This window comes from Sminthopsis crassicaudata, chromosome 1, assembly GCF_048593235.1.
Source record: "Sminthopsis crassicaudata isolate SCR6 chromosome 1, ASM4859323v1, whole genome shotgun sequence".
In the NCBI taxonomy this organism is placed as follows: domain Eukaryota; kingdom Metazoa; phylum Chordata; class Mammalia; order Dasyuromorphia; family Dasyuridae; genus Sminthopsis; species Sminthopsis crassicaudata.
In genome coordinates this window covers 656,887,054-656,959,142 of record NC_133617.1, presented here as the reverse complement: position 1 = coordinate 656,959,142, position 72,089 = coordinate 656,887,054, and positions in this window count along the sequence as shown.

Sequence of the window (72,089 nt, the reverse complement as noted above, 5' to 3'; positions counted from 1 at the left end):
AGTTATTTTCTTCTTTCACAGTTTTTAGTTCTTTTTGTAAATGCCCAATTTCGTTTTTAAATGAATTATTTTGCTCTATTGAATTTTTTTCCATTTCCCTAATTTTTTTTTTTTTGAGAATTATTTTCTTTTTCCAATTCAGAAATTCTATTTTCTTGAGACTTTTTTATCTTTTCCAATTCAGAAATCCTACTTTCCTGTGTTTTTTTAACCTTTTCTAATTCACTAATTTTGTTTCCCTGCATCTCCTGTGAATTCTTTATTTTTTCCAACTCCAATTTCAGGACGTTGTTATTCTCTATCATAACTTCCCTTTCCTTGCCCCATTTTTCTTCGATCTCCCTCAATTTCTTAAGAGCTTCTTCTAGGAGAGAGTTATGTGATGGGGGGCAGGAATCGTTCCCCTTTAGGTTGTTATCTTCTGAATCTTTGCTGTTAACTTCCTCGGGGTTGGGTACCCGCTCTTTCTCTGTATAGAAGGAATCTATAGTTTTTCTAGCTTTTTTGCTCATACTTAAAAAATGTTTTGGGGTCTGTCCCTGGGGTAGGAAATTATTTACTTCTTTACCAGCTTCCTCCCAGACCGGATGGATGCAGCGGCCCCTGCGCCTGCGCTAAGAGAGAGCTCTGGGAGAGAGTTCCCCACCCCCCTCCCTGGAAGCGCCCCAGAGGTGATCAGCACTGCTGTGCTTTGAGGGCGTAGAATAGTGAAGACAGCAAGAAGCTCAGCCTATGTGTCCGGGTGGGGAGTGGATGTCTGCAGCAGGTGACGTGAGAAGCCCCTGCGCTCAAACTGGAAGTGTCTGCCAGAAACTGTGGTCCCTAGTTCAAAGGTTCCGCTTCTCTGGGACTTCCTGGAGCTGAGTTCCACTCCCTCCAGCTAAGCTAGGCCGTGTGTGTTGCCTTGGGCCGTATCCACCCACTTGTCAGTCTCTTAACTATTCTCAGGAGGTAGCTGAGGCCACACCCCCTGGTGCTGAGTCTGCCGAGTCACCCCCAGGGTGGGGGGAGGGGGGATATCTAATCTGAGTTTTAAAATATTTTGGCTTTCTCTTCTGAACTGCTAAATAATTAGCAGAGAAGAGCTAACAGCCTGTGCCAGATTCCTTTACCTCAGTGGCTTCTCTGATCCCAGAGCCCCTCCCAGCGCAATGGGCGCAGTGTGCCCCTACCCCACCGTCTGTGCTGGTCTTTCTTATTCCTCCCCTGAGAACTGACCTTTCCTGTTGAAACTCCAGATTCTCTTCAGCTGGTAAGTCGTGCTTCCAGTCCTTGTGGTATCTATCAGTCCTGAGCTAATTTTGAGACTTAATTTATCTAATTGGTTGTGAGGGAGTGAGGACGTTCACTGAGTCGTGTGTTTCTTCTCCGCCATCTTTGTCTAAATGTGTTTTGTCACATTAATCTAGTCTCTCCAATAATATTGTTAAAAGCTGGGTGGTGGTAAGAAGACAGAGAAAAGTCCACTCTTCATCTTTATCTCTTTTCGGGGATATCCCCTCAGGTACATTTCTCTAAAGCTTTAATTTTCCACATGACTGAATCACTGCTACATTGGATTGTTTGTTCTATATGTTCTATGTGTACCCTGAAACATGAAAATCAATCACTAGTTTCTTTAGTTTTGTTATATTTTTATACTTTGTGTCATCATTTTCTCTTCATCCATTCAATCAAATATCCTGATGTTTTCAAATAAAATAAGTTCAAATGCCCAAATTTTGATGAGGCTATAATAAAATCCCTCAATATTTAATGTAATTAAAGTAATTAATTAATCAAGTAGTATGTAGAATCATACCTTTCAACAGGAAGCTAAATCTCATAAGATGAAATCCAGTAGGGATAAATGTGAAATAATATACATTGGGTTCAAAAATAACCTTCACAAATACAATATGGTCTGAAAGTCACCTAGGAATTTAAGAACGTATTTGAATATATTTGAATTTCAGAATGTAATGTGGTAGGCAAAGAACTACTTTGTACTACATGAAAATAAGGACATTTTCTGACAGTAAGGAGATACTAGATTCTCTTTTGCTCTGAACAGAGATCTACTACAGTATTCTGTACAGTTCACACTGTAGAATTTTAAGAGCATCCACAGGACTGCAACTAGAATAGGAAAGGGTTTAAGTCCATGTCACATGAGAATCAATTCAAAGAATTGGATTAGAGTCTCAATTAAGGTTCTTTAACTAGTTGATGTTTAACTTAGAAAAGATAAGAGGAATGGAAGAGTACTATTTTATTTTGTTTTAATCTTATAATTCTTATGTTATTTTATTATAAAATATTATGATGTTAAATGGCATAGTCTATATTCTATTTTGTACTATATGATATTGAATCATGTGTCATATTTCTCAGTTTTAAGAGATGAAGTCATCTCCATTTTTCCATGGCGCTGCTTCTGATTAATCTTGTTTTTATATGAGTGTCTTGTCTTTCACCCTTAAAATATTTTAACATCCTTTTATGTACTATTTCCCCATTAACAGTAAATTTAGTGAGGGTAAGGGGATATTTGTCTTTTTACTTCTTTCCTAATGTTTAACCCAGAGGCCAGCACATACTGTGTGTACTACACACACACACACACACACACACACACACACACACGTATATATATATACATATATATATATATATATATATATATATATATATATATATATATATATATATATATATATATATATATATATATATATATATATATGTATATATATATACATGTGTGTGTATGTGTACTTGGCATAGATGGACTTTTATATCTTTTCTAACAGAAATTCAGTGATTTTGTTATATACAAACCCTTATTGACTATTTGCCAGATAATCAAACTAATCTCTGGGTCTTTTCTCACATGACATAGTACCAAATCACTCGTCTCTCATCCTGTTCTTATGCCATTGATGAGGTATATTTTTAAACTAAATATAAGGCTTCACGTTTATTCTGATTTAACTTTATCATGAACTGCCTTTCTATCCTGCTGGGATAATTTTAAATCTTTATTCTGTCATCCATCACATTAACTATTCTTCATTTAAAAAACTGAATAGTTCACTTTTTAAGTGTTATTCAAGTTGATGATAAAATTTTTACAAAAGTAAAATACACTTTTGAACAGGATTTTTTATTATACCTTTTTTATTTACAAACCATATGCATGGGTCTTTTTCAACAATGACCTTTGCAAAATCTTCTGTTCCAACTTTTCCCCTAGTTCCCTCCATCCCTTCCCCTAAAAGGCAGGTAGTTTCACACATGTTAAATGTATTAAAGTATATGTTAAGTACAATATATGTATATACAATATATGTATACATATTTATATTGTTATCTTACTATACAAGAAAAATCAGATTTAGAATTTATGTAAAAATAACCTGAGAGAAAAAAACAAAAATGCAAGGAAACAATAACAGAAAGAGTGTAAATGCTATGTTGTGGTCCACACTCATCTCCCAGTGTTCTTTCGCTGGCTGTAGCTGGTTCTGTTCATTACTGATCAATCGAAACTGATTTGGATCCACTCATTGAATTGATACTTCATATAGTATTGTTGATGAAGTATATAATCATCTCCTGTTTCTGCTCATTTCACTTAACATCAGTTCTTGTAAGTCTTTCCAAGCCTCTTTTTATTCATGCTGCTGGTCATTTCTTGCAGAACAATAATATTCCATAACATTCATATACCACAATTTACTCAGCCATTCTCCAATTGATGGGCATCCATTCAATTTCCAGTTTCTAGCCACAAAAAAGGCTGCCACAAATATTTTTGCACATACAGGTCCCTTTCCCTTCTTTACTATCTCTTTGGGATATAAGCCCAGTAGCAATATTGCTGCATTAAAGAGTATGCACAGTTTGACAGCTTTTTGAGTATAGTTCCAAATTGCTCTCCAGAATGGTTGGATCCATTCACAACTTCACTAACAAGGCATTAGTATCTCAGTTTCCCCACATCCCCTCCAATATTCGTCATTATCTTTTCCTGTCATCTTAGCCAATCTGAGAGGTGTGTAGTGGTATCTCAGTGTTGTCTTAATTTGCATTTCTCTGACCAATAATAATTTGGAACAGCTTTTCATATGGGTAGAAATAGTGTCAACGTCATCATCTGAAAATTGTCTGTTCATATCCTTTGACCATGTGCCATTTGGAGAAAGGCATGATTTCTTATAAATTTGAGTCAATTCTCTATATATTTTGGAAATGAGGCCTTTATCAGAACCTTTACCTGTACAAATATTTTCCCAGTTTATTGCTTCCCTTCTAATCTTTCTTGCATTAGTTTTGTTTGTATAAAAGCCTTTTAATTTGATGTAATCAAAATTTTCTGTTTTATGATCAATAATGTTCTCTAGTTCTTCTTTGGTTACAAATTCCTTCCTCCTCCACAGGTCTGAGAGGTAAACTATTCTATGTTCTTCGAATTTCTTTATAATCTCATTCTTTATGCCTAGATCATGAACCTATCTTGATCTTATCTTGGTGTACTGTATTAAGTGTGGATCAATGCCTAGTTTCTGCCATACTAGTTTCCAGTTTTCCCAGCAGCTTTTGTCAAATAATGAATTCTTATACCAAAAGTTGGGATCTTTGGGTTTATCAAACACTAGATCACTATAATTATTGACTATTTTGTCCTATGAACTTAACTTACTCCACTGATCAACTAGTCTTTTTCTTAGCCAATACCAAATGGTTTTGGTGACTGCTGCTTTATAATAATATATCAGGTATAGCTAGGCTTCCTTCATTTGATTTTTTTCCATTAGTTCCCTCGAAATTCTTGACCTTTTTGAACAGGATTATTTCAAAGAGAGAGCCTTGATATAGAGTATCATAAAACATTTAGTAAGTACTCCCTAAGTACTACGTAATGGTTTGTCATTGTGTTGTGGTAGATAGAAGACTAACCTTGGAGTTGGGAATATTTATGTTAATGCCCAGTCTTTGAAAATTACTGCTTCTATGACCATAGTCAAGTCATTCAAACTCTCCTGTTCCAAGTAATTATCTAAAATTATAGACTAGAGAGTAGCTTCTCATCTGTGTCAGTGGGAAGATGATTCACATCAAGAGCTATCTGTACAGATTCAGATAAATAGGCAAGCCTAATGCAACCATAAAATACAGATCATTATGTTTGCAGACAGAAACAAAATATAATAGAATGATTGTCTTCAAGTAAGGTACTATCTATAAAGGGACAATACATCAGTGTAAATAAATATAATACACAATATTTTCACTAGTTGAATTATTAGATAATAAAAAAGTGTTTTACAAGGTATGATGGAGAGGAAAGAAACTACTTCTTAGAGGACAAAGAATTGAATTGGTCTTTAAAATATATTAAAAAAAAAAAAAAAACAAATTGTGAGGAGAATGCAAGCTTAACAGGAGATAATCAAGTCAAGATAATGTTAAAATTAGATACTTATAGGTTTTATAAATTATTCCTTTTACAGATAAGGAAAGTGCTAACTAAGAAAATGATGTTGTTTACCTACAGTAACTCATTGAGTGACAGAGGCCAGATTTGAACCCGTCTTCTAATTCCATATTCCAATATTCCTTTCATTGGAATTTGCTATATATAAAAACCTCTCCAAGTAAATACTAATTCAGTCACCTTAATCATATGCGATCCACAGCAAATTCAACTAACTATATCATTTCCCATGTTTTTCCATCTTGTCTACAAGTATAATAAGTGATATTTTAAAAGTGTTTTTTATGATTTGACATACTAATTCTTAGGATAATGTAGTACAATTATTTGATTTTTAAAAATAGGGAAAACATGACCCTAAAGGTCATGTGACTTTCTGAAATTCTTGAAAATTAGTAGCAGGAACAAAATTTAGAGCCAAGTGTCCCAAATCTAAAACCAAAGATTTTTCCACTTACACCTTGAAGTTCATTCGTCATAAACCTATATAAAAAATCCAAATAGATCGATCTGGATTTGTCATCAGAAAATCAAATGTTTAGAGATATTTTATACTTATTTAATTTCCTTTTCTAACTTAGATACTGAATTCCAAGTTAATCTTAATCATTACACTATTTCTTTTAGTTCTCTGGAATCTGCTGCTTCTGTAATACTTGGTTGCTTATCTGTAGATACCTTTTTTCCCCTCTGACTGTATACTTCTTCAGCATGACTCAGGTGCTGGCATTTTTGTTTCTGAATGTTCTTTTAGGTCATTCTTTGACCTATTTCTGATCTTGAATCTAATTTAAAAACTCAAAACTTTCAGTTTAATTATGGATCCATTTCCAGTCATCTAAGCATAAAAGATGGAGAGATAGATCATTGTTAGAGGTTTGTGAGTCCATGTGTATAATACACTTTATCTTTAGGAACTGAAGGTTAGAATAAACCTAAATGCAATTTCTCTGCTTTAATCTTTGATTTATTTAGTTTCATCTTATTATTCCATAGAGGATAAAAACATTCAAGTTCAAGTGTACAGACTTTGTTCCTTCATAGAGTTGATAGTATTAAGATTCATAGTTATATTTGTTTGTTTTACAAAGGAATATTGCTTCATTAACCTAGCTGTGAGCAGATAAAAACCAATTTTAAAATCACAACCCCAACTTCCAGAAAGCATAGATGATAGGTCTAACAAACTTAGAAACTAGACATTTCTCCTTCCTTAGAAATTCTCTTCCTAGATGTCAGAGTTAGAGTCGAGCTTCATTTGTCTTTGTCCCTCATTCCTTAATGTTTATTAAGCAATTTATAAAATAACCTCACTTTAGTGGTCTTGACTGTATTACTATCTTTAGCTGAGGATGGTGGGATAATCTTCCATTAGTCTCCTCTCTTTTCTAGGATCTTTGTGGGAAAACATATAAATCTGAACACTGGGAGACTCTGAGCCATCACTTGGAGCCTGAACATCACCTCACTGCATTTTGCTCTTAGACTAAAGGCAATGAAAGCCCCATACTGATAATTCCCTCTGACATATGTTCTCATCTTGTGAGCAACAGTAAAGTTTTATGGACTGCCATCTCTATTGCTTTTCATCTGAATTACTTTCTTTTTGTGTGCAATTAAAATTATGCAGTATAGAAATCATAATAATTTGAAATTTACAGATTGCTTTCCTCAAAAAAAAAAGCACTGGCATAGATGGAATATTATGAGCAAATTAATATTTTACAGAAGATTTTACCCTTTGTCATTCATCAAGAATACAGCAGAGCTACAACTAGAATCTAGGTTCTTTGTTTTAAATTCAGGCTCCCTACATTATATAATGTTGCAGTTGTCATACCATTCCACGATTCCAGGGTTTGCTTCATCTGCCACAGAGAAATATCATGTACTAATCCTTAGAGGTGATGGAGATTAGTCTGTAGTTAAAAGTTAAATTGATAATTTAGTACATAGTATATATGGCAAGATATAATAATCATAATATATAGTATATATACACATAGATTCACATGTATGTATTATATGTATAAGTACTTATATCCATATATACATTTATATACACATGCACTCTTTTATATATATATATATATATATATATATATATATATAATGTTCTCTGAGTAGACACAACATTTTCATAGAGAATTGGAATAATACATGCATACATATTACATAATTAACAACAAATAAATCACATATAAGTCTCAGTACTTGAAATAAGGATCAAAGAGCTTAATTAATTCTGTTTAGGTTTCATAAAATAATATTCACCATAATTACTTTGGACATATGAACATGATGGAAATATTTTCTTAAAGATACAGTAGAGATCACAGGCCTAATTTATAAAATTAAGAAATCATTTGCTTTGATTTCCTTTGACTGCTTTTGGTATTTTACCATAGTGAGCACTCCATCTGCCAGTCTAGATCACAGTCTTTCCATAACTTCTTTTTCACTATAGGAGATCTGTACATGTTTAAACATAAATAATGGCATGAAATCTCATTAATTTAATAGTCATTTGGAGCCTCCTATATTGAATAAAGGCCAATATTTGGAAGTTATCTGAGAGACCAGAATTCCACAGATGTGGAAGAAAATTTGCAATTAAAAATATCTAACAATAATGAATGTGGAAAGCTATCTTTACATGTAATTGGGTCAAAAAAATACTCTTGAGTGTAAAAAAGAAAAGAATAATCTTGTTCTTCAATGAACTACCATCCAAGTAGAAGATAAAATATAAAGAAAATATGAGAATGTGAAACAAAAGAAAGGCTACACATAGTGATTACAAGACAACTGATAGTGGGGAAAAGTAGTTCAGTTCAGAGACTGAACTGGGAGGAAACTGTCATAATGCAATATTGGAATCCAGATTCTTTCGTTCTCTGTTATAGCCATATCTTCTACCTTTATTTCATCTTCCACCTCCCTTTCATTAAATTTTTTGCCTTTAACTGTGACTTTATCACATTTGTCTAGTATCAATCTACAATGCAGTGAGCATGGTGGGAGACTCTATCCATTGATTGAGGTGCTAATAAAGATGAAATCTGTAAAGAAGTATGAGTAATTATGAATAATCATGAAACCAGTAACATTTTCCTAGTGTACTCTTTTACCTAATGTACTGTTTTTCAGGGAGGCAGTTGGAATTTGGAGTTTTCATTCACTATTTTTTCCAGCCGCATATGTTATGATCATACTACATGCTTTCTTCTGTTATTTTTCTACTGTGAATGTTTGTTACACTTATTATATAATTTTTAAAAAATAGGAATTTGAACAAAATACATTTGTTTATGTTTTTGAATACAAAGTGTTTTACATACGTTATGCTATTTGATACTAATAACAACTTTGAAAGTGAATGTGAATAAGAATTATGATTTTTTTTAAAATGTGAAAAGAATGTCATAAAATAAATGTCTTAATGGCGGCTTACCTTTATCTTGTTATTAGTTGTACTCTCTGAAATCACATATTCTTCCTCCTAGGCAAATAATATTTTTATTATACCTTCAATCTAAACATTTCAGTACCTAAGTTTAAATTGCAATAGAAATGACAACTAACATGGTAACCTTTTCCAGCTAATGACCTTTGTGGATCAGCTGTGTTGATCATTAAAAAGCTACATGATTGTAAATAAACAAGGTGTTGGGGGAAGCATCCTTAATATTGATTGTATCCCCCAACATCTACAATAATCCTCAAACTGCTGTGTCCTTTAATGCTTGTTTATCTTTGGACAAGTGTTATCTTATATAATTGACATGCTTAAATGGCTTTCTCTATATATCTGAGGTATACCAACCTGTATCATATTGGTATGTCCTATCCTTGAAACTAAGTTAGCTATTAATATTAACTTTATTTGGATTAATTGGAATTGAAATCAAGAATTATACCTAGGCATCTAGACTTATAGTATGAAAAGACAACATTTAACACATCAGACTAGGGTGAATGTAATCTTGGATAGTGCGATAGTGCCAAATAATAACTATCTTTACCAGTTTGGGAGAGAGAAAGAGATAGGAAACAGGAGAGAGATAGAGAGAGAGAAAGAGAGAGAGAGAGAGAGAGAGAGAGAGAGAGAGAGAGAGAGAGAGAGAGAGAGAAAGAGACAAGGATACAGATATAGACAGAGACAGAGGCAAAGACAGAAAGACAGTGAGAATGTTTCAATGTGCATTCATATACAATCAGTTCTTTCTCTAGATATGAATAGAATTTTTCTTAAGTCCTTCAGAGCCCTTCACTATATTGCTAAGAATAGCAAAGTCATTATCAATTGAACATTTCATAACAGTGGTGTTAATTTGTACCTAGTACACTTCACTTTGCTTGAGTTCATGGAGGAGCATCCTGTTATTACTTTCCCATAGAAATATAATATCCCATCATCATCATATAGCACAATTTTTGAGCCATTTCTCAATTGGTGATTATTCCCTCAGTTTCAAGGTTTTTTCCCCTGAAAAGAGAATTAGTATAAATATTTTTATACAATTATGTTCTTTGCCTTTATTTTTTTTGATATTCATAACTAGCAGTAATATTGTTAGGTAAAAGGATATACATGAATTGGTAATCCTTTGGGAATAGATCAGATCTTTTGATCATTTCTCAACTGGGGTAAGGCTTCAAAATTCTTTTTCATATTTACCATACCTAACTGTATGTCCTCCACTTATTCTTTTTATAGCTTTTTATTTACAAGATATATGCATGGGTAATTTTTTAGCATTGACCCTTGCAAAACTCTCTTCTCTCTCTCTCTCTCTCTCTCTCTCTCTCTCTCTCTCTCTCTCTCTCTCTCTCTCTCTCTCTCCATATATATATATATATATATATATATATATATATATATATATATATACATTATACATATATATGTGTATATATATATATATATGTATATATGTATATATATATATATATATATATATATATATATATACACACACTCTCTCACACACACACACACAGACACACACATATACATATACATACAGTGCTGTGAAAGAAGAATTGGACTTTGAAATAAGGTTAAAAATAAGCTGAGAAGGAAATCAAAAATGCAAGCAGATAAAAACAGAGGGATTGGAAATGCTTTCTAATGGTTCACACTCAATTTCAAGAGTTCTTTTGCTGGGTGTAGATAGTTCTCTTCATAATTGAATGAATGGAACTGATTTCTCATCTCATTAATGAAGAGAGCCACATCCATCAGAATTGTTCATCATATAGTATTGTTGTTGAAGTATATAATGATCTCCTGCTCCTCAGTTCATATAAGTTTCTCCAGGTTTTTCTGAAATTTTCCTGCTAATTATTTCTTATAGAAAAATAATATTCCATAACATTCAATTACCGCAATTTATTCAGCCATTCTCCAATTGATGGCCATCCATTCAATTTCAAGTTTCTAGCCACTAAGAAAAGGGCTGCCACAAACATTTTTTCGCACATGTGGGTCCTTTTCCTTCCTTTAAGATCTCTTTGGGATATAAGTCCAATAGTAACATTACTATATGAAAAGGTATGCACAGTTTGATAACTTTTTGAGCATAGTTCCAAATTGCTCTCCAGAATGACTGGATGTATTCACAATTCCACCAACAATGTCCACCAAACAGTGTCCCAGTTTTTCCCCATGCCCTCCATCATTCAGCATTATCTTTTCCTGTCATCCTTGCCAATATGAGAGGGGTCTAGTGGTATCTCAGAGTTGTCTTAATTTGCATTTCTTTGATTAATAATGATTTGGAGCATCTTTTCATATGGCTAGTAATAGTTTCGATTTCTTCATATGAAAATTGTCTGTTCATATCCTTTGACCATTTGTCAATTGGAGAATGGATTGACTTTTTATAAATTAGAGTCAATTCTCTATATATTTTGGAAATGAGGCTTTTATCAGAACCTTTGAGTATAAAAATGTTTTGCCAGTTTATTGCTTCCCTTTTGATACTGTCTACATTATTTTTGTTTGCACAAAGCTTTTTAATTTGATGTAATCAAAATTTTCTATTTCATGATCAATAATGATGTCTAGTTCTTCTTTTTTCACAAATTCCTTCCTCCTTACCCTTTGATCCAGCAATGTTACTAGTGTAGTGTAGTGTGGTAGCACTCCCTGAAATGAGCAGGACCAGAAGATCATTATATACTTCAACAACAATACTATATAATCATCAGTTCTGATGGATGTGGCTCTCTGCAACAATAAGATGAACCAAATCAATTCCATTTGTTCAATAATGAATAGAACCATCTATACCCAGTGAAAAAACTCTGGGAAATGAGTGTGAATCACTACATAGCATTTCCAGTCCCTCTGTTTTTGTCTACTTGCATTTTTTATTTTCTTCACAGGTTAATTGTACATTATTTCAAAGTCTCAGTCTTCTTATGCAACAAAATAACTGTATGGATATGTATAAATATATTGTATTTAACATATACCTTAACATATTTTATATGTATTGGTCTAACTGCCATCTGGGGAAGAGGGTAGGGTGAAGGAGAGGAAAAATTGGAACAAAAGATTTGGCAATTGTCAATGCTTTAAAAAAAATTACCCATGCATATATCTTGTAAATAAAAAGCTGTATTAAAATATTCTTTCCTCCTCTGCATGTTTGAAAGATAAACTATTATATGTTCTTCTAGTTTATTTATAATCTCATTCTTTATGCTTAGATCATGAATCCATTTTGATCTTATCTTGGTGTACTGTATTAAGGGTGGGTCCATGCCTAGTTTCTGTCATACTGATTTCCAATTTTCCTAGCAGTTTTTGTCAAAGAGTGAATTCTTATCCCAAAAGCTGGGTTTTGGCGTTTGTAAAACACTAGATTATTCAAGTTATTGACTATTTTGTCATATGAGCCTAAACAATTCCACTGATCAACTCGCCTTTTTCTTAGCCAATATTAAATGGTTTTGGTAACCACTGCTTTGTAAAATAGTATTAGATCTGGTACAGCTAGGCCAACTTCATTTGATTTTTCTTTCATTAGTTCCCTTGAAATTCTTGACCTTTTGTTATTCCAGAAAATTTTTTTGTTATTTTTAATAGATCACTAAAATAGTTTTTTGGAAGTCTGATTGGTATAGCACTAAATAAATGAATTAGTTTAGGTAGTATAGTCATCTGTATTATATTTGCTCATCCTATCCAAGAGCACTTAATATTTTTCCAGTTGTTTAGATCTGACTTTATTTCTGTGGAAAATGTTTTATAGTTTTGCTTATATAGTTCCTGACTTTCCCTTGGCAGATAGATTCTCAAATATTTTATACTATTGGCTATTAATTTAAATGGAATTTCTATTTGTATCTCTAAGTGTGGGATTTTGTTAGTGATGTATAAGAATGCTGATGATTTATATGGATTTATTTTGCATCCTGCAACTTTGCTAAAATTGTGGATTATTTCTAAAAGCTTTTTAGTAGAATCTCTGGGGTTGTCTAAGTATATCATCATATCATGTGCAAAGAGTGATAATTTGGTTTCCTCATTACCTACTCTAATTCCTTTAATCTCTTCCATAACCCTTATTACCAAAGCTAGCACTTCTAATACAATATTGAATAGTAATGGTGATAGTGGGCAACCTTGTTTCACTCCATAACTTATTGGGAATGTTTCAAATTTGTCCCCAATACGAAAACTGGAAATTAGTATGGTAAAATTAGATATGGATCCACACTTAACACCATATACCAAGAAAAGATCAAAATGGGTCCATGATTTAGGCATAAAGAATGAGATAATAAATAAATTAGAGGAACAGAGAATAGTCTACCTCTCAGACTTGTGGAGGAGGAAGGAATTTATGACCAGAGGAGAACTAGAGATCATTATTGATCACAAAATAGAAAATTTTGATTATATCAAACTGAAAAGTTTCTGTACAAACAATACTAATGCAAACAAGATTAGAAGGGAAGTAACAAATTGGGAAAATATTTTTACAGTTAAAGGTTCCGACAAAGGTCTCATTTCCAAAATATATAGAAAACTGACCCTAATTTCTAAGAAATCAAACCATTCTCCAATTGATAAATGGTCAAAGGATATGAACAGAAAATTCTCAGATGATGAAATTGAAATTGTATCCACTCATAAGAAAGAATGTTGCAAATCACTACTGATCAGAGAAATGCAAATTAAGACAACTCTGAGATACCACTACAAACCTGTCAGATTGGCTAAGATGACAGGAACAAATAATGATGAATATTGGAAGGGATGTGGGAAAACTGGGACACTAATAAATTGTTGGTGGAGTTGTGAAAGAATCCAACAATTCTGGAGAGCAATTTGGAACTATGCCCAAAAAGTTATCAAACTGTGCATATCCTTTGATCCAGCAGTGCAACTATTGGGCTTATATCCCAAAGAAATACTAAAGTTGGGATAGGGACCTGTATGTGCCAAAATGTTTGTGGCAGCTCTTTTCATAGTGGTTAGAAACTGGAAGATGAATGGATGCCCATCAGTTGGAGAATGGTTGGGTAAATTATGGTATATGAAGGTTATGGAATATTATTGCGCTGTAAGAAATGACCAGCAGGACCAATACAGAGAGGTTTGGAAAGACTTACATCAACTGATGCTGAGTGAAATGAATAGAACCAGAAGATCGCTGTACACTTCAATGCTGTATGAAGATGTATTCTGATGGAAGTGGATATCTTCAACATAAAGAAGATCCAACTCACTTCCAGTTGAACAATGATGGAAAGAAACAACTACACCCAGAGAAGGAACACTGGGAAGTGAGTATAAACTGTTAGCACTACTGTCTATCTACCCAGGTTACTTATACCTTTGGAATCTAATACTTAATGTGCAACAAGAAATTGGATTTACACACATATATTGTATCTAGGTTATACTGTAACACATGTAAAATATATGGGATTGCCTGTCATCAAGGGGAGAGAGTAGAGGGAGGGAAGGGATAATTTGGAAAAATGAATATAAGGGATAATGTTATAAAAAAATTACTCATGCATATATACTTCAAAAATTATAATTATAAAATTAAAAAAAACAAATTTGTCCTCATTACATATGAAGCTTATTGATCATTTTAAATAGATGCAACTGATTACTTTAAATAAAATTCCATTTATTCCTATACTCTCAAGTGTTAATAGGAATGTATATTGGATCTTATCAAATGCTTTTCCTGCATCTATTGAGATGATCATAGGGTTTTTATTAATTTGGTTATTGATACAGTCAATTAGGCTAATAGCTTTCCTAATATTTAACCAGCCCTACATTCCTGGTATAAGTCCTACTTGTTCATGGTGTATTACCCTGAGGATGATTTTCTTTAGTCTTTTTGCTAATATGTATTTAAGATTTTTGCATCAATATTCATTAGGGAGATTGCTCTCTCTATTTTTTTCTCTGTTCTCAACCTACCTGGTTTAGCTATCAGGTACCATGTCTGTGTCATAAAAGGAATTTGGTAGGAGCACTTCATTCCCTATTTTTTCAAATAGTTTATATAATATTAGTGTTAACTGTTTTTTAAATGTTTCATAGAATTTATAATTAAATCCATCTGGTTGGGGGATATTTTCTCAGGCAGTTGATTAATAACTTGTTCCAATTCTTTTTCTAAAAATGGGAATATTTAAGCAATTTATTTCCTCCTCTGTTAATCTGAGCAGCCCATATTTTTGAAGGTTGTCATCCATTTCACTTTGGTTATCAAATCTATTGGCCTAAAGTTGGGCAAAGTAACTGCTAATTATTGCTCTAATTTCGTCTTCATTGGTTGAAAGTTATCCCTTTTCATTTTTAACACTACAAATTTGATTTCCCTCTGTCCTCTTTCTGATTAGATTTACCAAAGGTTTATCTATTTTTTTTTCATAAAACCAACTCTTAGTTTTATTTATTCAATACTTTGTTTTACTTTCAATTTTATCAATTTTTCCTTTTAATTTTAGAATTTCAAGTTCAGTTTTTGACTGGGGGTTTTCATTTTAATTTCATAATTTCTTGTATCTTAAGACCAAACTAAACCCCCCCCACCAAATGCTAAACTTGAAATATAAATTTTTAATTAATTAGTTTTTATTGAGTTTAATTAATTTAGTTTTTAATTAAGAGGATATAAAATTTCCCCTTATTACCACTTTGGCTGCATCCCACAAATTTTGGTATGTTGTCTCATTGTTGTCATTTTCTTGGATGAAATTACGAATTGTATCTGTTATTTGATGTTTCACGCATTCATTCATTAGGGTGAGATTATTTAATTCCCAATTAATTTTTGATCCATTAACTCCCAGAATCTTGTTGAATGTAGTTTTTATTGTATTGTGATCTGAAAAGGATGCATGTACTATTTCTGCCTTTTTACATTTAATTTTGAAGTCTTTATGTCCTAATATATGGTCAGTTTTTGTATGAACTGTTAAGAAGAAAGTATGCCCCCTTCTGTCTCCATTCAGTTGGCTGCAAAGGTCTATCATACCTAACTTTTTAATATTCGATTTACCTTTTTAAGTTATTTCTTATTTGTTTTGTGGTTTGATTTATCTAATTCTGAGAGTGCAAGCTTGAAATCTCCCACAATTATAATTTTCTGTGTATTTCTTCTTGTAACTTTCTTAACTTCTCCTTTAGGAAGTTAGATGCTATACCACTTGGTGCATATATGCTTACTATTGATAATTGCATCATTGTATATATAGCAAGATATAGTTTCCTTCCTTATCTCTTTTAATTAAATCAAATTTTGCTTTTGCTTGATCTGATAAGGGTGGCTACCCCTGCTTTTTTTACTTTACCTGAAGCATAATAGATTATGCTCCAGCCTTTTACCTTTACTCTGTATGTATCAGCCTGCTTTAAATGTATTTCCTGTAAACAAGATATTGTAGGATTCTGGCTTTTGATCTAGTTTGCTATCTGCCTCTGATTTATGGAAGAGTTCATACCATTCACATTTATGGTTAAAACTACTAATTCTTTATTTCCCGACATCTTATTATCCCTAGATTATGCTTATCTTTTTCTTTCTCCCTTTATCCCCATCTGCAGTATTAGACTTGTGGACACCACTTGCCTCACACAGCTCTCCCACTTTAGAATCCCTCCAACCCCCTTTGAGTCCCTTCTCTTTTCTTATACTTTTCCCTTATTACTCTTTTCCTTTTCGCTTTTACGTTCCTCCTTTTTAATGAAGTGAGTAGAAGTTTCTGTGTAAAACAAATATGTTTAATATTTTCTATTTCAGCTAAATCTGATGAGAGTAAGATCCATACACTGTTCATTCCCCTTCCTAAATTCCCTGAGATATGATAGGTTTCCTTTTCCTCTTTGTGGGATGTATTTTCCCTCTTTTTATCTCCCCCTTTCCCTTTTTCTGAAACTATAGCCTTTCTATTTCTACTTCCCTTTTTTGTATTATAACAGTAAAATTAAATTATACACATGCTCTTTATGTATGCCCATAACAGAAATACATTTCTCAAGAGTTCTTTTTATTTATTTATTTGTTTGTTTGTTTGTTTATTTACTTATTTTTACTTCTCTTGTGTCCTATATTTATAGGTCAAAATTTTTGTTTAGCCCTAGTTTTTTTCATTAAGAATAAATGAAATTCACCTGTTTCATTGAATGTCCATCTTCTTCCCCAGAAGAAAAGGCTCAGATTAGCTGGGCAGTTTATTCTTGGCTGCATTCCAAATTCTTTTGCTTTTCGGAATATCAGATTCTAAGCCCTTCAGTCCTTTAATGTGGAAGTAGCTAGATCCTAAATTATCCTTATTGTGGCTCCTCAGTATTTGAATTGTGTTTTTTTTCTGGTTTCTTATAATATTTTTTCTTAGTGTGATAGTTCTGAAATTTAGCCACGATATTCCTTGGAGTTTTTTTTTTTTTTTTTTGGGGGGGGTTGTCTCTTTTAGAAGGTGTTTCATGAATTCTTTCATTGCCTGTTTTACCTTCTGATTCTATTACATCTGGGCAGTTCTCTTTGATGATTTCCTGTAAAATAGTGCCTAGGCTCTTTTTTTCATCATAATTTTCAGGAAGTCCAATAATTCTCAGATTATTTCTCCTAGATTTTTTCCAGGTTTGTTGTTTTTTCCAAGTAGATATTTAACATTTCTTTTTTATTTTTTTGGTTTTGCTTGACTGATTCTTGATGTCTCAACAAATCATTCATTTTTATTTGTTCAGTTCTGATTTTTAATGAGTTATTTTTTTCATTAGGTTTTTTACTTCTTTTTGTATATGCCCAATTGAGTTTTTAAATCATTTGTTTTGCTTTATGATTTTTTTTTCCCATTTCACTAATTTATTTATTTTATTATTATTATTTTTTTTTTTTGCTAAGTTATTTTCTTTTTCCAATACACATATCAGGAAGTTATTTTCTTTTTCCACTTCATCAAATTCTTATTTTAATGAGTTATATGCTTTCTCTGTACTCTCTTGCATAGCTTCTTTTTCCTTTCCCAATTTTTCTTCTAACTCTCTTTTAATATATTTTATAATTTCTTCTAGGAGTGCCTTGTGTGATGGGGACCAAGTGACATTACCCTTTGGATTTTTTTTTTTTCTGGAAACTGTTATTAGTCAACTTGGGGTTAGAAATCTGCTCTCTTTCTGTATAGAAGCTATCAATGTTTAGAGTTTGCTTAGATTTTTTACTCATTTTTTTTTTTTTTTAAAGCCCTTAGTGTGTGCCTTCAGGGCAAGGAGGTTACCAGCTTCCTCTACAGAACAGGGATAGATAGATGGACAATAGATGTCCTATGGATTGCAAAGAGCAACAGAGTTGCAGAAGTGCCCTGTAAAGAGCCTATCAGTGGAAGTGTCACTGCCCTGGGAAGAGGGGCTGTGCTGAGGAAGTTCCAGTGACCCTGGAAGAGTTCCTCCCCCCATCACTGTGCAGAAGTGTGCTGCAGAATGTGGCTGCACAGCTGTGTTGTGTGTTGTGGTCTGTGCTGAGTCACTTTTGGTGCTGGGTGGGTGTGGCCAGGTCTTGTTAAACTCTGGCATTTAAACTCTGTTACAGCTCTGGTCTTTTCATCACAAATGATTGAAAATGCTCTATTTCCCTGAAATTTCACCTTCCTCCCCCCCCCCCAGTTTTTTTTTTTTTTTTTTTTTTTTCTGGATAATTATTCTTGGTTGCAATTCCAGTTTCATTATTCTCTGGAATATCCTATTCCAACACCTCCATTTTTAAAATTTTTATTTTCAAAGTAGAACATGTTCAATCTTATGTGATCCTGTGACTCCACTATATTTGAATTGTTTCTTTTTGGATCATTGCAATATTTTCTTCTTGATCTGAGAGTTCTAGAATTTGGCTATAGTCTTTAGTTTGGGATCTCTTTTAGGAGGTGATTGATGGATTCTTTCAATTTCTAATTTACCTTCTGGTTTTAGAAAATCAGGACAATTTCTTGAAAGATAGTTTCCAGGATCTATTTTTTTTTTGACCCTATCTTTTGGTTAGACCAATAACTTTTAAATTTTCTTTCCTGGATCTATTTTCCAGGTCAGTTGTTTTTTTAATGAGATATTTCACATTTTCCTTTTTTTTAAATAATTCTTTTGGTTTTGCTTTGGTGTACCTTCATTTATTATTAAGCCATCAGCTTCCTTTTGCTCAATTATAATATTAAGGAATTATTTTACTCAGGGAGCTTTTATACTCCTTTCTCATTTGACCAGTTTTGCATTTAAGACATTCTTCTCCTCTTTATTTTTTTTAATTTCCTTTTATACCACTCTGAATTTTCTTCTTTTTTCCCTCTATCTTTCTGATTTGATTTTCAAAATCCTTTTGAGTTCTTCCATGACCTGAGACAAATTCTTATTTTTCTTGGAGGCTTTGAATGTAAGAACCTTGATTTTGCTATCTTTTTCTGAGTTTGTGTTTTGTTCTTCCTTGTCACCATATTTACTTTCTATGGTTAGAATATTTTTCTGTTGTCTTCTCACTTTCTTACTCTATTACTCAGCTTTTAACTCTTTGTTAAAGTAGGGTTATGTTTTCAGGGTGAAGTTTCAGTGATTTTGTGCAGCTGTTTTCAGAAATCCTTCTAGAAATCAGATCACAATCATTCTTTTCTACCCTGAAGCTGTTAGGAGTAACCCTGACCCACTGTGTGCTAAGGCAATAGAGTCCTTCCTTAATAATAGTAAAGATACCTTGAGGGAGCTGAAACCTCTGGAACCTACCAACTCTGGAACTTGCTACTGCCATCACTGTTCATACCTACTTCTCTTATGCTGGATTCCCAAGGTCCTCTCATTTTATTACCAAACCACTTGTGCTTGCTGTCCTAGTCATTTGAAGTTTCCACTACTAATACCACTAAATCAGACGTTTCCAAACCAGTTTATGATTTACTGGTGTTGGGACTAAGCCTGGAACTGAGATTGAGACTGAGGCTGCACTGGTGCTTCCTGCACCATGACTGCATGTTACATTTCCATTCTGATGCCACAGACATTTCCTGCTGACCTTCTAAGTTGTCATCTGCTGAAAAATTGTACTGTTCTGTCTTTTTTTGAATGGTCTGAAACTCTAAAATTTCTTTAGAGCCATTATTTAAAGAAATTTGGTATGATTTCAGGAAAAGCACTGCAAGTTCCTGACTTTACTCTGCCATCTCAGCTCTGCCTCCAATTAATACTTTCTAATACTAGCTGTGTCAAAAAATCCAGGGAAATTATTATTGACAGTTTCCATGTAAATTTTTCTATAGTTCCCACTTTTTTTCTGCTTAGGGTCTTTTTCTTTCTCATCTCTCTGTCTCACTGAAAATCTCTTACATCTCTCCATTTCTGTGTCTTTCTTTCCATGTATCTTTACTCTCCTACTCTCTCTCTCTCTCTCTCTCTCTCTCTCTCTCTCTCTCTCTCCTCTCTCTCTCTCTCTCTCTCTCTCCCCTTTTTTTTCTTTTTTTTCTCCATGTTTGTTTCTAATTCTCTCATTTTTTGTCTGTCTCCCTTTTTCTTTTACTTTATTTCTCAGTTGGATGGTAAAGTGAAAATTATATTCCATCTCACAGGAAAATAAAGAAAGTGAGCAAAGGCATCAGGATGGAATCAGTGTAGTTAACAAATAAAATATACAATTCTCATCCAGTGAATCTACCTTTCCTTTGGTCCTTATAGTTCCTTATGGTCAAAATACAATGTTATGGTTGCTATTTCCTTGAAAGGAATATAAATGTGAGATTACTAATAGAGCTTCCATCCCACACACATTATATAAATTCCTTCTTTCTTTACATCTAGTGACCATACTAAAGTTGTGAAATCCATCCCCTGCCCCAGGGAAAAGAAACAATCAAACAATAACACAGATTTAGCCTTCAGGACAGGCAGCTCATTAATATTGAACTTTAACTGTCTCACTTATTCATATTGATGAGGGGAGCCCCAAAACTCTTTCTCTTTCTCTCTTTGTGACTTCAGAAATGAGCCATGAAATAGAGCACTTAAGAAGCTTCTTCAAGGAGACTTTCTCCTCAAATCCTGCCACTGTAAAGACCCTACTTGAGGACAAAGAGTTTCATTCTGTTATGTAGATGGGGTTAGCTGAGTCCTGAGTTGGAGATTCTAATCTCATTGTGTAATGTTCTTCTCTAAAATATGTTTCTGTGAGCACATTTTGGGGGCTTCTGGAGGCAGCTTTTGTTTCACTTTCAGTGTAATCTCCCCAAATACAGTTAGGTGTTAAAGTCAAAATCCTTTATTTTCTCTTTCCAAGTTTTGTCTCTTTCCTTGGGCCCAGTTGGCTTTCTTAGAGACCTATCTCTCTCCTTGGTTCTGAGAGCTCTTGCCACTAGTCCTTTGCCTCTGCCAGCTTCAGCCTCTAGCTCCCTCCAAATGTCTTCAGCCAGCACAAAGGGGGAAGATAGAATAAATCTATCTCCTCCTCTGAGAGTGGGCTTTCCCTTTAGTGGGCTTGTTCTGTTTGGTTTCTGAATGTCCCAGACAGAATCCTGGTTAAGGCTCCTAGCTTATATATGCTGTCTTAAAAGCATGAATCTTGTAGAACTCTAATAATTACTAAGAGCATTAGTGAACTAGAGAACTGTTAAGTACCATGCTAAATTAGAGAATTGACTTAGCACCTTGTAAGAATCCTAACATCTTCCACTTTCTTTTGATTTTAGAACATAGGTGGTCATAACATCCCTGACTTCCTAAGGAAGTGAGAACCCCAAAACAGAACATGATCATTCCTTTCCTGACTTCTTAAAAAAAGGAGTGAAAACATCATAAATAGAGGTGATGACACCCTGCCTGACATCTCAGGAAGGGAGATGAAAACACCAGAGGAAATGGGAAATCAAATCATATTAGTGGGTCTCTGAAGGAGCTCACTCTTAAAAAAAGGTATACATAAATCCATTAATATGGGAGGTATTACACTTAATTACATAAATTACTTAAGCACATGGCAATATAACAAAAGCTAGTAATGATGTAACAAATAACATGAATCAAAATGAGGAATTATAATGTCCATAAGTCCTAGAATTAGTCCAAAAGGAAACTATTGCCCATTAGTTCATGTGCCAGGAATTCAGTAATTCCTGCAAGTTTTGAAGTCCTGCAATAGTCTCATCTTGTGTTAGGGAACCCAATGATTCCTGCTGGTTTTCAAATCCTACAACAGTCTCATTGCTCTTTCAGTTTCAGATGTTTCTTAGATCTCCTTTATTTTAAGGCTTTTCTCCTTTTCTGTTTCTCTCCAGGTTCTCATTGCCATTCACCTGTTTCCTTCTCCATCTGTAGGAATACAAGCAAACCCTCTCTCCCAGACAGTTACTCTATCTAGTCCCTTCTGTTTACCACTTTCAAAATCTCTCTTCATCATTTGGCAATTAAATTGGAGCTGTTTGCACTGGACACTGCCCTGTTGGTTTAAAAAGACTGTATTCTCCCCAGTTGTAATCCCTTTCTGCTATCTGATTGCTTTTTGGCTGATAGATCAAATAATCCCTTTCTACCATGTGATTGCTTTTCAGATGATTGATCACATCAGAATCCTGAACTAAAAAAGAATCTCTGGGTATAAACTCAACTGCCATCATGCCACACCTGTCTTTTGTATAATATCTTGGAGCTGGGCCCTGCCTCTCATTTCTTAGATCTACATTCTGAGGCCCAGTGGAAGCCCTTGTGGCATTTTGGCATAGGGTTTTAGGTCTTCTGTCAGCCTGTCTTCTCACTCTATTGCTATACCTACACTGGGCTCTCAGATGTCCAATTTTTCCACACTGGAAACATTAACAATTCTCTCTAGAAATCCCTTGCCTAGAGGGACTCTGTCTCCCCATGTACATCATAGTCTGGGTATAATAAGCACTTGTGCCGGCTGTGGCTCAGCTTCTTATGATTTCCTCTAAAGAAGCATCTTTGTGTAGTCCCCATATTCTTTTGCAAACCTCATTCGCATTTTCCTTAGCCAGGTGTCTTATCATAATTCTTGTAGCTGCATTCTCTCCAGTAGTCCTTGTGACAGCAGTTTACAGACTTCCCACAAAATCCGCAAAGGGTTTATTGGGCTCTTGCTCTATTTTTGCAAAGGCTTTACCTCCATCTTTCTCTGGGAGAGTATCCCGAGCTTTCATAATAGCAGTAGCAATCTGTTCATAAGTTGTTGTGGAGTAATTAATCAGTGCTGAATTCTCTTTATACTGACCTTCACCTACTAGTTGGTCAAAAGTGATTTGTATGTTAATTCCTATTTGCCTGTTATTTGGGTTTGAATCCTACATAATTCATTATACTCCAAAAGTCACAACAAGTTTCATCCAGGTTCTAAACATGTCCTAGCTATGGATTTCCAATCACTAGGGGTTAGGATTTTATAAGCCAAATTATTTAGTTGCATCTTAACATAAGAGCATGTAGCCCTATAAAGAGTGCAAACTTTTTTCAAATCCTTAATTTTTTTTCAGATCAAAAGGAGTGTATCTTCTCCTTTGGTTACCTGAAGAGTCAAACACTTCATTCACAAGATATGCATTTATTTTTAAATCAGATACATCCTGTCCTTCATTTTTTGCTTTAACCAATGCTTTCTGAAATCTTGTCATAGGCTGCTTCATAGGTGGTGCTGAATGTGTTACTGCCTCTCCCCTTCCTCCTTCTCCCTCCACCCATGAAGGGTTAATTGAGGGAAGTATGTCAAGGGATAGGGAATAAACTAATTAATCCTGCTGTGAAGTACTTAACTCCATTCTTATCTGATTCTTCATCCCTTTCACCTAGTTTGACTCCTTCCCCTTCTGCTCTTTTGTCTTTTTCCTTATTCTATAACTTACATAATTTCCTAAAGCTAGTTGTGTTAAATTATATGTATTAAGTGTGTCTTTGGAAACTGAGTCAGATCCATTTTCATTGTAGAATTGACATAATTGCTCTCCTACTAATTTCCACTCCTCTAGATCCAATTCTTTTTCCATAGAGAACCAAGGAGAAACCTGTACAGTTTCTAAAAGTTCAGTGATCTGCTCCCAAAATATAATCAAACCTTGGCTTTTCATAAGTCTGACAATGTTCTCTACATATTTTCCTTGAATTGGAAAAGAAGGCTATTTTCTAAACATCTGTGCCATTTTAGCTGAAATACTATTTTAGTTCTTTAACAAACTTTCCTTGTCTGTTTTTGTACTCAACTTAATTTCTGGGTCAGGAGACTGTTCCACTGAAATCAGGATCATGTCTGCCCCATGTTGGATGCCAAAATGTAATGTTCTTTTCTAAAATATAATGTTCTCTTGGAGTAGGTCTCTTGGGGGGGCTTCTGGAGGCACCCTTCGTTTCAGTTTCAGTATAATCTCCCCTAATGCAGCCATGTATTAAAAATCAAAATCCTATATTTATTTTCTCTTTCCAAGTATTGTCTCCTTCCTTGAGCCCTGTTAGCTTTCTCAGAGGTCTATCTCTCCCCTTGCTTCCAAGAGCTCTTGCTGCTCCTTTGCCTCTGCCAGCTTCAGACTCTAGCTCCCTCCCAATGTCTCCATCCAGCACAAAGGTGGAAGATGGAATGAATCTGTCTCCTCTTCTGAGAGTGGGCTTGTCCTTTAGTGTGGTTGTCCTTTAGTGGGCTTGTTCTCTTTGACTTCTGAATATCATGGACTGAATCCTGGTTGAGGCTCCTAGATTATATATGCTCTCTTAAAGGTGTGAATCTTGTAGAACTCTAATAAATACTAAGTACTAGAGAACTGTTAAGTACCATGATAAATTAGATAATTGACTTAGATCCTTGTAAGAATCCTAACATCCCTGAATTGGAGAAACACCCATTCAATTTGAAGATTCCAGCCCAAGCAGAAACCCAGCTTATAGATAAAAAGAGCCAACTCTTTATTATTATTTATTATTATTATTATTATTATTTATTTATTTATTATTTATTATTTATTATTTTATAATAAATATTATTAATAATAAATATTATTATTATTAATTAAATTATTATTATTAAATATTATTATTATATAATAAAATAATAATATTATTTATTATTTTATAATAAATAATAATTATTATTATTTATTATTATTATTTATTATTATTATTAGGTCCTTGCAGAGGACCTAATATGATATGGCAAGGAAACTCTTTCTCTTCCTGGTATAGCAGCCTCTGCCCACTGGAATGATATTCTCTTTCAGCATTACCCTCTCTTTATCCCCTTCACCTATTTTCTTAATGACCTTTATATCTCTGTTGGGACATTATTTACATCTCTCTGTTGGTACCTTTCCACTAAGGAATTCAGACTTTCTATTTATGCATAGCAAAGGCTGACTTCCCAATGCCTATAATAGATTTCTTTTAATCAGTCTAGCTTTTTAGGTTTGTAAATTCCTTTACAAAGGACCTCTGTGCTGCCAGAAGTGAGGTTCCAACAACTCCCTTGCACCAATCCTAAAGGGATTTGTGGGAACCAAACCTCTTCATTTGGTTCCCTGAACCTTGAATCTACCATTAAACTCATCATTTAACTCTCTGACCACTAGGAACTCTAATCTCATCATTTGGTTGCCTGACTGGGAACCCCCAAAACTAGACATCATCAATATTAATAATAAAAGAGAAATTCTACTCTAGCTTTTTGTGGATTATATATTTTTTGAAACAAATCTACTTTTGTGCTTCATATATGAACTTTTTTCTTCTCTTTTTGAGGCTAGTAGTTTTCTTTTTCTCAGGCTGAATTTTAGAATCACCAGGCATATAAAGACTTGCTTTTCTAACTAAGAAACTTTGATTAAAGAATTCTGAACACCTCTCCAGAAAACTATAATATAGTATTCCCATTAACTACTTATACCAATTACTTCCCTTCCAGTTACATGGTTGTTCTTTTGTTCTCTTTTTTTCTTTGTTTCTTTTTAAATGCATTGCTTTCTTCACCAAAATGTACTCAAAAGACAATATGGTAGTAAATGTATAAAATGACATATACAGAGTACATATAGTTTGTAATCATATAACTAAAGTTCCAGTTTATCATTTGAACATGGATCAGTATTTACCTTTCTCTGGACCTCAGTTTCCTTATTTGAAAAATGAGGAAATTGAACTGGAGGATCTATAAGGTCTCTCCCAGGTCTAAATTGTTTGATTTCCTGTTATATTAATGAAGTAATGTTATTTATATTACTCATTTTTCACATTACTCAACATTTCACATTATAATATTATAACAGACAACTAAGGTCAATCACATGCATAGCCTATTCAGGTCATTGTTAATCATCATTAAAATTGTATAAACATCCAAACAAGGTTTAGAGGTTCCATTTAATCTGTTATCTCTTTTTTCAATCTTTCTTCAATACAGTACAAATAATTTTAAAAATCCTACCTGGGATAAGAAAGGGGATTGTTTTCCCCTTTTCCAGGATTTTCTAGTTTACACAGAGAACTATGTTAGTCCTTATTTGTTTATTTTTTGATATTTAAGGCATTTTTTGCTCTCTTCAATTGTTTATAATTATTTTGTTTTTGCCAATGGAATTTCAGCTTAAATTAAAGTGGGTCCCAAAGAAACACAAAAGAAAAATTATGAAGTCAAATAATTGATATTTTCTTAATTCTATAAGCAATAAAGAACTCATTTTAACATCTGAATCCATTAAGTTAATGAACTATCAGATCCATTGATTAGATCCATCTTACTACTCAATTATAGCATGCACAAACATGTAATTTGTATAATTTACTAGCAAACTATAAATATTAATAGAGTACAGGGCTCTGTATTTGCAGTATATTTGCATATATAGGTAAACAAAATTTTAAGATATTGGATCCAACAAGGATCTCAGTGCCTATTGAGTCCAATTCCCAGATAAACAATAATACAAGGAAAAATACATTAGATAAGTTAATATACAAACTCTGTCTAAAGTGCTCCTATGAGAGAACATTGTTACCTACTAATGAAATACATTGCATTTTTGTATAACTTTGACTACTCATATGTTGTTTGTTTGCTTATTGACATTGAACCCACATTCACTTTTTTTTTTTTTTTGTATTCTAACCCTTGTTGTTGCTAGGTCTCTGTGAAGATAATCTAGTCTAATAGCTCTTACATGTGACAGCTTTTAAAGTGCTTGAAAACAGCTATCTAAAAAAAAAGAAAAAAAAAAAAAAAAAAAAAAAAAAAAAGAAAACAGCTATCTTCTTTAAGTCTTTTGTCCAAGAGGTGTTAGTAACCTTTTCCACTTGAAATGTTATGAATCTTGCTGATCAAATGGAAGATTTTTGAGGACAAAGACTTTTTGATTGTTTTTGCATGTATTCTCTATGTTTAGCAAGATTTTTATACATAATAATGTTTGCTGCTCTTCAAATTCAAGTCTGGCATGTGTTTAAATGAAAAAGGCACTGTGCATTGTCCTCACAGTGTAAAGTACCCTCATTTAACAGTTAAGAAATCTTTTTTTGCTACATAACAAAATACATCAAGTTTACTTTGTTAATAATGATTTATCAAAGAAGTATATTTGAAATTTCAATTGAACTTTTCTCCTTTCAACAACTCTTCCTTAGAAGAAATGTTTATCATTTATAGACTGATTTGCTCATTTCTGAGATAATGAAGAAATCAATTTATTTCTTTAAATTTATGAAAAATATTGAACTCATTTTAAAGGGCTTAACCTAAACTAGTAAAGTATTAAAGCTGGGTTTCCTCCTGTCTTTCCTTGCTGTCTTAGGAAATGCTGGAGTTCAACCCTAATAAGTTAAAGAAGAAGGTTTGTTTCTTTCTCTAAAATACTAATTTATTAGAAAAGAGTTGATGAGCATTTTAACAGAGCACCAATTAATTAACAAGTACTAAAGACATCATCACACTTAAAGCAATTTTCTTTGAAATAGTTATAATTATTTATCTTTGAAAGGTCCCGAATAATTTTTAGGTCTTCATCACTATGTATTGATGTTAATTTTCCTTTAAAGAAAGCCTACCACAAAGTGAGTAATAAATAAGTCTTTTAAGCACATGCCTTAGGTACATTGGATCATATTATATTAGCTTCATATCTTTATACTTATACATTCAGGACTGAAATTTTGATTGATAATTGTGATTAAAAATTACAAAATTTTGATCACATATCAGTCTGAGGAATAATATTACTGATATTTACTACTTTTTGAAACATCAAGGGATACCTCTTCTCTATTAATTAGAAGTCTTAATATTTAGAGTATAACAATGAGTTAGCTAAAGTTGTGGCAGAATGGGGGGTTAGATAACCATGATTGAGTTTAATTTTCTTTCCTTTCCTCAAAAACAAAAATAACTGGGGCAGCTAAAATGGTGCAGCAGATAGAGTATCTTCTCTGGAGTCAAAAGAACCTGAGTTCAAAAATGACCTTAACCTTTAACATTTCTTAGCTGTATGACCGTGGACAAGTCTCTAAACCATAGTTGCCTCACACAAAATAATAATAATAATTGTTATAATTCACGTAAAGAAGTAACAAAAGAAAACATGTCTGATTTCATTGAGAAAGCATTTACTTAAAAAAAGGCAAAAACTCTGATATATTGAATCATTTTAATAGGTTTATTTAAGTATTTATTGATTGGATCTCTTTCCTATAAAACAGACTCCCAATGATATTAATGGTAATAACAGTAATAATAATAATAACAACCAATTTAAATTAATGAAAAGAGAGAAACTAATAATTGTAGGAATAAGAGATCATTTGTTATAGGAGGCATATCCAACATGAATTTAAAGGAAATTAACATTTCAAGAGACAAAAATCACAAAAGAAAGCAAAAGGGAGACAGTCTATGAAAATCCATGGAAATTAGAGATGTAATTATCCTATGTAATTTAAAGAAGAGAGCAAATGTCAAATAAAGAATACTCAAGAAGTTTGAATAAGTTTTGGAAGGAAAACTATAAAAGTATTATAAAGAGGTTTAAGTATACAACATATGTACACAAATACATATATATATATATATATATATATATATATATATATATATATATATATATATATATTCCTATATATTTCCTAAAAATAAGAAATTATTATCTTCTTCAGCAGAATAACATAGATAGACTCATGGTTCTTTAAATTATTTTGTCAGCTAAATGACTATTGAATAGGGTAAAAGTTGGTAAAAGCAAGATAGATAATAGACTACAAATGGCATCAAGCACTAAATAAATTATCATATGATCTTGGAGATGGAGAGAGACATTTGTCAAGGTCAGATGGATACAAGGAAATTACTTAAACTTTTAAAACTTTTGAAAATACTATTAAATTAATTTTTTGGAGATAAAGACATCCTCCCATCCTATTTTACCCCAATTTTTACCTCAGTGTTTATTCTCACCTAACACATTATAGTAGTACCAATAAGAACTTAAAATAAAGTGGTGGCTATTGGAATTGAGAAAAACAGGTAAAAATATGTAGTGGTGAAATCTAGAAGATCCAAAAATTGATTCCATGTATGATACAACAGACAGGAAAACTTTGAAGAATATGTTAAGGTTGCATGATTAGAAATACAGTAATAACCTGGATAAAAATTAAAACATTAGGACAAGATTAGAGAAAAATATAAACAGTTATGCTTTTATTCATGTTCAGTTAAAGCTACTGATGAAAACTTATGCTGAAGGAAGAAAAAATAAATGATTTTTGTTTGTTATTGAAATATAATACACACCAGTTGAGGAGACATAAAGAAAAATTATAAAGAATGAGTAGACATTGATAGGATAGAATCTGCAACACTGGAAGGAACTTCCACATTTATAAGATCACAGATTCTTTTCAGGTTCTGAGTACTAGGAATAGAAAGCAAGACCAAAAATGTAAAAGACATAGTTGGATATCTACAAAGATATAAAAGAAAAAATGAAAAGCAATTGTAAATGAGCTACTATGTGTTATGGGAGATGGAGAGATACTTCTTCAAGGTCAAGTGGTTATAATCAAATTGTTCAAACACTTAAACCTTTAAAACTTCTATTCAAACAGATTTTATGGGGGGATAAGAAGACAGGTATAATTCAGTTTTTTGGTTTTTTTGGTTTTGTTTTGGTTTTGTTTTTGTTTTTGTTTTTGTTTTTGTTTTGTTTTGTTTTGTTTTGTTTTATTTTGTTTTGTTTTTTCCTGAGCCAAATATGGTTCTGATTCTCAGAATAGGAAAAAACACAAGCGAGAAAAAGAACTAATAACAAATGGCATTAATTACTATTGTTGTTGTTTAGTCTTTCACTGTATAGTGCTCTTTATCACCCCATAGACCACAGTATACCAAGGCCTTTTATTCTCCATTATCACCCAAAGTCTGTGCAAGCTCTTTTTCCTTGCTGCCATGACACTATCCATCTCATTCTTTGATTTCTTCTATTTCTTTGCCTTTCAATCCTTTCCAATAACAAGGACTTTTGCAAAGAGACTTGCCATTACATGGTCAAGGTATTTAAGCTTTTGCTTCAGTATTTCACATTCCTTTGGATACCTTCAATTAACTTATGTATTGACTTAACCTCTTTGCTTTTCAAGGGACTCTAGAAAGTCTTCTTCAGAATCTCAATTTGTGGCATTCAGCTTTGCTGATAGTAACTATCATAGTCATATATTGCTACTGGAAAAATCATAGCTTTGACTATATGGACCTGTGATGAGAAAATGATGTCTTTGATTTGTAGTATGTTATCTAGATTTCTCTTAGCTTTCCTTTCAAGGACGAATTTTCTTTTAATTCCATGACTATAGTCATCATCTACAATGATTTTTTTAGACCAAAAATACAAAATCTGACGCTGCTATCATGTCTTCTCATTCTACATATCAGAAGCGATAGGACCATTTGCCAAGGTTTAATTTTTATGTTAAGCTTCAAACCAGTTTTTTACCTTTTCATCTTTAACTTTCAACAAAATGCTACTGAATTCTTCTGCATCTTCTACCATTATATTGCTATTATATTCATAAGTGAGATAGTAGTTATTTCTCTTAGCAGCCTTTAGTATGGTTTTGAGTAATCAAGCTTGATATTTTGTAAGAAGTAATCTAGGTTTAACTAAAATGCATAAGGTAACAATATATATCCTTGTCATACTCCTTGTCTAATCTTAAACCAATCAGTTGTTTCATGTTCCATTCTAACTTGTGAGGAAATAAGATGAACTAGTACTATCATCCATTTGAAGACTTGCCACATTTTCTTTTGATCCAAACTAGTAAAAAGAATTAGTGTAATCAATAAAACAGAAAAAAAATATTTTTGTTTGCTTGTTTTCTTGAACTCCCTTCCTTTCTCCATAATGCAATTAATGTTGACAATTAGACCTCTAGTTCCTTTGTTTTTTTGAAAACCTGACTGTTATGGTAATTTTCAACTCACATATTACTAAAGCTTCAATCGGAGAATCTAGTTGATGAGTGATGTAGTGTCCAGGCTAGCTTTCTGGAAAATCTCTGTCTTTATCTGGAGAAAAGATGAAGGCAGGAGAGCCACCACAAGTCTGGTCAAAGATTAAGTGTCTGTGGCTGAGGGACTCTGAGTTGCCATTCCTCTCAATACCTTAGCAAGATTACATCACCACAGCAACTAAGTATGTGCCATAGAACCATTACATCACCATACTAAGTACTAAGTATATGTGAACTAGAGAACCATTATCTCATCAATCACACTGAGTAAATACCCTGCAGTATGTATCTTTGTTTCAAATATTCTTTTTCCAGATTTCTGGCCCTCTACAGAGTGATGTGAGTATTCCTTGGTATTGATCTTCTTTAGGATAGATGTGTGTGTGTGTATGTGTGTGTGTGTGTGTGTGTGTGTGTGTGTGTGTGTGTGTGTAAAATAATTTTAATATGGTCCAGGAGTATATTAGAATGGTTTGCCATTCTAGTCTTTGACAAATCCAAAGATACCAACATGAGGGATAAAAATGCATTATTTGGAAAAAACTATAGGGAAAACTGGAAATTAGTATGGCAGAAATTACATATGGATCCACACTTAACACCATATAAGATCAAAATGGGTCCATGACTTAGGCATAAAGAATGAGATAATAAATAAATTAGAGAAACAGAAAATAGTCTACCTCTCAGACCTGTGGAGGAGGAAGGAATTTATGACCAGAGGAGAACTAGAGATCATTATCGATCACAAAATAGAAGATTTTGATTACATCAAACTAAAAAGTTTCTGTACAAACAATACTAATGCAAACAAGATTAGAAGGGAAGTAATAAATTGGGAAAATATTTTTACAGTTAAAAGTTCTGATAAAGGTCTCATTTCCAAAATATATAGAGAACTGACCCTAATTTATAAGAAATCAAACCATTCTCCAATTGATAAATGGTCAAAGGATATGAACAGACAATTCTCAGATGATATAATTGAAATTATATCCACTCATATGAAAGAGTGTTCCAAATCACTACTGAACAGAGAAATGCAAATTAAGACAACTTTGATATACCACTACACACCTGTCAGATTGACTAAGATGACAGGAACAAATAATGATGAATGTTGGAGGGGATGTGGGAAAACTGGGACACTAATACATTGTTGGTGGAGTTGTGAAAGAATCTAACAATTCTGGAGAGCAATTTGGAACTATGCCCAAAAAGTTATCAAACTGTGCATACCTTTTGATCCAGCAGTGCTGCTATTGGGCTTATATCCCAAAGAAATACTAAAGTGGGGATAGGGACCTGTATGTGCCAAAATGTTTGTGGCAGCTCTTTTCATAGTGGTTAGAAACTGGAAGATGAATGGATGTCCATCAATTAGAGAATGGTTGGGTAAATTATGGTATATGAAGGTTATGGAATATTATTGCGCTGTAAAAAATGACCAGCAGGAGGAATACAGAGAGGCTTGGAGAGACTTACATCAACTGATGCTGAGTGAAATGAATAGAACCAGAAGATCGCTGTACACTTCAATGTATTCTGATGGAAGTGGATATCTTCAACATAAAGAAGATCCAACTCACTTCCAGTTGATCAGTGATGGACAGAAATAACTACACCCAGAGAAGGAACACTGGGAGGTGAATGTAAATTGTTAGCACTACTGTCTATCTACCCAGGTTACTTATACCTTCGGAATCTAGTACTTAATGTGCAACAAGAAAATGGTATTTACACACATATATTGTATCTAGGTTATATTGAAACATATGTAAAATGTATGGGATTGCCTGTCATCAAGGGGAGAGAGTAGAGGGAGGGAGGGGATAATTTGGAAAAATGAATATTATAAAAAAATTACTCATGCATATATACTGTGAAAAAAAATATAAATTAAAAAAAAGAATGGTTTGCCATTTCCTTCTTCAGCAGATCATTGTTTCTCAGAACTCTCCACTAAGACATGCTCATTTTAGTTAATGCTGAATGGCATAGTTCAGAGTTTAATTGAGCTATGTAAGCACTTCTGCTATAATAAGATAATGATTCTGGAGTAGATTAGTAATACTAAGAAATATCAAATGCAAATTGACTGATACATTATGGAAATGTATCAAATAATATTTGATCACATTGAATCTGTAACAAAATCTAAAGGCTGTTTGAAATGAAAATGACATATATAAAATATTTTAATATTAAAACAATAAAATAACATTCAAATAACATTTATTAATTATCTCATGTATAAGACAATTCTGAAGTAAAATAATGTATGAAAGTCTGTTATCTAAGGGAGCATACATTCTAGCAGTGGAGATAAAATATTCTTAGACTATAAATATCAGCAAATTCAAAAGAAAAAAGGTCATCAAGAAAACTCAAAATTTAGGGCAATCGTACAAGATCATAATAATAAAAAAGATTATTCTGTTAACATAGAAACATGTTTATTTTTTTTCTGAATTAAAACCTGACATTGTTTGTTAAAAAGATATTCTAAAAGAATTATCATTGACTTTAAGCTGACCTAAATATCCATTTTAACAATTTAAACGTGTGAAGTAGAATAGAAACATTAGATAGAAGAGAAACCAAAGAATGAACTTTAGCAACAATTAAGCATAAGTATCTTTAGTTATACATAACACATTAGTTTATTTGGAAAACCCAAGACAATTGATAAATATATGAAATGAGGCAAGGCGTAATTTTGTCACCTGAATATAATTTGCAATAACCTATAACTGCATTAAACAATAGAGTAGAACCAAACCTAAAGTATATTGCAACAAATACACAAAATTGAATCTTAGTTTCCATTAATAAATGATTGGTAGATATGAATAGGCAATATGCAAAAAAATGTATTTTTAAAATAATCAACATTTTTGAAATAGTTCTCATAATTACCAAGAATAAGACAAACAAAAAGTACTGCAATCAATTTTTACTCAGATTAACAAAACAATAAAGTTGAATATTAAATTATGTCATATGATGTAAAAATATATTTGATGTTTGCCAAAAAAAGTGACATCTGGTCATTCTTTATGACCATGTACAAAACCATGATGGTTTTTAGTAAATGATAATGAATACTATATTAAAAATTACAAAATTTTCTTGCCTTCAGACTTAACCAATTCATACATAAGTTAAAAACTTAAAATTAATGAAAAGGAAGGAAAAAAAACTACATGTATAAATATCAGTTTGATCTTATCAAAAACCCTTCAAGGTAGATAGTCTTATAATTACTTTTTTTTTCCAAATGAGAAAATAAAGATTCTCAGAGGAAACTACGTGTTCATGATAGTACAGGTAATAAATTTCTACAGTGGATTTTAAAACCAAGTCTCCTATTAGCAAGATAGGCTTTTTTATGCTTTGTTATTTTCTGTAGTTTGTATAATTAAATGTGCATCTCTCTAGTTGGACAATAACGTATGATTTATACCTATACATGTTCTTCATAAAAACAACATATGATTTTCCTAACTTTTCTTGTTGGAGTTTGTTTCTCAAGAAACTAAGGTGCCAGTAAAGATCAAGGTAAAATGTATTTTTTTCCTTTGCTCAAAGAAAGAACCCCAACTCCATCTCCTCCAATTAAGTTATGTTGCAAACACATTCTGATAGCCCAAAGAGATATAGTGAAAATCTTATTTTTTTTAAGAAAACCTACTGGGAAAAAATAACTTAAAGGCGGAATATAAGAACAGTTATTTAGTTAATAGAATGCTCTTAGAAAGGAAAGAATTATAAAGAAAAGACAAACAAACACTGGATTGGAAATTCAGACAAAACAAAACAAAAACTACATGTCATAATCTTATTTTATAGTCATACAACCTTGAACACATCACATAACTTCACTGATACTTGGTTTCCTTCTTTGCAAAACTTAAGTTATTATGCCAACTGTAGCCATCCAACAGGGTTGTTGTGAAGCCACCCACCTGTAAACACACCTGCAAGGTTCTTTGAAAACTTTGCTGTTTAAAAATATCAATTATTCCTATTAATGTTGTTATCAAGTAATATCTATAAATCATCTACTCTGTGGCAGGTACTGTGCAAAACACTAGAGATATAATAAATAAGTTTCAAATGAAATATCTGTGAAGGCTTGTTCACTGACAGTATATTTTCAGGAAATGAAATGGGAATATTTCAAATGTCACAAAGAGCAAAAGAGAGAAAATGTACTAAACACACAGAACTAAAGACCTGGTATGTATTTAAAGAATATCAAGATTTTCTGTTTGACAAGTGTTTGTCTTTTTATTGTCCAAACTTTGAAGACTTTGAAATTGAAGACTAATGAAACAAGTAAAATTCAGTATTAGAGACAGATATGAAAATATATTTACTATGACCCTCAAACACATATTGGAAATCATCTATCCTGCATGAGAATGTGATAAATTTATTTTGCATACTGAAGTTGAAATTCCTAGGGAAATCGAGAATGTTATTTAAAAGAAAAGAAAAAAAAAATAGAAAGAAAGAGGGAGAGAGAGAGAGAGAGAGAGATAGAAAGAGATAGAGACCAAGAGAGAACAAAAACAAACCCCAAATTCTAGAGGTGATGCCAAGTTATTGGCTAAATTGATAAAGGGACATGGTACATAATTTAGGCATTAAATCAACTACCTGAGAGGATTTATTATAGAGATCTGAAAACTAGTATACTCCAAAAACATTAATCAGTGCCTTTGATGAATGCTGCCCCAATTGAAAGCTTCTGCTACTTTTGAGGAAATCAAATCACAAATTTACAGATTATTATTTCATTTGGGGAAAATATTTAAAAAAAATAAACTGATAACTGTTTAAACATAACTTATTTAGACTCTTCATTAAAATATAACTTAATCTTCAAAATAATTTGATCATTGGCAATAAATTATTTAAATACGAGTATTTTTAAAATTGGTACTTTAAATCATTCTGCTGGTATTTGACCTATTTGCAAACTGATCATTGTAACAACATGAGTCTTAGTAAAAGGACTATCTTTTGTAATTTTGATCACAAATATATCATCTGATACTTTTTACTCCTTGTAACTATGAACATTCCTTGCCACCTAATGCCCCAGTGACTTTTGGCTTATTTCTATACAAAATGAATTCACTTATCCAAAGCATTAGTTGAGTGTCTACTGTATACTATGTTTGTCACAAGGGAGATAAAATGTAGACAGCTCCTTCCCTCCTGGGATTACACACTGCTGGCATGAAATCCTTTAAAAGATTTAAAAAATAATTTTGTATCATTAGATTTCGTGTTTCTAAACATTTCAACCATTTACTGGTGCAACAAATACTGTCAATACAAGTTCTGAATTTATTGAGAGTATTATATAAAATAATCTTCAGAATTATTAAAATATGGAAATCTAGGGATCTGTTCTGTCTCAACCTGAGAATCTTTCTTGATTACTTTCAACTTTTTAAATATTCATATAATAAAGGCAATCAATGTTTCTGTAGCTATATGATTTTCTTAATATAATAATTTTAAATTAAAAAAAATAAAAAAAACTACTAAAAACTCCATGGAACACTTCATCTAATTGTACTCTCTACCTCCGAACTTTATCAATAATCAAAGCTGTCTTTCTACACCGGTATGTTATGCAAAAGGAATATTGAGATTACCGTTGATGGTTAATACAGTACAAAGATCTGGGACTCAGTTCCAGATCTAAACTAGAGCAATAAAAATATTGAAATAGGTATAGTATCAGGGAGTGATACATTCATGGGCCACAATGTTTTTTTGGCACAGTTTTCTAGTTTTTCATGTAGTCCTACTCCATTCCCAGATCTCCCCATCTTTCCTAACTGGCTGCTCTGGATCTCAATCTAATCCACTTTTCTCACTCTAGCCCCAGGGATGTAATGTAGCCAGCAGCATTAGCAACAAGCTGTGGATTCTGACACCAATATCCCTTCTCTAGGAGTTCTTAATTTAAAAAAAAAATGATAAAAGCTGGTTGGCTAATTTTTTGGTCCCTGCATTTTAAAGCCAACATATGGGCCTCATCCATATGGCTGTGGGAAGCAATCTGTTTATCAATGGAAAATAGGAAGAAAGAAGGAATTATCCAGTTTTAAAGCCCACTTGTTGGTTTTCTCACTAATCTGCCCTTTAATTCAACATCCCCCAGACTGAGAATATGTTCTCACATTCCCAAGGGGTAGAAAAAATAAAAGAATACAAAGATACCTGGATACTAAAATTTGAAGAGAGGGGTGGGGGATATGCTCAGCACTGATCCCATTGCCTGATTTCTTTAAATTACCAAAATCATATCTTACTCTGAGAGGGGAAATCATACTAATTCAGATAGACAAAAATAAAAATTTGTAAACACTATTCAATAATAATGATAATTATTATTATATTAAAGGGCATTAATGTAGCAACATAATGTACTATAAAGACCAGACCAAGTCAAGAAGACATGGATTAAGAACCCAACCTTAAAGAATAATGGATATGTGACTCTTGATATATAATTTAATTTCTCAATGCTCAAAGAAACTTTATAAAACTATAAATTTAAGATATTACCAACTTGTGTTGATAGAGGAATGTTCTCCATTATATATTCCCCATACCAATGAAATTGCACATTTTAATTTTTAAAAGTGTAAAGAAAAAAAAAAAAAACTTCACAACAATTTTTGAGTTTAACATATACACTCTGAAGCAAGGAGTAAAGATATTTCTCCCATTTTTCTTGCAAGGAAACTTGGACATTTTCCCTGATCACACAGGCAGGGTTTGAGTCAATACTTCATGAAAGAATTTATCAATGCAAATTGAATCCCAGTAACAACTTTCAGTATTCCCAAGATAAATATAGGAAAAATAACTCTAATAAGATTCCTGAAACATATCAAGGAATTAATTTCTTTTTATAAAAGATTAATGATTTTTTTCAGATCTTGCCTTAAAAATTAATATAGCCAACAAGGTGGGGGAGGAGGGAATCTATCAAGTGCCTACCATGGAAAGAATTAAAAAAAATCCATAGGGAAAACAAAAACTTTTGGTTAAATACAGTTCTAGCTTTCATTGAATGCAAAGTCTAGTTGATGACAAAAATTCAGGCAGTGGAAATATACTGTAAAGGGCTAGAACTGAGCAGATGTATTTAACCTAGATGCAAAGTAACCTAGCACTTAGGGCTAATCACCAATTCTCTATTAACATGTTTGGAGGATGACTCAACTCTATGCTGGATGGATGTGTGGTTGTGGTGAGAGAAGGGAGGAGAGATTAGCTGGTGAAGTAGGAGGAGATAGAATAATGCTATTGATGGTGGAGAGAGAGGAAGGAGGTGTGAAGATTGCTAGATCTAATCTCCTGAAGGTGACCCCAAAAGACCAAGAATAAAGACTTTTTCTTATCCTGACTCTGGCTGGTTCTTAGGGTCTCAACAATATTCAATAAATGTAGAATGAGAATCAGCAAGTGACTCCTCTGATCAGAAAAAAAAAAAAATGGGTTACCTGGGTTTTCTGTCTTTGTATTTGGAGGGCTTTGTGGTTAAAGATTACCAAAAAACTCATTTGTTGTTCCCTGAGCCATACATAAAGAGTTGATTTTACATGGGAATTTAAGGTACTGTCATCTCAAGATCTTGAACCTCTGTTGTAGATGCTTCATCTTTTATTATTTTACTCAATTTATTGATTGACTGAATCAAGAGAATTTAATCAAGAGACCTGTGATAACATTAATGGTGAGGGAGTAGAAACCCTAATCTTACATTGGTGTCCTTAGAGTTAAAAAATTAGAATTAAAAAAAAAAAGTTTTAAAAAGTACAGAATCTTAGATTCAAGTTATTTCCAGGTCCATTTGGTTCAGCAGTATTTTTGAAAGATTTTGAATACCAAGATAAGAAATCCAAATTTTATTGGCTAGTAGATAGACATTAGGTATTCTTAAATGTTGAGTGATGGGAGATAATCTGAATTTAATAAAATATTAATTTGTATGAATAAAGCAAAGGATGGATTAGAGGAAGGGAACTGATGTGGGAAGATATTTAAAGAGCTGTTATAATGGCCCAGATGGATAATGGAAGTGAGAGCCTGCATTGAAAATAGAGGGGAAGTCAATATCACAGTTCTTGGTAACTGACAGTATATGAGAGGTAAGGAAGAGAGAATAGTTAACACAAAGGTATAAAAACAGGAGACAAGGTGAATGTTGTTGCCAATGACAAAATACTATAATCAGAAAGAAGAACAGGGTTTTTGTGGAAAGATTATAGCTCAATTTGGGACAATGTTTTCCATTGTCACATTATGATAAAGATAATACTGTCTTTATGCCCCATAGCAGATAGGATGGAGGCATGACATCAGGTACATGATTATATCTCAATTATATTTTATGATCTACAATAATCAAATGCCATCTGGTTGATATTTATGTCACTGAGACAAATGATTAGTGTTTAACAATGTAGAGGAAAATTCAGTATGAGAACTTTGAAGCTAGACCCAAACTGCTAGCTGTGCTTGTCCTAAGGAAATAATTTCCAATTTCCCATTTGCAGTAGGATATATGTTTAATAATATTCACAATTTGTATATGTTGCTTCTGTTTAGGAGATAACTTATACCCATTACAACCTCACAACAAATATTTAGGATAGCTACTAGAAGTATAATTATCCTTACTTTATGGAAGAGAAAACTCAAGATATAAGAGCTGATAACTTTCAGAAATGGGGTGTTAATACAAATCTATTATAATGTTGATTATGCCAGGCATGTCAAACAATACTCCCAAGAACAGTTCAAATTGGATTAAAATATGATTGGTAAATGCATAGCAAAATAAATAAAAATAAACATGTCTTGCATTTTAGAATTGTCAGTGTTACCCGGGCAATTCTTAAATATATGTTAGTGACTCTTATTCTGAGTTTAGCATCATTCTACTACATCATGGGGTCTGTCATTTAAATTGAGGTTAGCACGCTATATGTGTCTATAAATACTCACAGTTCACAAAAGGGAAGCAAATGAGGAATCCAGACAGTTATACAGGCAAGAGTTTCCTGGTGAATGTGTAACATCTGGCTCTGGAGTAGGCTTTGGAGGTGAAGAGATTGGAAGGAACAGATGTCTTTTTGAAAAAAATAAAAGAAATACTATTTTATCCCCCCAATTCCATGTAAATTATTATTGTTTTTATTTTAAAATTTTTGAGTTTCAAATTTATCCTTTATAAAAAATTAAATATGTGAAAGTGACTGAGCAGAGAAAGAACTTAGATGAATTCTCCCAATATTTCCCTCCAAAAACTTTGTCTTAAATCATATCCTGGAGAAACAGAGACAACAAAATGTCAAAGTGAGTCATTCCCAAGAAAACAAAGTAGGTCAGAAAGAAAAATCTATGACACAGGGTGAAAGTTGGCTGGAAGTACACATAGATGAAATATTAATGGTAGAGCTAGGTGGTGATAACAGACATATCAGCATCTTCAGTTACTCCCGGGCCAGAGATAGTAAAGGAGATGGCAAGTGTTCAAAAATAGATGATCAGGTTCCTCTGTGATATCAATGGATGTAGGATCAAATTTAGTAATTCCATTGACTATATGTGCTTCTGGGAAGAGAGGAACACTTTCAATGAAGAAATAATAAATGCCATATATGGAATGTGATCAGTGATCCCTTTACCTATGTCAATTTTTGGGTTATAGTTCAAGGCTTAAGAAGAGAGAAACTCTTTTAGTCAAGAGAATGTAAAAGTCCTGAGGAATATCCCTGAAAAATGATATCACTTCTTGCCCCAAGAGATCACGAATCATGAAAACCGTATTGCTTTTGATTCCAAGGGAGGAGAAACCCAGAGAAACAGTGATTCAGGACTATATTAATTGCAGTCCCAAGGGTTAAGGACTTCTTATGGGTAAGGATAAAAGTTATGGGAGCCAAGATGGCGGAGAGGAAACACACGACTCAGTGAACGTCCTCACTCCCTCACAACCAATTAGATAAATTAAGTCTCAAAATTAGCTCAGGACTGATAGATACCACAAGGACTGGAAGCACGACTTACCAGCTGAAGAGAATCTGGAGTTTCAACAGGAAAGGTCAGTTCTCAGGGGAGGAATAAGAAAGACCAGCACAGACGGTGGGGTAGGGGCACACTGCGCCCATTGCGCTGGGAAGGGCTCTGGGATCAGAGAAGCCACTGAGATAAAGGAATCTGGCACAGGCTGTTAGCTCTTCTCTGCTAATTATTTAGCAGTTCAGAAGAGAAAGCCAAAATATTTTAAAACTCAGATTAAATTTTCCCCGGACCCTGGGGGTGACTCGGCACCAGGGGGTGTGGCCTCAGCTACCTCCTGAGAATAGTTAAGAGACTGACAAGTGGGTGGATACGGCCCAAGGCAACACACACTGCCTAGCTTAGCTGGAGGGAGTGGAACTCAGCTCCAGGAAGTCCCAGAGAAGCGGAACCTTTGAACTAGGGACCGCGGTTTCTGGCAGACACTTCCAGTTTGAGCGCAGGGGCTTCTTACGTCACCTGCTGCAGACACCCACTCCCCACCCGGACACATAGCCTGGGCTTCCTGCAGTCTTCACTATTCTACGCCCTCGAAGCACAGCAGTGCTAATCACCTCTGAGGCACTCCCAGGGAGAGGGTGGGGAACTCTCTCCCAGAGCTCTCTCTTAGCTCAGGCTCAGGAGCCGCTGCATCCATCCCGTCTGGGAGGAAGCTGGTAAAGAAGTAAATAATTTCCTACCCCAGAGACAGACCCCAAAAGATTTTTTTTAAGTATGAACAAAAAAGCTAGAAAAACCATAGATTCCTTCTATACAGAGAAAGAGCGGGTGTCCAACCCCGAGGAAGTTGACAGCAGAGAATCAGATAACAACCTAAAGGGGAACGATTCCTGCCCCCCATCACATAACTCTCTCCTAGAAGAAGATCTTAAGAAATTGAGGGAGATCGAAGAAAAATGGGGAAAAGAAAGGGAAGTTATGATAGAGAATAATAATGTCCTGAAATTGGAGTTGGAAAAAATAAAGAATTCACAGGAGATGCAGGGAAACAAAATTAGTGAATTAGAAAAGGTTAAAAAAACACAGGAAAGTAGGATTTCTGAATTGGAAAAGATAAAAAAGTCTCAAGAAAATAGAATTTCTGAATTGGAAAAAGAAAATAATTCTCAAAAAAAAAAATTAGGGAAATGGAAAAAAACTCAATAGAGCAAAATAATTCATTTAAAAACGAAATTGGGCATTTACAAAAAGAACTAAAAACTGTGAAAGAAGAAAATAACTCCTTAAAAGTCAGGATGGAACAAATAGAAATGAATGATTCACAGAGAACCCAAGAATCAGTCAAACAAAACAAAAAAAATGAGAAGCTGGAGAACAACGTCAAATACTTACTGGGAAAATCTATAGACCTGGAAAATAGATCTAGGAGAGATAATCTGCGGATTATTGGACTTCCAGAAAACTATGACCAAAAAAAGAGCCTAGATTCTATTTTACAGGAAATTATCAAAGAGAACTGTCCAGAGATAATAGAAACAGAAGGGAAAGTAGATGTGGAAAGAATTCATCGAACTCCTTCTGAAATAGACCCTAAAAAAAGAACACCACGGAATATTGTGGCTAAGCTGCAGAATTACCACACAAAGGAGAAAATCCTGCAAGCAGCTAGAAAAAAACAATTTAAATACCAAGGTGCCACAATAAGGGTCACCCAAGATCTGGCTGCCTCCACATTAAAAGATAGAAGGGCCTGGAACCTGATATTCCGTAAGGCAAAAGATCAAGGACTGCAACCAAGAATGAACTACCCAGCTAAGTTTAGCATCTTTTTCCACGGAAGAAGATGGTCATTCAATGAAACAGAGGAATTCTATATGTTTCTAAGAAAAAAACCAGACTTAAACAAAAAATTTGATCTACATCCACAAGACTGAAGAGAAACAGAAAAAGGTACACAGAACCCTTGAGAACTGTAACTTTGTTGTGGGTATATAAAAAATACTCAAGGATAATTTGATTTTACTGATATAAAAGAAAAAAAGGGGGGTGTGGTAAAGGGAAGGAGGTCGGTTCAGAAAAAGGGGAAGGAGTGATAAAAAGAGGGAAACTACATCCCAGGAAGAGACATAGAAAATACACCATATCTGAGGGAACTTAGTGAGGGGGAGAATCATTGTGTGAATCTTACTCTCATCAGAAGAGGCTCAAAGAGTAAATAATTAACATATTTGTTTTTCAGAGAATTTTCTCTCACCTCATTAAAAGGGGGGAGAGGAAAAGGGGAAAGGAAAAGGAGAATAAGTGAAGGGACTTGGAGGGAGGGGGGAGGGATCCTAAAAAAAAAAAAAAAAAAAAAAAAAAAAAAAAAAAAAAGAGGAGGGTTGCGCGTCACAAGGGGGGTCTGTAAAGTAAATATCGGGAAGGGGGATCAGGGGGGTCAAGGGAAAAAAGTATAATCTGGGGATAATACGATGGCAGGAAATACAGAATTAGTAATTTTAACTGTAAATGTAAATGGGATGAACGATCCCATCAAACGGAGACGGATAGCAGATTGGATCAAAAAGCAGAACCCTACAATATGTTGTCTACAGGAAACACACTTAAAGCAGGGAGATACATACAGAGTAAAGGTAAAAGGTTGGAACAGAGCTTATTATGCTTCAGGTAAAGCCAAAAAAGCAGGGGTAGCTATCCTTATCTCAGATCAAGCAAAAACAGAAGTAGATCTCGTTAAAAAAGATAAGGAAGGAAACTATATCCTGCTGAAAGGTAGCATAAATAATGAAGCCATATCAATACTAAACATATATGCACCAAGTGGTATAGCATCTAACTTTCTAAAGGAAAAGTTAAGAGAACTGCAAGAAGAAATAGACAGTAAAACTATAATAGTGGGAGATCTCAACCTTGCACTCTCAGATTTAGACAAATCAAACCACAAAACAAACAAGAAAGAAATTTAAAAAGTAAATAGAACATTAGAAAAACTAGGTATGATAGACCTTTGGAGAAAACTGAATGGCAATAGGAAAGAATATACTTTCTTCTCAGCAGTTCATGGATCCTATACAAAAATTGACCATATATTAGGACATAAAGATCTCAAAATTAAATGTAGGAAGGCAGAAATAATAAATGCCTTCTTCTCAGATCACAATGCAATAAAAGCTACATTCAGTAAAAAGTTAGGGGTAAATAGACCAAAAAGTAATTGGAAACTGAATAATCTCATCTTAAAGAATGACTGGGTGAAAGAGCAAATTATAGAAACAATTAACAATTTCACCCAAGATAATGATAATGATGAGACATCATATCAAAATCTTTGGGATGCAGCTAAAGCGGTAATAAGGGGAAATTTTATATCTTTAGAGGCTTATTTGAAGAAAATTGAGAAAGAGAAGATTAACGAATTGGGCTTACAACTTAAAAGGCTAGAAAAAGACCAAATTATAAACCCCCAACCAAAAATTAAACTCGAAATACAAAAATTAAAAGGAGAAATCAATAAAATTGAAAGTAAAAAAACTATTGAATTAATAAATAAAACCAAGAGTTGGTTTTATGAAAAAGCCAATAAAATAGATAAACCTTTGGTAAATTTGATCAAAAAAAAGAAAGAGGAAAATCAAATTGATAGTGTTACAAATGAAAAGGGGGATCTTTCCACCAATGAAGAGGAAATTAGAGAAATAATAAGGAGTTACTTTGCCCAACTTTATGCCAATAAATTTGATAACTTAAGTGAAATGGATGACTTTCTCCAAAAATATAGGCTCCCTAGATTAACAGAGGAGGAGATAAATTGCTTAAATAGTCCCATTTCAGAAAAAGAAATAGAACAAGCTATTAATCAACTCCCCAGGAAAAAATCCCCAGGGCCAGATGGATTCACATGTGAATTCTACCAAACATTTAAAGAACAATTAGCCCCAATGTTATATAAATTATTTGAAAAAATAGGGGATGAAGGAGTCCTACCAAACTCCTTTTATGACACAGACATGGTACTGATACCTAAACCTGGTAGATCGAAAACTGAGAAAGAAAATTATAGACCAATCTCCTTAATGAATATTGATGCTAAAATCTTAAATAAGATATTAGCAAAAAGACTTCAGAAAATCATCTCCAAGATAATACACTATGATCAAGTAGGATTTATTCCAGGAATGCTGGGCTGGTTTAATATTAGGAAAACTATTAATATAATTGACCATATTAATAATCAAATTAATAAGAACCATATGATCATCTCAATAGATGCAGAAAAAGCATTTGACAAAATCCAACATCCATTCCTACTAAAAACTCTTGAGAGTATAGGAATAAATGGATTATTCCTTAGAATAATCAGGAGTATATATTTAAGACCGTCAGTAAGCATAATATGCAATAGAAATAAACTGCAACCTTTCCCTGTAAGATCAGGAGTGAAACAAGGTTGCCCACTATCACCATTACTATTCAATATAGTACTAGAAACGCTAGCCTCGGCAATAAGAGCCGAGAAAGAGATTCAAGGAATTAGAGTAGGAAATGAGGAAATCAAACTATCACTTTTTGCAGATGACATGATGGTATACTTAGAGAACCCCAAAGACTCTGCTAAAAAGCTACTAGAAATAATTCAAAATTTCAGCAAAGTGGCAGGATACAAAATAAATCCACATAAATCCTCGGCATTTTTATATATCACTAACAAAATGCAACAGCAAGAGATACAAAGAGAAATTCCATTCCAAACAAATGTTGAGAGTATAAAATATTTGGGAATCCATCTACCAAAGAAAAGTCAGGAATTATATGAGAAAAATTACAAAACACTTGCCACAAAAATAAAATCAGATTTAGATGATTGGAAAGACATTCAGTGCTCTTGGATAGGCCGAGCGAATATAATAAAGATGACAATACTCCCCAAACTAATCTATTTATTTAGTGCTATACCAATCAGACTCCCAAGAAACTATTTTAATGACCTAGAAAAAATAACAACAAAATTCATATGGAAGAATAAAAGGTCAAGAATTGCAAGGGAACTAATGAAAAAAAACTCAGAGGAAGGTGGTCTAAGTGTACCTGATCTAAAGCTATATTATATAGCAGCAGTCACCAAAACCATTTGGTATTGGCTACAAAATAGACCGGTAGATCAGTGGAACAGATTAGATACAAAGGACAAAAAAGGGTACATCTATAGCAATCTAATCTTTGACAAACCCAAAGATTCTAACATTAGGGATAAAAATTCATTATTCGGAAAAAACTGTTGGGAAAACTGGAAATTAGTATGGCAGAAATTAGATATGGATCCACACTTAACACCATATACCAAGATAAGATCAAAATGGGTCCATGATTTAGGCATAAAGAGGGAGATAATAAATAGATTGGAGGAACAGAGGATAATCTACCTCTCAGACTTGTGGAGGAGGAAGGAATTTATGACCAGAGGAGAACTAGAGATCATTATTGATCACAAAATAGAAGATTTTGATTACATCAAACTAAAAAGTTTCTGTACAAATAATACTAATGCAAACAAGATTAGAAGGGAAGTAACAAATTGGGAAAATATTTTTAAAAACAAAGGTTCTGACAAAGGTCTCATTTCCAAAATATATAGAGAACTGACCCTAATTTATAAGAAACCGAACCATTCTCCAATTGATAAATGGTCAAAGGATATGAACAGACAATTCTCAGAGGAAGAAATTGAAACTATATCCACTCACATGAAAGAGTGTTCCAAATCACTACTGATCAGAGAAATGCAAATTAAGACCACTCTGAGATACCACTACACACCTGTCAGATTGGCTAAGATGACAGGAACAAATAATGACAAATGTTGGAGGGGATGTGGGGAAACTGGGACACTAATACATTGCTGGTGGAGTTGTGAAAGAATCCAGCCATTCTGGAGAGCAATCTGGAATTATGCCCAAAAAGTTATCAAACTGTGCATACCCTTTGACCCAGCAGCGCTACTACTGGGATTATATCCCAAAGAAATACTAAAAAGCGGAAAGAGACATATATGTGCCAAAATGTTTGTGGCAGCTCTTTTTGTTGTAGCTAGAAACTGGAGGATGAATGGATGTCCATCAGTTGGAGAATGGTTGGGTAAATTGTGGTATATGAAGGTTATGGAATATTATTGCTCGGTAAGAAATGACCAGCAGGAGGAATATAGAGAGGCCTGGAGAGACTTAAATCAACTGATGCTGAGTGAAATGAGCAGAACCAGAAGATCACTGTACACTTCAACAACAATGCTGTATGAGGATGTATTCTGATGGAAGTGGAAATCTTCAACATAAAGAAGATCCAACTCACTTCCAGTTGATCAATGATGGACAGAGGTAGCTGCACCCAGAGAAGAAACACTGGGAGGGGAATGAAAATTGTTAGCACTAATATCTGTCTGCCCAGGTTGCATGTACCTTCGGAATCTAATGTTTATTGTGCAACAAGAAAGTGATATTCGCACACATGTATTGTACCTAGACTATATTGTAACACATGTAAAATGTATGGTATTGCCTGTCGTCGGGGGGAGGGAATAGAGGGAGGGGGGGTAAATTGGAAAAATGAATACAAGGGATAATATTATAAAATATATATATATATATATATATATATATATATATATATATATATATATATATATATATATATATATATATATATATATATATATATAATAAAAAAAAAAAAAAAAAAAAAAAAAAGGATAAAAGTTATTATAGTACTTAATCCCAGGCCACATCAACTTAGAAGTATTGAAAATTAAAAACAAAAACAAAAACAAAACAAACAACAATAGTAACAATAACAACAAACAAACAAACAAAAAATAGCAGGCACACAGAAGCACACACAATTAGATCTGAAACCAACAGACTAAAAGAAGCCTGATGTTAGAGACAGTACCCCTCTCACACATTCCAGCCTAAGAACACAGCCAACAATTAACATAAAGCAGCAATTCAGGGAAAAAAAGTGGAAAAATGAGCAAAAAACAAAAAAAGAACCAAAATAAACAACAAAAATACTAATATATTAAAAAGAAGGTCAAGACACAAAGTCAGAAGAAGACAGTGAAGTCAAAACAGTTACAAAGCATCACCTCAAAAAATGTAATGGGGACTGGATACAAAGCTAAGAAAAAATCCTGGAAGAGGTTAAAAAATATTTTTAGAATCAAATAAGAGTGGAAGAGGAAAAATAGATACAGAAAATTTAAAAATTGTAAATATACAATTAATAACTTGCAAATGAGACACAAAATGTTAAAGAAAATATTTTCTTGAGGGTGGAGTCAATATGGCAGAAATGACACTCGTTTCTCTCTGACCTTCTCTATAACCCTAGCCTCTGAATTAGCTCTGAACTGGCAGAACCCACAAATATTGGGAATGAAACAAATTAACAGTAGAAGATAATTTCAAAGATTGCCAGAAAAGGTCTGTTTCAATTAGAAACAGGAAGGAGGCAGCCTAACACAAACAGCTGACCACAAATACCAATGCAGACAGTGCAGAGTCCCAGTGAAGTTCAATCTCAGTTTGGCAGTGTAAACTCCATGCAATAGAAAATCTACAGGGAGGAATCCACAGCAATCTACAGCCACTCTGCCTGGTTGCAAGGCAGTAGATCATCAGAGAAGTTATAAAACATCTAACACAAACACAAAAGTTCAATAGTGAATCCCAAAATGCCAGAATTTCACAGGACCCTGCCATGCCCACGCAGCACCCAGAATAAATCAGCACATATCCAGTACAGTGGCTGCATGGAAAACCTCCCCAGCCCTAAAATCAAACTTTAATTTTTAAAAAATAATGAGTAAAAAAGTAAAGAGGACTCAAACTATTGACAGATTTTATGGTGAAAAAGGAGATTAAGGGCAGATTGTTTCCAGATGAAGCCCCAAAAGGCAAAATAACCTGGTCCCCATCATACAAGGTTCTAGAAGAAATTAAAAAAGATCTTAAAGAGAGCTAGAAGAAAAAATGGGGAAAGGAAAAGAAAAATTTTCACGAGGATCTGGAAAAAACAACAAAGAGACTATCTAAAAAATTCACTACAAAATAGACATAGTGAAATGGAAAAGGAAGATAATTCATTTAAAAATAAATTTGATAAAATGGAAAAAGAAAGCAACTCCCAGAAAAACAGAATTTGTGAAAAAGAAAAAGAAAATAACTCCTTAAAAAAACAAAATTTGTGAAACGGAAAAAAAATTCCATAGAACAAAACAACTCATTTAAAAATTCAATTGGACAAACACACAAAAAATAAAATAAATAAATAAATAAATAAATAAATAAAATAAAATAAAAAAGTAAAGGAAGAGAATAACTCACTAAAATACAGCATTGACCAAATGGAAATGAATCACTCAATGAGAACAAGAATCAATCAAGCAAAACTAAAGGAAAGGGAAAAAAAATGTAAAATACCTAATTGGGAAAACATCCAACCTGGAAAATAGAACTAGTGGAGACAATCTAAAAATTACTAGACTCCCTGAAATACATGATGAAAAAAAAATTTAAACACTATCTCTCAGGAAAGCATCAAAGAAAACTGCCTGGATATCATAGAAACTGAAGGCAAAATGATCATTGAAATAATTCACTGAATGCCTCCAGAAAGAGACTCCAAAATTAAAACCCCAAGGAATATTGTGGCTTAATTTGACAACTATTAGACCAAGGTAAAAATATTGCAACCAGCCATTAAAAAAAAAAAAAAAAAATTCAGATACCAAGGAGCTACAATAAAGATTACTCAAGACCTAACATCGTCTACTTTAAAGGATCAAAAGACCTGGAACCTGATATTCCTAAAAATAAAGGGACTTGAAATGCAGTAAAAAATAAACAAGCTATTCCGTAATAAGGGGAAATTTTTATTTCTTTAGAGGCTTATTTGAACAAAATAGAGAGAGAGAAGATTAATGAATTGGGCCTACAATTTAAAAAGCTAGAAAAAGACCAAATTTAAAAAACCCCAACCAAAAATCAAACTTGAAATACTAAAATTAAAAGGAGAAATCAATAATATTGAAAGTTAAAAAAACAAAACAAAACAAAACAAAAACAAACAAAAAAAACACAAACAAACAAAAAAACCTATTGAATTAGTAAATAAAACCAAGAGTTGGTTTTATGAAAAAGCCAATAAAATAGATAAACCTTTGGTAAATCTGATTAGAAAAAGGAAAGAGGAAAATCAAATTGTTAGTCTTACAAATGAAAAGGGGGATTTTTCCACCAATGAAGAGGAAATTAGAGAAATAATAAGGAGTTACTTTGCCCAGCTTTATGCCAATAAATTTGATAAATTTAGTGAAATAGATGACTTCCTCCAAAAAATATAGGCTTCCTAGATTAACAGAGGAGATAAATTGCTTAGAGACACATTTCAGAAAAAAGAAATAGAACAAGCTATTAATCAACTCCCCAGCAAATAATCCCCGGGACCAGATGGATTTACATGGATTTACATTTACAATTCTACCAAACCTTTAAACAACAATTAGCCCCAATGTTATATAAACTATTTGAAAAAATAGGGGATGAAGGAGTCCTGCCAAACTCCTTTTATGACACAGACATGATACTGATATCTAAACCAGGTAGATTGAAAACTGACCAATTTCCATAATGAATATTGATACTAAAATCTTAAATAAGATAGTATCAAAAAGACTTCAGAAAATCATCCCAAGGATAATACACTATGATCAAGTAGGATTTATACCAGGAATGCAGGTCTGGTTTAATATTAGGAAAACTATTAGTATAATTGACCATATTAATAATCAAATTAATAAAAAAATATGATCATCTCAATAGATGCAGAAAAAGCATTTGATAAAATCCAACATCCATTCCTACTAAAAACGCTTGAGAGTATAGGAATAATATAAATAATAATTTATATTATAAATATAATATATTATATTTCTATTTATTTATATATTATATTATATCTATATATATATTTATATAATATATTGTATTTATATATAAAGTATATATAAATATGATTATTCTAAAGAAGAGATTCCTTAGAATAATCAGGAGCATATATTTATGATCATCAGTAAGCATAATATGGAATGGAGATAAACTGGAACCTTTGCCAGTAAGATCAGGAGTGAAACAAGTTTGCCTACTATCACCATTACTATTCAATATTGTATTAGAAATGCTAGCCTGGGCAATAATAGGCGAGAAAGAGATTAAAGGAATAAGAGTAGGTAATGAGGAAGTCAAAATGTCACTCTTTGCAGATGATATGATGGTATACTTAGAAAACTCTAGAGATTCTAATAAAAAGTTATTATAAATAATTCACAACTTTAACAAAGTTGCTGGATACAAAATAAATCCACATGAATCCTCAGCATTTTTATACATCACCAACAAAATGCAACAGCAAGAGATACAAAGAGAAATTCCATTCCAAAAATGTTGAGAGTATAAAATATTTGGGAATCCATCTAGCAAAGAAAAGTAAGGAATTATATGAGCAAAATTACGAAATACTTGCCACAAAAATAATTTGAAAGACATCCAGTGCTTGTGGATAGGCCAAGCGAATATAATAAAGAGGACAATACTCCCCTAACTAATCTATTTATTTAGTGCTATACCAATCAGACTCCCAAGAAACTATCTTAGTTTCCTAGAAAAAAAAAAATGACAACAGAGTTCATATGGAAGAATAAAAGGTCAAGAATTTCAAAGGAATTAATGAAAAAAAAAAAAGTCAGATGAAGGTGGTCTAGGTATACCTGATCTAAAGCTATATTATATAGCAACAGTCACCAAAACCATTTGATATTGGCTAAGAAATAGACGAGTCCATCAGTGGAACAGATTAGGTAAAAAGGACAAAGAAAGGGTACAACTATAGCAATCTAGTATTTGATAAACCCAAAGATACCAACATTAGGGATAAAAATTCATTATTTGAAAAAAAAAACTGTTGGGAAAACTAAAAAGTTTCTGTACAAACAATACTAATGCAAACAAGATTAGAAGGGAAGTAACAAATTGGGAAAATATTTTTAAAGTGAAAGGTTCTGACAAAGGTCTCATTTCCAAAATATATAGAGAACTGACCCTAATTTATAAGAAATCAAACCATTCTCCAATTGATAAATGGTCAAAGGATATGAACAGACAATTCTCAGATGATATAATTGAAATTATATCCACTCATATGAAAGAGTGTTCCAAATCACTACTGAACAGAGAAATGCAAATTAAGACAACTTTGAGATACCACTACACACCTGTCAGATTGGCTAAGATGACAGGAACAAATAATGATGAATGTTGGAGGGGATGTGGGAAAACTGGGACACTAATACATTGTTGGTGGAGTTGTGAAAGAATCTAATAATTCTGGAGAGCAATTTGGAACTATGCCCAAAAAGTTATCAAACTGTGCATACCTTTTGATCCAGCATTGCTGCTATTGGGCTTATGTCCCAAAGAAATACTAAAGTGGGGATAGGGACCTGTATATGCCAAAATGTTTGTGGCAGCTCTTTTCATAGTGGTTAGAAACTGGAAGATGAATGGATGTCCATCAATTAGAGAATGGTTGGGTAAATTATGGTATATGAAGGTTATGGAATATTATTGCTCTGTAAGAAATGACCAGCAGGAGGAATAAAGAGGCTTGAAGAGACTTAAATCAACTGATGCTGAGTGAAATGAATAGAACCAGAAGATCGCTGTACACTTCAATGTTGTATGAAGAGGTATTCTGATGGAAGTGGATATCTTCAGCATAAAGAAGATTCAACTCACTTCCAGTTGATCAGTGATGGACAGAAATAACTACACCCAGAGAAGGAACACTGGGAAGTGAATGTAAATTGTTAGCACTACTGTCTATCTACCCAGGTTACTTATACCTTTGGAATCTAGTACTTAATGTGCAACAAAAAAATTGGTATTTACACACATATATTGTATCTAGGTTATATTGAAACATATGTAAAATGTATGGGATTGCCTGTCATCAAGGGGAGAGAGTAGAGGGAGGGAGGGGATAATTTGGAAAAATGAATACAAAGGATAATATTATAAAAAAAAATTACTCATGCATATATACTGAGAAAAAAATTACAAATAAAAAGTATGTAAAATCTCATTTTAAAAAGAATCAAAAACAATAAACCATTCAAACCATTTCAAATATTATTAAATAATAACCTGATAATTTATAAATAATCCATTGTGATTGTATAGAAAGCGTTTCATTATTAATAAATAAGGGAAAATATTTTTTTTACCCAAGTAGATTTCAGAAAACAATAGTTGGTTATTACAACCATAATGCAACATTGTTACAAAGACAAATATAGGGAAGGTGTAACACTCTCTCCTTAAATCTCTTAGAATATTCATACTACTAGGAAGATTGGTACTGCTTCTCTAGTCACGACCAGTTACCTTCTACATAAGTGGGTTCTAATACATGTTGAGTTTGCATTTCAAAGAAAATATTTGTTGTATACTATTAGTATGGTTTCGCTGGTATACTTTAAGTGTGTGAAAACTCTTCTGATTGTTAAAGATTTGTCTTGATGCTTTTATTTTCATCCTAATCAATAGCAAAAATATATAGTCATATTTTTCATTGGTAGTCCCTCTTCAGCTTTCAATTTATTCACTGGAAAATGATTAAGAGGTGATTACTTCTGAATATGATTTCAGTTGTCTTTAATATCGATTACTGGTATCATAACTAGATATTGCCCTGTGGTAAATTTTTTGCTTTATGTTGAAATATGTTAAGGACCTTCCCTGGCCTTTGAAGGAATTGAGTTCCTGTTAGAAAAAAGGTAAACGTAAAGTCTGTTTTATGGAAGGGGTAGAATCTAATAATGGGCTGGTGATATTGTGGCCTAAAAGATCTAGGAGTGTGGAGGTAATAGATCCCGCTCTGTAAGTAGCATAATGTCGTTGTGAAGTTTGTTTAAAAGAGACAAAGGCTTACTCTGACCAACTAAGTCGTGCACAGGTCAACATTGACCTAGGCCAGGGAGATCTGTATAAGTATCTTCTAGATGCTTTATAATATTATAGCACATTTGCCCACCTGGGAAGAAGGAGAAGATGAAAGGCCAGTATCAGTCTTTGAAGTTCCCTACACAAACTCAATTATTCTCCAAGATTCCCCTTTTAAAATGAGGCATGAAATAGAAAAAATATCTATCTTTCCCTAATAGAGACCATTACGTAGTTGGTGATAGTTTCTTTACTTTCTAGGTCCCTGGGAATTTTCTCCTTCTTTAATTCAAAAACTTTCTAGGATTTGGAAAGGAGAACTAAGTTTGTTTTTGGTAGAATATCATAAAAAAGAAAAAGAGAAGCTTCATGATGTCCTGTCCAGCCCAGATTGGGCTACTTTGGGGTAACATTTACCAGATATTGAAGTTCTACTCATCTCAACCAAATATGGTCAGCCAAGTAGGAAATCAATAGTGATGAGATAAGATAGGGGCAATTAAACTAGGATATGACTAGAAAGGGAGAGAATCAGTCAACCTTTCCTACTGAGTTATGATCAGGGAATTTCTTTGCCTTCCTATTTCCCAATACTGTTTACAAAACTTTTTAGTTTTTCACACTCAAGCTATTTTTCCCTCTAAGAAATGAGAGACTTTTGGGGGAGGAAAGGGAACTTATGGATCCTTACAAACTTGTAAGAATGGAAGGACTTTCTTGTTTAACTATCCTAAGTCATGATGTCAGAGACCAGTGTCCTGAAGTCCTAGTTTTTCCTTTGCTGTTTCTCCAAATAATATAACATTTTAGTAGCTTGGATGGGAAAGCATAGAAATAGGTTTTAGTCTCATCTCTGAAATTTACTCTGCACATCCTTTTACTCATTTTAAACGGTAGATATCTAACTAAGACCTTTTGAAATCCTTTCTAACTATAACAATCTGTGAATCCCTGGGGCCTCAATTTCCAAGTATATAAAATTAAATAGTAGGGCTGAATGAACTTTATCTGAGATACAATTTATGGTGCTTATCCAGGGACAAAATTTCCTGGTTATGTTGTTGACATTTCAAAATGTTAAACAAAGCCAAAAGTAAACTTTGGAATACTGAAGGTTAGTTATTTTCCATATTCCCATAAAACAATGTTTCAATTTAAATATAGACAAATGATGTTACTATTTAGAAAAGAAAATATAAGGCTCAATAATGATAATTATGTCAACTTTGTAACATTCACCATAGAAGAATGATGATTTGGTACTCATAAATTTATCCTAACATCAAATTGCTAAAATATTCCTATTATCTATGAAAGTTGTGAAAAGAACAAAAAGTTCAGTTTGATAAAAAATTAACTTTTCTAGTGAAAAGTTTTAAAACTGAGGTAGGAAAGAACAAGTTGTGAGTAAAATCAATCTATAAATCAACAAGTACAAAATACCAACTGCATGTCCAATATTATACTTAATATTTGGTTCTGGATAACAAAAATAAAAAGGTATCTGCCTGGGGATACCAAATTCCAGTAGATTTAGCTAGTCAATTTATACATATTCTTAACATATATGATGAACATAATTTTCTAAAAAAAAATACTTGTTATTTATAGAGTATATAGACATTTCATGGGTGAACTACATAGCAAGCCATAGTAATTTCAATTAGAGAACAAATGCAGGGGAATTTGTTTAAATCTGTTTATCTACAATGTAAAATAAAATAATGGGAAATGCCAAATATTAATGTGGTAACACAAATGTAATTCAAACTTCATCCCTTAGGAATCTACATGTTTTGAAATAAAGATCATCCTTTAATTGCCTTTTCTTTATTAAAGAAGCAAGAACATGCAGTTAATCAGCAATTATTGTGTACTCTGCATTACTCAGAGAAATATTGTGGAAGATATAAGCATAGTCAACAATCATTTGTCTCCAGAAGAAAACACTAAAATCATGGGAGAAAGTTATGTTCTCATTGTAAAATATAGAACTGCACAAGAAATTCAAGGTAATATGTTAAATGACATATAGATAGTAAATAGCCTGAATCCAAAATGTATAGTTGTTGTACATTGCTCTCATAGTAAAAAATCCCAAAGAAATAAATAGAATTTAGAGTTACAATGTATTCTAAGAAAACCTATTCCAGAAATCTAGGTAAAGAAAACTAGATCCTGAATTTTCATGAAAAATATCCTAAAATCAACTGATCAACTGATAAGAGACTTTTCTGATGTGACAAACTGAAGCAGTCTCATTTTCCTAACATTTAAAGAAGGTGGAATCCATTCTGCATCTGCTTTCCTATTTGTTGTCAAGAACAAGATAATACCATATCTTGTCTTATAGCACTTCCCTTAGCCTCTTCTACAATGTGAATGAAGAACCTGAGGATGAAGGACCAAACTCCTCTCAATACCCTCATTTATAAAGAAATGACTTGGAGGGGTAGGATCTGGAGGATCTGAATTCGATTCTAATCTCACACTCTTAACACTTCCTAGCTCTGTGACCCTGGAGAAGTCACTTAACCCCAATTACCTTAGGGGGAAAAAAAAAAGACTTGGCTTACTCTGCTCTGTATCTAACATTTTGTTTAATTTAAACTCTACAAAATATGATGGCCCAACACTGGATAACTTCTGGCAATTTGGAAATTGGCTCTTGAAAATTTGCCTCTTCATATTCTTTGACTATTTATCAATTGGGAAACAACTCATTTTTTAAAACATACATATTTGGGTTTTTATACATGTATAATACATACACACACACACACACACACACACACACACACATATATATATATATATATATATATATATATATATATATATATATATATATATAAGTATCTCTGATAAAAGTCATATTTTTCAAATATAAGAGAACTGAAGCAAATTTATTAAATTTCTTCCGACTTTATAGATGTGGTAGGCACATGTTTCCATGCTTCCTTGATTTATTTAATATATCATTATTTATTCCTAAATCATTTGCTCAAATAATGCATTATTGGTGGAGTTATGAAATGATCTAGCCATTTTGGAGAGCAGTTTGGAACTATGTACACAGGACTATAAAACTGTGCATATTCTTTGATCCAGCAGTGTCTCTTCTAAGTTTGTATCCCAAAGAGATCATAAAAGAAGGAAAAGGACCAACATGTGCTAAAATGTTTGTAGCAGCTCTTTTTGTAGTGGCAAAGAACTGGGAATTGAATGGATGCCCATATGTTGGAGAATGGCTGAATAAATTAAGGTATATGAATGTAATGGAATGTTATTATTCTATAAGAAATGATGAGCAGGATTATGTAATGATCAGCTGTGATGAATTGGCTCTTTGTAACAATGAGGTGATTCAAGAAAATTCCAATGGACTTTGATGGGGAAAAAAAATCCACATAAAGAAAACTATGGAGACAATGTGGATGAAAGTATAGAATTTTCACTTTTTAATTTTGTTGTTTCTTTGATTGTTTTTTCTTTCTCATTTCCCCCCTATTTTGATCTGATTTTTCTTGTGTAACATGACAAATATGGAAATATGTTTAGAATAATTGCACATATTTAACCCATATAAGATTGCTTGCTTTTTGGGGGAGCAGGAAAGTCAGGGAGAGGAGAAAAATTTGAAGGACAAAGTTTTACAAAAATGAATGTTAAAAATGATCTTTTTATGTATTTGGAAAAGTAAAATACTATTGAAATTTGTTTTAAATAATTTTTCTATTTTAATCTTTTCTTGAATTTATATGCTATGAAATTGATCAATGCCTAGTTTTTGCCAAGATATCTTTCAGTTTTCTCAGCAATTTTTGTCAAATGATGAATTCTTACTACTAAAGCTGGAATCTTTGTTTATCAAATGTTAAATTGCTATTTTCATTTACTACAATGCATTATGTACCTAATGTATTCCGCTGATACAGAACTTTATTTTTAAGCCAGTATCAGATTGTTTTGATAATAACTAATACATAATATACTTTGAAATTTGGTAACAATAGATTGTCTTCCTTGATATTTATTATTCTTATTTGTTTCCTTGATATTCTTGACGTTTTCTTCACCCAGATGAATTTTCTTTTTCTTTTTTTCAAGATCTAAAATGATTATTTGGTAGTATGATTGGTGTGGCACTAAATAAGCAAATTAACTTAGGTAGAAATTTCATTTTTTTTTGTATTGTGTCAGTCTAACCATGATTGTTCAGAATTTCTGTTAATTGTTTGGATTTCTCATTATTTGCATGAAAGATATTTCATACTTTTGTCCATATACTTCCTGGACTTGTCTTGGCAAGTAGAGTTCCAATTGTTTTCAATTGTCTTCAGTTATTTCAAATTTTTACTAGGTTTTATTGGGAATATATTAAAATGTTGATGATGTATTCAGGTTAATTTTATACCTTTAAAATTTATATTAAAAATTTCAAGTTTATTTTTTATTTGAATCACTGAGTTCTCTAAGCATATTATCATACCATTTGTAGTGATAGTTTCCCTTCCTCATTGACTATTCTAATTGCTTCTATTTCTTTTTCCTTTCTTTTTGCTCTAGCCATCATTTCTACTATACTATTAATAATAGTAGTGATGATGGATATTTTTACTTCATTCTTGATCTTATTAGAAAAGGTTGAATTTTGTCCCATTTATAGATAATTTTAACTCTTGTTTTTAAATAGATATTACTTACTATTTTATTTTTTATTGTTTAATTTTACTTATTTATATTTTTTTCACAGTATATATGTATGAGTAATTTTTATAATATTATCCCTTGTATTCATTTTTCCAAATTACCCCCTCCCTCCCTCTACTTATTATTTTAAGAAAAGACTTTTGATTTATATGGTTTCTGCTATTTTTAGTAGGATGGGATATTATATTTTATTTAAGACTTTTCTGAATCCATTTATATAATCTTACTATTTTTGTTGTTTTTCTTATTGATGATTAATTATGCTGAAAGTTTTCCTAATGTTGAAATAGCCCTGAATTCCTGGTATAAAATTTCATGTGATTATGATATTTTCATTTGATGTTTGTCATGTAGTGCTGCAATCTCATTGCTAATATTTCAGTTAACATTTTTGCATCATATACCTTAAGTAATTTATTCCATAGTTGTCTGTTTTTTTTTCCCTATCAAAAACCTTCGTATTTTTGTCACAAAAGAGATTTCTAGTACTCTTTACTTATTTTTAAATGGAGTTTATATTTTGGGCTTCTTTATTTCTTATCTGATAGAACTTATGTGTAAATCCAACTTATCTTGAATATTTCCTTGGGAAGCCCATTGATGGCTTGCTAATAATTAAAAAAAATAATAATAACCAATAATTATTGCAATTTTATTTTCATTGTTGGTGCATTTATTCTTTTCATATTAAATACTAATAATTTGGTTTTCTTCCTTATTAAGTTAACCAACATTCACAAAACTAGATGCTAGTTTTATTTATTGTTTCAATTTTGGTCACTCTATTGTTTTACTTCAGTAAAGAAATATGTACATATAAATTAAAAATTAATTGAGAACTAAGTCTAATCAGAAAGAATGAGTAGGTCAGAAAACAAATCATAGAAATAATAATCACAATGAGACAATATTGCAACATCTGTAACATAAAGACAGAGCAGTACATAGGGGAAATTTTCGCTGGTCTTTTACATTTTGGAATATCATTTTTCAAGCCCTCCACTCCTTTTATGTGGTATTTATTAAATCTTCTGTGATTCTGACCCTGGCTTTACAATATTTGAATGTGTTTTTTTCCCCTGCTATTAGAATATTTTCTTTTGACCTGGGAGTGTTACAATTTCCATATAATATTTCTACAAGTTTCCATTTGGGGATCTCTTTTCAGGTGATGATTGGAAGATTATAAAAAAAGTCTATTTAACTTTGTGATCCCAACATATTGAGGCATTTGCCCTTAATTTCTTGAAATATATCTAATCTCTTTCTTTCATTATGGCTTTCAGCTAATCCAATAATTCTCAAATTCTCCATCTTTGATTTAGTTTTGTGATTTGTTTCCCCCCAATGAAGTATTTCTCATTGTCTTCTATTTTGTTTTCTCTTTTTTGACTTTGTTTTATGGTTTGTTGATGTCTCTATAAGTCATTGGAATCTATTCATCCAATTATTATTTTAAGGAATCATTTTCTTCAGTGAGTTTTCCTGCCTCTTTTTCCTTTTGGTCATTCTTCTTTTTAAGTTGTTCTTTTCTTCAGTATTTATTTATTTGAAGATTTTTATTTACAAAGCATATGCATGGGTAATTTTTCCAACATTGACCCTTGCAGAATCTTTTCTTGCAAATTTTCTCCTCCTTCCCCCCAGCCCCTCCCCAGCTGGCAGGTAGACCAATACATGCTAAATATGATGAAATACTTGTTAGATTATATATATATATATATATATATATATATATATATATATATATATATATATATATGTGTGTGTGTGTGTGTGTGTGTGTGTGTGTGTGTGTGTGTGTATACAACATATTTATATGATTATCTTATTGTACAAGAAAAATTAGATCAAGAAGGAAGAAAAAGAAAAATTGAGAAACTAAACACAATGCAAGCAAATAACAACAGAGAGAGAGAGAATGTTATGTTGTGGTCCACACTCTGTTCCTATGGTTCTCTCTCTGCGTATAGATGACTGTCTTTGTCACTGCACAAGTGGAACTGGTTTGAATCACCTTAAAATTGAAGAAATCCATGTCGATCAGAGTTGATCGCCATATATTCTTGTTGTTGCTATGTATGATGATCTTCTGGTTCTGCTCATTTCACTTAGCATCAGTTCATGTAGACCTCTCTAAGACTCTTTAAAATCATCCTGCTGAGTGTTTCCTACAAAACAATAGTATTCCATAGCATTCATATGCCAAAATTTATTCAGCCAATCTCCAGCTGATGGGTATCCATTCAGTTTCCAGTTTCTTGCCACTACAAAGAGGGATGCCACACATATTTTTGCACATGTGGGTCCCTTTCCATCCTTTAAGATCTCTGGGATATAATCCCAGGAGAAAAACTGCTGAATCAAAGTTTGATAACATTTTCAGCATACTTCCAAAGTGCTCTCCAGAATGGTTGGATCTGTTCACACTTCAATTAATAATGTATCAGTGTTCCAGTTTTCCCACATCCCTGCCAACATTTGTCATTAATTTTTCCTGTCATCTTAGCCAAACTGACAGGTGTGTAGTGGTATCTCAGAGTTGTTTTAATTTGCATTTCTCTGATCAACAGTGATTCAAAGAACCTTTTCATGTGGTTACAAATAGTTTCAATTTTTTCCTTTGAAAATTGTCCATTCATATTCTTTGACCTTTTATCAAAAGGAGAATGGCTTGAACTAATAAATAAATCTGAGTTAATTCTCTATGTATTTTAAAATTCCTTTGGATGTAAAAATGTTTTTCCAGTTTATTACTTCCCTTCTAATTTTGTCTGCATTACTTTTGTTTGTACAAAAAGTTTTTTTTTAACTTAATATAATCAATATTATCTATTTTATGATCAATAATGACCTCTAGTTCTTCTTTGGTCACAAATTCCTTCCTCCTCCACAAATCTTAGGTAAACTGTCTTATGCTCTTCGAATTTTTTTTAATAGTTTAGATCATGAACCCCTTTCCACCTTATCTTGGTATTTGGTGTTAGGTGTGGGTCTATGGCTACTTTCTGCCATGTAAGTTTCCACTTTTCCCGGCAGTTTTTGTCAAATAGTCAATTCTTATCCCAAAAGGTGTGGCTTTTGGGTTTCTCAAATATTGGAAGTCAGTGATTATTTTTCTCTGTGAACCGAATCCATTCTACTGATGGATTAATCTATTTCTTAGCCAGTACCAAATGATTTTGATGACTGCTACTTTCTAATATAGTTTTAGATCTGATACAACTAGGCCACCTTCATTTACTTTTTGCTCCTTTAATTCCTTTGAAATTCTTGATCTTTTGTCCTTCAGATGAATTTTGTTGTTACTTTTTCTAGTTGAGTAACATAGCTTCTTGGGTGTTTGATACAAAACAAAACAAATAGATCTATTTAGGGAGTATTGTCAGCTTTATTATATTTTCTCAGACCTATCCATGAGCACTTCATATTTTTCCAATTGCTTAGATCTGGCTTTATTTGTGTGAAAAGTGTTTCATAGTTCTTCTTATATAGTTGCTGACTTTCCCTTGGAAGATAAAATTCTCAAACATTTTATATTATCAACAGTTATCTTAAATGGAATTTCTCTTTGTATCTCTTGGATTTTTTTTAGTTGTGTATAAAATTGCTGAATATTTATATGGATTTATTTTGTATCTTGTAACTTTTCTAAAGTTGCTAAGACTTATTTCTAATAGCTTTTCAGTTGATTCTCTGGAATTCTATAAGTATACTATTATATTATCTGTAAAGTGATAATTTGGTTTTCCCATTACATACTATAATTCCTTTATCTCTTTATCTTCTCTTATTGCCAAGGCTATATTTCTAATACAATACTCAATAGCAATAATGGGCAACCCTGATTCGCTCCTGATCATATTGAGAATGGCTCCATTTATCCCCATTGTATCTGATGCTTGTTGATGTTTTTAATTAGATAATACTGACTATTTTAAGGAAAAGTCCATTTATTCCTATACTCTTACTGTTTTTAAAAGGAATGGGTGTTGTATTTTTTTGCATCTATTGAGATAATCATATGTTTTTGTTAATATGGCTATTGATATAGTCAATTATGCTAATAGTTTTCATAATTTAGAACTAGCCTTGCATTCCTAGTATAAATCCTACTTGGTCATGGTGTATTATCCTGGAGATGATTATCTGTAATCTCTTTGCTAATATTTTATTTAAGATTTTTACATCAATATTCAGTAGGGAAATTGGTCTATAATTTTTTTTCTCTGTTTTAGTTCTCCTTGGTTTAGTTATCAGTACCATGTCTGTGTCATAAAAGGAAATAGGTAGGAGTCCTTTATTAGCTATTTTTTTCAAATACTTGACGTATTATAGGAGTCAATTGTTCTTTAAATGTTTGGTAGATTTCACATATAAATCCATCTGGTCCTGGTGATGTTTTCTTAGGGAGTTGTTCATTCTTTTTTTTTATTAATTTTATAATTATACATTTTTGACAGTATATATGCATGAGTAATTTTTATAACATTATCCCATGTATTCATTTTTCCAGATTTTCCCCTCTCTCCCTCTACTCCCTCCCCTAGATGACAGGCAATCTCATACATTTTACATGTGTTACAGTATAACATGGATATAATATATGTGTGTAAATCCAATTTTCTTGTTGCACATTAAGTATTGGATCCCGAAGGTATAAGTAACCTGGGTAGATACACAGTAGTGTTAATATTTTGCATTCAATTCCCAGTTCCTTCTCTGGGTGTAGTTGTTTCTGTCCATCATTGATCAGCTGGTAGTGAGTTGGATCTTCTTTATGTTGAAGATATCCACTTCCATCAGAATACATCTTCATACAGTATTGTTGTTGAAGTGTATAGTTATCATCTGGTTCTGCTTATTTCACTCAGCATCAGTCCATGCAAGTCTCTCCAAGCCTTTCTGAATTCATCCTGCGGGTTATTGCTTACAGAGCAATAATATTCCATAGCTTTCATATACCATAATTTACCCAACCATTCCCCAATTGATGGACATCCATTCATCTTCCACTTTCTAGCCACTACGATAAGAGCTCCTACAAACATTTTGGCACACATATGTCCCTTTCCCATCTTTAGTATTTCTTTGGGATATAAGCCCAATAGCAGCACTGCTGGATCAAAGGGTATGCAGAGTTTGATAACTTTTTGGGCATAATTCCAGATTGCTCTCCAAAATGGCTGGATTCTTTCACAACTCCACCAACAAAGTATTAGTGTCCCAGTTTTCCCACATCCCCTCCAACATTCATCATTATTTGTTCCTGTCATCTTAACCAATCTGACAGGTTTGTAGTGATATCTCAGAGTTGTCTTAATTTGCATTTATCTGATCTACTGAAATATCTGATCTACTGATTTGGAACATTCTTTCATATGAGTAGATATAGTTTCAATTTCATTATCTGAGAATTGTCTGTTCATATCCTTTGACCATTTATCAATTGAAGAATGGTTTCATTTCTCATAAATTAGGATCAATTCTCTATATATTTTGGAAATGAGATCTTTAAAAATATTTTCCCAATTTGTTACTTCCCTTCTAATTTTGTTTGCATTAGTATTGTTTGTACAGAAACTTTTTAGTTTGATGTAATCAAAATCTTCTATTTTGTGATCAATAATGATCTCTAGTTCTCCTCTGGTCATAAATTCCTTCCTCCTCCACAGGTCTGAGAGGTAGACTATTCTCTGTTCGTCTAATCTATTTATTATCTACTTCTTTATGCCTAAGTCATGGACCCATTTTGATCCTATCTTGGTATATGGTGTTAAGTGTGGATCCATATCTAATTTCTGGCATACTAATTTGCAGTTTTACCAACAGTTTTTTGAAAATAATGAATTTTTATCCCTCATGTTGGTATCTTTGGGTTTGTCAAAGACTATATTGCTATAGATATACACTTTTTTGTCCATTGTATCTGATCTGTTCCATTGATCTACCGGTCTATTTCTTAGCCAATACCAAATGGTTTTGGTGACTGCTGCTATATAATATAGCTTTAGATCAGGTACACCTATACCACCTTTATCTGACTGTTTTTTCATTCGTTCCCTTGCAATTCTTGACCTTTTATTCTTCCATATGAATTGTGTTGTTATTTTTTTCTAGGTCATTAAAATAATTTCTTGGGAGTCTGATTGGTATAGCACTAAATAAATAGATTAGTTTGGAGGGTATTGTCATCTTTATTATATTCGCTCGGCCTATCCAAGAGCACTGAATGTCTTTCCAATTATTTAAATCTGACTTTATTTTTGTGGCAAGTGTTTCTTAATTTTTCTCATATAATTCCTGATTATTCTTTGGTAGATAGCTTCCCAAATACTTTATACTCTCAACATTTGTTTGGAATGGAATTTCTCTTTGTATCTCTTGCTGTTGAATTTTTTTGGTGACATATAAAAATGCTGAGGATTTATGTGGATTTATTTTTTATCCTGCCACTTTGCTAAAATTCTGAATTATTTCTAATAGGTTTTTAGCAGAATCTTTGGCATTCTCTAAGTATACCATCATGTCATCTGCAAAGAGTGATAGTTTGATTTCCTCACTTCCTACTCTAATTCCTTGAAACTCTTTCTCGGCTCTTATTGCCAAGGCTAGCATTTCTAGTACTATATTGAATAGAAATGGTGATAGTGGGCAAACTTGTTTCACTCCTGATCTTACGGGTAAAGGTTATAGTTTATCTCCATTACATATTATGCTTACTGACGGTCATAAATATATGCTCCTGAATATTCTAAGGAATAGTCCATTTATTCCTATACTCTCAAGTGTTTTTAGTAGGAATGGATGTTGGATTTTATCAAATGCTTTTTCTGCATCTATTGAGATGATCATATGGTTCTTATTAATTTGATTATTAATATGGTCAATTATATTAATAGTTTTCCTAATATTAAACCAGCTCTGCATTACTGGTATAAATCCTACTTGATCAAAGTGTATTATCCTGGGGATGATTTTCTGAAGTCTTTTTGCTAATATCTTATTTAAGATTTTAGCATCAATATTCATTAAGGAAATTGGTTTATAATTTTCTTTCTCAGTTTTCGATCGACCTGGTTTAGGTATCAGTACCATGTCTGTGTCATAAAAGGAGTTTGGTGGGACTCCTTCATCCCCTATTTTTTCAAATAGTTTATATAACATTGGGGCTAATTGTTCTTTAAATGTTTGGTAGAATTTCCATGTAAATCCAACTGGTCCTGGGGATTTTTTCTTGGCGAGTTGATTAATAGCTTGTTCTATTTCTTTTTCTGAAATGGTACTATTTCAGCAATTTGTCTCCTCTTCTGTTAATCTAGGAAGCCTATATTTTTGGAGGAAGTTATCCATTTCACTTAAGTTATCAAATTTATTGGCATAAAGTTGGGCAAAGTAACTCCTTATTAGTTCTCTAATTTCCTCTTCATTGGTGGAAAGATCCCGCTTTTCATTTGTAAGACTAACAATTTGCGTTTCCTCTTTCCTTTTTCTGATCAGATTTCCCAAAGGTTTATCTATTTTATTGGCTTTTTCATAAAACCAACTCTTGGTTTTATTTATTAATTCAATAGTTGTTTTTTTTTTTTTTTTTTTACTTTCAATATTATTGATTTCTCCTTTTAATTTTTGTATTTCAAGTTTAATTTTTGGTTGGGGATTATTAATTTGGTCTTTTTCTAGCTTTTTTAAGTTGCAAGGCCCAATTTGTTAATCTTCTCTTTCTCTATTTTGTTCAAATAATCCTCTAAAGATATAAAATTTCCCCTTATCATCGCTTTAGCTGCATCCCACAGATTTTGGTATGATGTCTCATCATTGTCATTATCTTGGGTGGAATTACTAATTGTTTCTAAAATTTACTCTTTCACCTAGTCATTCTTTAAGATGAGATTATTCAGTTTCCATTACTTTTTGGTCTATTTACCCCTAACTTTTTACTGAATGTAGCTTTTCTTGCATTGTGATCTGAGAAGAAGGCATTTATTACGTCTGCCTTCCTACATTTAATTTTGAGATCTTTATGTCCTAATATATGGTCTATTTTTTATAGGATCCATGAACTGCTGAGAAGAAAGTATATTCCTTTCTATCACCATTCAGTTTTCTCCAAAGGTCTATCATACCTAGTTTTTCTAATGTTCTATTTACTTTTTTAATTTCTTAATTATTTGTTTTGTGTTTTGATTTGTCTACATCTGAGAGTGCAAGGTTGAGATCTTCCACTATTATAGTTTTACTGTCTATTTCTTCTTGCAATTCTCTTAACTTTTCCTTTAGAAAGTTAGATGCTATAACACTTGGTGCATATATGTTTAGTATTGATATGGCTTCATTATTTATGCTACCTTTCAGCAGGATATAGTTTCCTTCCTTATCTCTTTTAATTAGATCAACTTCTGCTTTTGCTTGATCTGAGATAAGGATAGCTACCCCTGCTTTTTTGGCTTTACCTGAAGCATAATAGTTTCTGCTTCAACCTTTTACCTTTACTCTGTATGTATCTCCCTACTTTAAGTGTGTTTCCTGTAGACAACATATTGTAGGGTTCTGATTTTTGATCCAGTCTGCTATCCATCTCTGTTTGATGGGAGCGATCATCCCATTCACATTTACAGTTAAAATTACTAATTCTGTATTTCCTGCCATCATATTATCCCCAGATTATGCTTTTTTCCCTTGATCCCCCTGAACCCCTTCCCTGATATTTAATTTATTGACCCCACTTGTGATGTGCAGCCCTTCATTTTTTAAGTATCCCTCCCCCCTCACTCCAAGTCCCTTCCCTTATTCCCCTTTTCCTTTTCCCTTTTCCTCTCCCCCCTTTTAATGAGGTAAGAGAGAATTCTCTGAAAACAAATATGTCAATTGTTTACTCTTTGAGCCTCTTCTGATGAGAGTAAGATTCACACAATGATTCTCCCCCTCTCTAAATACCCTCATATATGGTATATTTTCTATGCCTCTTCCTGGGTTGCAGTTTCCCTCTTTTTATCACTCCTTCCCTTTTTCTGATACTACCCCCTTCCCTTCACTACAGCCCCCTTTTTTATATCAGTAAAATCAAATTATCCATGCAGACTTTCTATATATCCACAACAGAGATACAGTTCTCAAGGTTTCTGTGTACCTTTTTCTGTTTCTCTTCAGTCTTGTGGATGTAGATTAAGTCTGGTTTTTTTCTTAGAATTCCTCTATTTCATTGAATGACCGTCTTCTTCCATGGGAAAAAAATGCTAAACTTAGCTGGCTAGTTTATTCTTGGTTGCAATCCTTGATCTTTTGCCTTTCAGAATATCAGGTTCCAGGCCCTTTGATGTTTTAATGTGGAGGCAGCCAGATCTTGAGTGACCCTTATTGTGACACCTTGGTATTTAAATTGTTTTTTTCTAGCTGCTTGCAAGATTTTTTCCTTTGTGTTAATTCTGCAGATTAGCCACAATATGCTGTGGTGTTCTTTTTTTAGGTTTTTTTTCAGAAGGTGTTCAATGAATTCTTTCAACGCCTATTTTCCCTTCTGTTTCTATTATCTCTGGACAGTTCCCTTTGATGATTTCCTGTAAAATAGAATCTAGGCTCTTTTTTTGGTCATAGTTTTCAGGAAGTCCAATGATCCTCAGATTATCTCTCCTAGATGTATTTTCCAGGTCTATAGATTTTCCCAGTAAGTATTTGACATTATTCTCCAGCTTTTCATTTTTTTGTTTTGTTTTGTTTTGTTTTGTTTGACTGATTCTTGGGTTCTCAATGAAATATTCATTTCTATTTGCTCCGTCCTGATTTTTAAGGAGTTATTTTCTTCATTCACAGTTTTTAGTTCTTTTTGTATGTGCCCTATTGTGTTTTTAAATGAATTATTTTGCTCTATTGAATTTTTTTTCCATTTCCCTAATTTTTTAGAGAATTATTTTCTTTTTCCAATTCAGAAATCCTATTTTCTTGAGACTTTTTTTATCTTTTCCAATTCAGAAGTCCTACTTTCCTGTGATTTTTTAACCTTTTCTAATTCACAAATTTTGATTCCATGAATCTCCTGTGAATTCTTTATTTTTTCCAACTCAGATTTCAGAACATTGTTAATCTCTATCATAGTTTCTCTTTCCTTTCCCCATTTTTCTTCAAACTCTCTTAATTTTTTAATAGTTTCTTCAACGAGAGAGTCATGTGAAGGAGGGCAGGTATCGTTCCCCTTTAGGCTGTTATCTGCTGACTCTCTGCTATTAACTTCCTAGGCGTTGGATACCTGATCTTTCTCTGTGTAGAAGGAATCAATGGTTCTTCTTGGCTTTTTACTCATATTTAAAAAATCTTTTGGGGTCTGTCTTTGGGGTAAGAAGTTTATGTATTTATTTCTTTACCAGCTTCCTCCCAGACCAGTTGGATGCAGCAGCTCCTGTGTCTGAGCTAAGAGAGAGCTTTGGGCAAGAGTTCTCCTCCCCCTCCCTGGAAGTGCCTCAGAGGTGATTAGCAGGGCTGTGCTTTGAGGGTGCTGTGTGTCCTAGTGACTTCCCTGAGGTTTAAGACTGAACAGTAAAGGCGACACAAAGCCCAGCCTATGTGTCCCATGGGGTGTGGAGGTCAGCAGCTGATGTGAAAATCCCCTGTGCTCAAACTGCCCAGAAACTGCGGTCCCTATTTCAAAGGTTCCGCTTCTTTGGGCTTTCTGTGGCTGAGTTCCACAACCTCCAGCCAAGCCAGGCACTTTGTGAATTAGATGTTGCCTTGGGCTGTGTTCTTGCTTTTCAAATTCTTAACTACTCCAACTTGAAGCCCAAGACAGTAGAAGTCAGCTGTACAACTTTGCCGAGATCAGTTAGGCCACTTATGGATTGGGGTGGTTCTGGTATCTGGCTTTTTATTTTAAAGTGACTTTATTTCTCTTCTGAACTGCTCTTTTATAAGTAGAGAAGAGCTAACAGCCTGTGCCAGATTCTTCTATCTCAGTGGCTTATCTGATCCCAGAGCCCTCTTCAGCCTGATCGGCGCAGTGTGCTAGCACCCAACTGTCTGTGCTGGCCTTTCTTCTCCCTCCCCTGCCAACCAACCTTTTCTGTTGAAACTCCACTTTCTCTTCAGCTGGTAAGCCGTGCTTCCAGTCCTTGTGGTTTTCTATCAGGCTAGCATTATTTTTGAGGCTGATTTAACTAATTGGTATTGAGGGAAGAAGGGAGCTCACAAAATTGCATGTATCTTCTCCGCTATCTTGGCTCCTGAGATTTTACATTCTTTTAAAAATATTGGTTTCTGAATTCTCTCTGATCTATCCTGCCACCAACCCTATTATGAAAGGAAGAAACTAGTTATCTATTATAATGCAGAATCATACAAACATATAACCATATTAGCCATGTTACCAAAAAAAGGCACAAAAATAAATTGAAAATATTCACTGCAATCTGCATTCAGAGTTCATCAATTCTCTCTTTGGAGGTGGATAATATTTTTCATTATGAGTCCTTGGATCATCTGGGATCATTTTCTTGATCAGATTAAGTCTTTCACATTTCATCATCTCTTACAATATTTCTGTTAGTCTGTATAATCTCCTGGCTATGGTCAATTGACATTGCATTGGTTCATGTAAATCTTCCCAGCACAGAGGTATTCTAGTGTAGTAGATGAATTGTTGAAATTAGAAGTAAGAAGATACAGGTTTGCATGTGCTCACTAGGTGACCTTGAACCAGTTCCTTAATTTTGCTGTGCCACAGTTGTAAGTATTAATGTTTGGATTCAATGGCTTCTAAGATCTCTTCCTAAACTAAATATATTATGTCATGATTGTATGAACACATGGTACTAGAAAAACAACATGATATAGTAATGATGTGGATTAAGATTCCTTTCTAATTCCCAACCCCCATGAATTCCAATGGGAGATATTCAGGCCCCCCCAGCCCCCATGGGATCTGAGCTAACTTGGGCTGTCCCAAGGCCTGTCTGTCAGGCCAGAGGCCAACCTGGGACTCCACCCATAATCCCCTTCAGATTACCAAAAGCCCCCCTGTTAGAAAAGGGGAAAACTGGAGTCCACTTTTTGCAGAAGTCCCAAACATGGCATCCTTATGCCAGTCATGTCAAGGGTTTCTGCCCACTGGATCTGTAGCTCCAGTGCCCTCTTATCTCTACCCTCAATTTTACTAACTAAACTTTACTTCCAAACCCCACAATAAACCTCTTTTATCAATCTAGTTTTTCGGGTCTATAAATTCCTTTACAGGGGACTCTGTGCAGCTACTAGACCTCATTTAACTTTGTATCCTTGCACTGAATCCAAAGGGGTTGCAGGGGAGCTCTATTTGACTCCCTGTACCCCGAACCTTCCACTAGGCCTCAATTAAACCTAATTTCATTTAGATATTCCTTATCTAATTCTCATCAGTAAGTTAAGGACTAGACTTAGAATCAAGAAGACAGGCTCAAATCCTCTACCACCTATGTACTATAGTGATTATGACCAAGTTACATTACCCATCTGATCCTCAGCTAAGTGATCAGTAAAATGAGGAAAATTACACAGGGACTACCTCTAACAGGGTTGCTGTGAGACTCATTTTGTCTATCTGTGGACATGTTTTTGGTTTTTTTTGTTTTTTTGTTTTGTTTTTTTGCAAGGGTGCGGCTACTATACATTATTACAGTTTCTTGGAGACACAGGTGAGAATTGGGTGATAGACTGATGGTAACAGAGGATGAGAAATCCTGAAAAGAGCTCAGCATACCATAAATGTTAGTTCTCATTTATGCCTGCCTTGTGGCACGATTGTTAATTGAAAATGTATGTTATTTCATTG